This window comes from Aegilops tauschii, chromosome 1 (assembly GCF_002575655.3).
Source record: "Aegilops tauschii subsp. strangulata cultivar AL8/78 chromosome 1, Aet v6.0, whole genome shotgun sequence".
NCBI lineage: Eukaryota > Viridiplantae > Streptophyta > Magnoliopsida > Poales > Poaceae > Aegilops > Aegilops tauschii.
In genome coordinates, this window is record NC_053035.3 from 126741289 (window position 1) to 126813377 (window position 72089).

Below are 72089 nucleotides of genomic sequence, written 5' to 3' on the forward strand. Positions count from 1 at the left end.
ACCATGTGCAAGGCAAAGGTTTGCCCTTGATAGGTTTTCTATTTTACCGGTCTCATGGTGGTAGTTGGGAGACCGGGTTATAGGATCGTTTGTCATACTATCAAGGGGGGCTCTCAAGTTGGTAGCTTGATCGTATCATTAGTAGAGAGCTCAAACCATTGCTTCCTTGCATCATGCTTCTTGGTTCTTGTTTGGTTCTTTTTGTGAGTCTTAGAGCTTATGTTCATCTTGATGGCAAGCTTGAGTTCATCGAAAACAGAGTTTGCATGCATCTTCTATGATGTTTTCGGTGTTGGAGGTTTTACCGGTCTTATCCGAGGAAGGGTTCTCACCATTTTCTTTTGGGCCTTTTCTCGTTTGCTTCTTATTGGTTTTTCTATCAAGATTCTGTTAGCCCTTGTCGCTAGCTTTCCAACAAACTTGGTTTCGTCGAATTCGGAGTCCGTTTGCAGAAGTTGTGTCAGTTTTGGTGTCCTTAAAAGGGGCTGCTGCGGATGTAATTTTTTAGTACTGCCCTTGGGAGCGGTACTACCGCTTGGAGCGGTACTACCGCGACTACTTCCATGGCTACTTCCGCTCGGGACCAAAAACTCGTCACAAGTCCAGCGGTGGTAGGCACGGATGTAATTTTTTAGTACCGCTCGCAAGCAGTAGTACCGCTACCCTTAGCAGTAGTACCGCTACCCCTAGCGGTAGTACCGTGAGGTCAAGCGGTACTACCGCTCCGACGGTTCTCCTGGCTTTTTTGCCTCCTCGTTGTTGTGTTTCAAAGGGCTACTACCGCCCTAGCGGTAGTACCGCTCGGTGCGAGCTGTGAGCATAACGGTTGGATTTTTCCCCACCTATAAAAGGGGGTCTTCTTCCCCAATGAACCTAATCCTTTGAGCTCGTGTTCTTCCCCCATTGTTGACCTTCTTCGAGCTTGCTAACTCTCAATACCTCCATGGATTCTTGCTAGTTTTTTAGGGAAAAGAGAGAGGAGATCTAGATCCACATTTCCACCAATCACTTTCTCCTCTATGTGAGGGGAACCCCTTGGATCTAGTTCTTGGAGTTCTTGGTGTTCTCTTTCTTGTTCTTCCTCTCATCTTCCTCCCTAGCATTAGTTGCTTCGGTGGGATTTGAGAGAGAAGGATTTGGGCACTCCGTGTGCCCTTGCCATTGCATTTGGTGCATCGGTTTGAGTTCTCCACGTGATACGTGGAAGTTACAAGTTGAGAAGCTTATTACTCTTGGGTGCTTGGTACCCTTGAGCTTGTTACTCTTGGGTGTTTGGACACCCTAGAGCTTGTTCCTCTTGGGTGCCTTGGCGCCCTAGACGGTTGGTGTTGTTCGGAGCTCAATCATTGTGGTGTAAAGCTCCGGGCAAGCGTCGGGGTATCTAATTAGGTTGTGGAGATCGCCCCGAGCAATTTGACGGGTACCGGTGACCGCCCCCAAGGGTTGCCAAAGTGTACGGGTTCGGTGACCGCCCCCAAGGGTTGCCATTTGTACGGGTTCGGTGACCTCCCTCAAGGGCCCCTTAGTGGAATCACGGCATCTTGCATTGTGCGAGGGCATGAGGAGATTACGGTGGCCCTAGTGGCTTCTTGGGGAGCATTGTGCCTCCACTCCAAACGGAGATTAGCATCCGCAAGGGTGTGAACTTCGGGATACATCGTCGTCTCCGCGTGCCTCGGTTATCTCTTACCCGAGCCCCTTTACTTATGCACTTTACTTTGTGATAGCCGTAGTGTTCCTTGTTATATTTCTTGCTATCACATAGTTGTTTATCTTGCTTAGCATAAGTTGTTGGTGCACATAGGTGAGCCTAGTTGTTTTAGGTTTTGTGCTTGACAAATTAACCGTTAGGTTTTTTCCGCATTTGTTCAAGCCTAAACCGTAATTATTTTAAAGCGACTATTCACCCTCCTCTAGGCGGTATCCACGATCTTTCAATTGGTATCAGAGCCTCGTCTCTCTTTGTGAGGCTTAACCGCCTAGAGAGTAAAGATGTCGACTAGGGGATTAGGATTCTCTCACACTCTTAGTTTCGATGGCACAAATTTTGATGTTTGGGTAATTCGCATGCTTAATCTCTTTAGGGTCATGGACCCAAATTTAGAGGGAATTGTAGATATGGGTTTTTCTCCTCCAAAGGATCCCCAAAGATTATCTTTAGAGGATGAGAAAAACTCTTATCTCAATGCTCAAGCTTCTAATGTGCTTTTCGATGCTTTGAGCAATGTAGTTATATTTCAACTCATGCCTTTCCGGGATGCTTATGAGTTGAGGACAAAGCTTCAAGATAAATATGGCGTGTCCAAGTTTTGTGGGGATGATTGTTCTCCCTCCACCTCCGGCCGTGTTGTGTTCTCAACTTCTTCTACTTCACCTACATGTGGTTTGCCACAAGGTAATCACATGGTGAGTAGTGGTGTTCATTGCAATGATGATAGTGGGCTTAGTTTTGATAATCCTTCATCACTTTCTTGTTGCGATGCTTCATCTTTGGACTCTAGCACTTCGAGCATTCCAAATGTTTCACATGCTTGTGTTTATAGTCCTTGCATATCATGTACAAATTGCTTGACTAAATCTCATGATGATATGCTTGCTATGTCTTGTTGCCATGATAAAAATGCATGTATTTCCTCGAATTGTTGTGCTAACAATGTAGAGGAAACCCAACATTCCATGGAACAAGATGAGGTCTTGAATGGTGCTTCAAGGGATCCCACATCATCATCTATTGCTTTTTGCCTTATGGCCAAGGCTTCAAAGGTATCTCCCACTTTGAATCCCAATATATCTTGTGACAATATTGATGATGGCAAGAGTGATGATGATGTCGATTATGATGGAGAGAATGATGATGTTGCCTCCTTAAAAGTTAAGGGGGGAATAATTTTAAAGCTCTTCTTAAGAATAAAATTGCTCGTTCCAACTTCATGGAAATCCTGTCTATTGCTATTGAGGGCAAGAAATATATTGATGAGTTCGAATCTCGTCTTGAGGAGCATGAGGTCACCATTGATAAAATGGAAGGTCATGAGCGTGATTACGCTAATGAGATTGCGGACCTCTCTCAAGCTCTTGAACTTGAACAAACCACCAAGGAATCTCTTGAGGAGGCTTTTGCTCTAGAGTTATCTAGAGTGAAGGAATCTCATGATAGAGCTCTTGAGGTGGCCAATGTTTTTGAAACTAAAAATGCTAAGCTTGAAGTTGCTCATGCTAGACTCCTTGAGGATTTTGAGCACCTCGAAAATGGCTCAAGGGTCATCAAGGGTGAGCTCATCAAACTCACCGAGTCTCATGCTCAACTTGAAGCTTCTTATTTAAAAGAGCTTGCCAAGTTTCCTTCTCCTCTTGTTGTTAATGATGATGCTTGTGATACTAACTCTATTTCTTGTGAAGCATCCATTTTAAAGGAGAACGTTGAGCTACGGGCTCAACTTGAGTTGCTATCTAGCAATTATGGGAAATTGGAAGAAAGCCATGAAAAGCTCTCAAGCTCTCATGATGATCTTCTAGTATCCCATAATGTGCTAAAGATAGCTCATGAGGCCATGATTGCTAAGGTAACATCTAGTGAGCCTCATGTGGACACTAGCACTACTTTTAGTCAAAATGCTATATTGCCTTGTGCTAGTCCTCGCGATTCATCCATGCATAACGTTGGTACATCTTGTGATGAATTGCTTTCCTTGCCTTGTTGCTCTAACGATGAAGCTTATACTTCCTCTAGTGCTTGTGTTGAGACTAACCATGTAGAGGAAATCAAAGAGCTCAAGGCCCAAGTCACTTCTTTGAAGAAAGATTTAGAAAAGTGTCATGAAGGGAAGGCCACACTCAACAATATATTGAGTGTACAAAAATCCCCTATTGACAAAGGTGGACTTGGATTAAACTCCAATAAGAAGAAGAAGTCCAAGAGCAACATCAAGAAGGGCCAAAAACAAGTCAAGAATTCGGCCAAGATTATTTGCTTCAAGTGCAAAATTGAAGGGCATCATGTTAGATCTTGCCCATTGAAGAAGAAGGCCATTAGTGACAAGCAACAAGGGAAGCGGCTACAAGTGCATTCTCATGCTCAACCTCTAGTTGAAGAAAGGCCTCTTCCCAATAAGACTCAAGCTAATGCTTCTCAAATTGAGAAATCTAGTGAGAAGAAAGTAAAGAGTAGACGTTGCTACCTATGTCGTGAAAAAGGTCACGTCGCTTCTTCATGCACGAATGGTACCTTATCCAACCCTATTCTAATTGATGATATCTATTCTCTTGGGAAGGATAAGGTTGGCAATGTGTTTGCCAAATTTGTTGGTACTCAAAGTGGTATCAAGAAAAGAACCATTTGGGTAGCCAAGCCTATTGTGACTAACCTCTTAGGACCCAACTTGGTTGGGGACCAACTAGCTCATACTTGATCAATAGGTGTTGTTGGAGGTCATTGGAGACTTGGCTACATTACGAAGAATTAAGGGGACTTCATCATTCTTATTGTCTCAAGCCAAGTCAATTGGGTTATCAAGTTTCTATCTTATATCCAATGTGCCTCCTTGCGGTAACTTGTACTCAAATTGTTTACATTGAAAGTTACTTGCCCCTTTGCATGTTTTGGTTTTGTTCCTTGCATGTGTTTGTATGTTGTGTCTCCAAATTGCTTATCTTGAGTAATCAAGTTTGTGTATGTTGGTTTGCACTTCATGTACATGTGTGTCGTACGTTGAGCCTTTGTGCATCTTGTTTGTATCTTAGTTGGCTCTCGTGAGAGATTAATGGAATATCCCATTATGGGGGAGTGATGTGCTTTGTGCACCTCACAATCCTATAAATGTGTGTACATGAGTAATACCATCTAGTATTGATATTTCAAGATTATCTAGTCGCTATGTGGTATGTCTTCTCATGAGAAATTAAAATTCTAAATAGTCCATTAATTATCTCTTGTTGGATTCTCTTATTGTCTCTTGTTAAGTTTTTATTGGTATCACATTATGGGGGAGTCATATGCTATGTGCATATTACAAGCCTAGAAAATGTGTACATTTGAGATATTGTCACCTAGAATTGATAGTGTAAATTATCTTGTTCTTAGGTGGCATGTTAGCTCTACAAGTTGCAATTTTCTTGTGTTCGGTGTGAAGATGATGTTGGATATCCTTGCTATCTACCAACGGGAATCATTTCCAAATACTTCTTGTCTTTTGACAATTGGTACTCACTTATGTGTGGTAGAAATTATTGATCATCTCTACTTTGGCCTTTCCTTTTAATTTCCTCATCTCTTGCCTAGGAATGTATCAATTCCCTTTGTCTTCCATACCACTTGTGGATCTTGTTAATTTCTTGATCTTGTCTAGTGTTTTCTAGATATAGTGAAAGTGGTGATCCCACCTTGTGCATTTTGTATTCAAATGCAAATTCTCTATAATGCACTAGTCTTGGAGGAGCTATCCTATTTTCTATAAAACACTCATCTTGCGCTCCTTATCAAGCGTGTGTTGGTGGAAGGCAAGTCGTTTTCTTTTTGGTACTTTGTGCCATCATGAAACTTTGTAGAGAGCTTGGTTTGTTTGGAACCATCCTCTCGTTTGGGAGTTTGATATCTTTTATTTAGTGTGTATCAACCGATATCTCATTCCTCGATGTATCTATTATGGATATCCTCCAAGTGATGATTTATTCATTTGGTATCTTTTCTTCACTTGGTTTTTCTTTGTCATTTGGTATCGGTTTTTGAAAGTCTTGAGCATGCATATTAATTTGATGTAGTATTTTTAGCATGCTTTCTTTCTTGGACCCAATATATAGGGGAAACTCCACCAAGTCCCAAATTGGATGAGATGTGCATGAAATTCATTTTCATATCTATATGCACATATTTATGTGGAGGTTGTCCTATGTATTGTTGGTTCTCTAACTCTTTGGTCCCAATGAGTTTGGGTACCATTTTGTTTGTGTTTTTGTTCTAGGAACAATTGGAGATGCATTGGATGCTCGGCTCACTCACAAGGAAGGTGGTGTCATCATGTGCTAATTGGAGTCAAGCTAGGATGATCAATGAACTACTACCTACCTTTAATTGGTATCTACTACATCCTTCCAATGATATCTCGGTAACAAGTATCCTTCATGCATTCTTTTCTTGCATTCAACCTTGTGTAGGTTGCATCTTAGCATGATTTTCATTCCATCTTGTGATACTTGTTTCCTTTCTCAAAGCATCTCAACGATGATCTCATGTTGCTAGTTGTGATGTCTTTGATGGGTGTGTGGTAGGGATTCATTTATATACTGTAAGACCATATCTAGCCATGTGCTATGCTTCCACGCAAATATCTTATTGGTATATGTATGACTTCCTTTTGGATATCTTGTTCCTTCGTGTTGTAACTATTTCGGGTGTACATCCTTGTTTGTAGATATATATATCATCATGATTTCGTCTACCTAGAATCTTATACACTTGAGAGAAGTTGCATATCTAGATGATATCCTTTCTTTCACGTTCACCTTGTCTTTCTTATGTTATTTCTTTGGTGGCTCCGTGAAAGCTTTTGCCTTGAGTGCGTGTCTTCTATCGTTGCATCTTGATGCGCTCTTGTGTGGTGAAGATTATTTTCCTCATGCTTATCTTTACGAGGTTTTTGCCATCTTAATTGGTATCCCTCGTCTTGATGAGCCTTTCATCTTCTATCTTCACCGCGGGTTGTCACAAGCATAGGTTCTCTATATGCTTATTAGTAAGCTTGTGAACCCATTTGCTAGTTATGTGTGGGAATGATAGGCCTTGCACCGTGTGCCTCATTCTTTCAAGACTTTATTGATGCTTAATACTCTTCTATACATTAGTCTTCTCAAGTGCATTGCCTTGACTCACACACATCTTTTTGGTTGAGCCCACTCTTAAGTCTCTTACTTGTTGCTCAACCATGTGTTTGTTGCAAGTACTAGGCTTAGTTTCCTATATGCTCTCTTGCACTTGTTGTAAGTTTCTATTGATTTTGGGGGAGCTATGATCCTATTTTGTGCACTTTGTATCCAAATACAAAAATTCTTGATGTGCACAAATCATGGGGAGCTTCTCTAGTTTCTTTAGAACACTGCTCTGCTCTTATCATAATTTCCTTTATTCATGTGGCTCGTAGGATCATTGGCCTAGTTGGTTCAATTGGTATCTTTTGATAGCTTGCTTCAATAGGTATCTTTTGATCGCTTGATTGCTTGTTTCTCTCTTTGTTATGTCTTTGTGGCATACCTTCCTTTTGCAATCTTTGGGCCTCAATATAGTTTGTCTTCCTCCAAGTATTTATCGTTGGATATGTGTATTGCATTCCACTCTCTTGTTGAGAAATACACAATTTATGGAGGAACACATTTTATATTGGCCTTCTAAGCTTTTAGCCCATTTTGGCAAGCGATGCCAATGGGGGATAAGTTTCAGAGAGTTTTGTGGAGAAGTTTAGAGAGTTGTCTCTTCTGGCTTTGGTTTGTTCCTAAGCATACGCATCTCCTATGCATGCATTATTGGTTGTTGCATTGCATGGTGATGCATAATTCCTTATATAAACTCTCTTGAAAGTGATTGTCATCAATTACCAAAATGGGGGAGATTGAAAGGACATGCGGTGCCCCCATGTGTGGTTTTGGTAATTGATGACATTCTCTATGGACTAATGGTCGCATTGAGTTACACTTGAAGGATTTTTCCATAGGCATTTCTTGAAGTCCATGTGTTGGTTTCAAGGAGAGTCTGTGTCGACCAAGGTGCTATTCAAGGAATTACCTAAAAGATTGGTCTTGTGAGAGGTTGATCAAGACTAAGTCAAAGAGTGAATCAAGTTGATCAACACACAAAGCGTAGAAGATGTACCGAGAGGGATCAAGTGATCCCATGGTATGGTAAGCATTGTCAATTACGCTTTCTGTACTAACCCATGGTCTTCGTGAGAATTCTTTGTCGGGTTAGGATGCGGTGTGCAAGTTCAAGTGATGCATCACGAAGAGATCAAGTGCTTGAAGCTTGCCGTCCATTGTGGTGACAATGGACTTGTGAAGATGAGCCAAAGTGTAACACCCACGATGCGGCTATATCTCCCACGTGTCGAGGCACGACTTAGAGGCATAACCGCATTGTAGGTTTTGTCGCAAGAAGGGTCATCTTCACACAATCCCATATAATTGACAACAATGGGATAAAGAGAGTTGGCTTACAATCGCCACTTCACACAATACTTAAATAAATCATACATCAATCAGAGTACACACATAGACCGACTACGGTCAAAACCAAAAGAAAAGAAGATAACCCAACTGCTAGATCCCCGATCGTCCCAACTGGGCTCCACTACTGATCAATAGGAAACGAAACATAGTAACGACCAAGGTCCTCGTCAAACTCCCACTTGAGCTCGGTTGCATCACCTGCACTGGTATCGTCGGCACCTGCAACTATTTTGGAAGTATCTGTGAGTCGAGGCCTCAGCAATCTCACACCCGCGAGATCAAGACTATTTAAGCTTATAGGGAGGAAAGGGTGGTGAGGTGGAGCTGCAGCAAGCACTAGCATGTATGGTGGCTAACATACGCAAATAAGAGCGAGAAGAGGAGCAACGGAACGGTCGTCAACTAGTAATGATCAAGAAGTGATCCTGAACTCCTACTTACGTCAAACATAACCCAAAAGCCGTGTTCTCTTCCCGGACTCCACCGAAAAGAGACCATCACGGCTACACACGCGGTTGATGCGTTTTAATTAAGTCGAGTGTCAAGTTCTCTACAACCGGATATTAACAAAATTCCCATCTACCACATAACCGCGGGCACGGCTTTCGAAAGATAATACCCTGCAGGGGTGTCCCAACTTAGCCCATTATAAGCTCTCATGGTCAACGAAGGATATTCCTTCTCCCGGGAAGACCCGATCAGTCTCGGAATCCCGGTTTACAAGACATTTCGACAATCGCAAAACAAGACCAGCAAAGCCGCCCGAATGTGCCGACAAATCCCGATAGGAGCTGCACATATCTCGTTCTCAGGGCACACCGGATTGTCCAAGCTTCTGATAGGCGAGCCCAGACTTGCCCCTGGTGGCCATCGGCGACTGACGGGTTGGACCAACACTCAGAGGAGCACTGGCCCGGGGGTTTAAAATAAAGATGACCCTTGAGTCTGCAGAACCCAAGGGAAAAAAGCTTAGGTAGGCAAATGGTAAAACCAAGGTTGGGCCTTGCTGGAGGAGTTTTATTCAAAGCGAACTGTCAAGGGGGTCCCATAAATCACCCAACCGCGTAAGGAACGCAAAATCAAGGAACATAACACCGGTATGACGGAAACTAGGGCGGCAAGAGTGGAACAAAACACCAGGCATAAGGCCGAGCCTTCCACCCTTTACCAAGTATATAGATGCATTAATTAAATAAGAGATATTGTGATATACCAACATAAACATGTTCCAACATGGAGCAATCTTCAACTTCACCTGCAACTAACAATGCTATAAGAGGGGCTGAGCAAAAGCGGTAACATAGCCAAATAACGGTTTGCTGGGAAAGGTGGGTTAGAGGCTTGACATGGCAATATGGGAGGCATGATATAGCAAGTGGTAGGTAGCGTGGCATATCAATAGAGCGAACAACTAGCAAGCAAAGATAGAAGTGATTTCGAGGGTATGGTCATCTTGCCTGAAATCCCGCTAGGAAGAAGAACGAGTCCATGAAGAAGACAAACGGACGTAGTCGAACGAATCCACACAAACGCGACGTTATCGGAACTAACCCGAAGAAGCAACACCGGAAACAAGCAAACAACATGATAAACAACCATCACATAAACATGGCATGATGCACAATCAAGTATGATGCATGTCCGATTTAATGAGGCATGGCATGCCAAAGTGCATAAACAATACTACAAATTAAGTGGAGCTCAATATGCAACGAGTTGCATATTGACGAAACACCACATACGATTATTTAGTTCTCTCTCGGTTATGTACCCAACAATATTAAATGTTGATTAACATGGCAATAAGGGAGGCATGATAAAACTACCTATCTAGGCAAGTTTAAATGAGGCCGGAAATAACAAACAACAATTCCGAAAAAACCTCATGTACATATTTTAGATTTGGTACTGTTCTGCCCTAAACACAATTTTAATGTTGTTAAACAGCAAAATAAAGTGCACCATGTTAAACTAGGCATTTTTCTACCCCATTTACATATAAAGTTTATTAAATTTGGAGCTACGGTTAAGTAGTTATGAAATAAATGATTTTAGCATGGCATTTTAGCAAATTTAAACAAACAGCATGTTTAAACATTTTAAACATGGATGAAAGTGGCATAATGTGAAACTAGATGAAATCCTAAGCATTTTACATATATAAATTATTTACAAATGATGCACGGTTTTCGAGTTATTAAATGCATGATCTAGAGGGACTTTTCTGTAAATCTGTAAACTCCTGGAAAAATAGCTAAAATCGCAGACATGGAAAAAACTACACTGGGCTGAATCTGGAATAGGAAGCCCAGCAGAGGAAAGGCCAGGGGGCTGCTCACATTGGGCTTCAGAGAGCTGGCAGATCTGGGCCTGGTGCGGCTTGGCTAGAGGCAATCGAGGCCTCCTGGTCCACGCGGTCGCTCGCACACTCGACCAAGCGATGCAGGCAGCAGCAGGAGAAGCAGGGGCGCAGGTCAACGCACGCGGCGCGACGCGGCAGGAGCTCCGGTGAGGCGGTCTCGGCGGGGACCGATCGGAACGGGACTGGGACGGCGGGATCCGGCGGATCTGGGCGCGGGGATGGAGCTCCAGCGGCACGACTTGGGCTCCATGGAGGGCAGTGGCCGATGCTGTTGACTGAAGAAAGAAAAAGCAGAAGAGGATTCAGAGAGGAAACATGGGGAGGAAGTAGAGAGGGACGGCGGGCATGCGGGAGGAGATGAGGTGGCGCTGGTCACCTGCGGGTCGTCGGCGAGTTTTGGTCGAGGGGGATGCAGCGGGGCTCAGGACTGCTGCTGCTTGGGTGGCCGACGACCATTGACTCAAGGATGACGAGGAACGCCGGCGAGCTTGTTCCGGGACGACGCAGATCGGCAAGAGGAGACAGGCGCACGAGGGAGAGGAGCTCGGCTGAAGGAGAGGTCGGGCGGGGCAGCGCGTGGAGGAGGGCACGGGTATGGCTGAAGCCCCGGTGGACTTGGGCAACGACGAGGCCAGTCTGTGGCAAAGCAAAGGCGCGGGGACGAGGAGGACAGCCTCGAGCGTGAGGGTCCTGGTGACGCGGTCGCCGGCGACGGTGGAGGCGCTGCTCGGGGACGAACGAGCAGGGGAGGGGAAAACTAGGAGGAGAGGAGTCTGGCTGTGGTTGGTGGATCGGGAGGAGATGGATCCAAGGAAGAGGATCGGTGGTGGCTGGTTGGCTCGATGAAGAAAACGAGGGACTTGGTCAGCGAGAATTTGGATCGGGAGGAAATCCCGAGGAAGAAGAGGGGTGGTTGACTGGCGGCGGCGGGGATTGGACAGGGGAGGATCCCTAGAAATTAGGTTTTGGTCTGATTTGGATAGAGGTGGTCTATTTATAGAGAAAATAGGAGTAGGTTTGGACCCTCCGATCGAAATTGGACGGTCAAGAAATAAGCTAGGAGAGTCCAACAAAGAAAACGGTGATGTTTTATAGATGTTAGGGGATGATCCGGACCCATCGGTAACAACAACCCGGGTCGGGTTCGGGACAATTTTCGGACGCGCGCGAGGGGTTTGAGCACTGAGCAAGGAGATTAAGCGGCCATACAAGAGGGACTAAAAAACCCGGGTTGGTCTCGGAACGGACAACTGAGAGACGCGGCAACTACGAACGAACAAAGAGTTTTAAGAAAACATGCGGATGCAATGCGGATGATGTGATGATGAATGCAACAAATAAATAAATACACACAACGACAACGAAAACATTGAAGGCTTCTGGAGCATCGGTCTCGGGGCGTTACAACACTCCACCACTACAAGAGGATCTCGTCCCGAGATCTAGGATGGCACCGGAGAAAAGCGGAAGAGGAAGAGAAGAGGTAAAACTAAGTTGCTTCTTCGACAAACGAGTGAAACCACGAACCTTGAGAGATTAAACAAATTTAAAGAAGGAATACAACGAAGATGAACAAAGTTGAAAACACTCCGTTAGAAGAAAAAAAGAACAAGGAACATTACGGGAACCTTGTAGGTTGAAGGACATGAAACAAGAGCTTAACGGATCAAAATAATATGAAAGCACACCGGTAGAAAAGAGAAACAAGGAACAAGAATGACATAATTTGGACAGCACTCTGATAGAAAATGGAAGGAATTAACATGAACTTGAGAAGATGGGGTGATACTTGATGAAATCAACAACACACTGCCTCCGGAACTATTGAAAGAATGGCACAATGGGTCAGAAAGATTTCAGACAGCACTCCGGTTGAGAAGGGAGGCAGAACTTGACAGAATGGGAAGAACTTGAAAAGAGGGCAACATCACAATGCCTCTGGAAGAAATAAATAATAGAAGATAGATCCTTGGAATAAAGAATGGAGAAGAAAATGACAATGTCTGCCACAAATGAGCTTGGAAAGCACCCTTCCAAGAAGGTTATAACGGAGTTGTTGGAAAATCAACAACGAAAAGAACAAGCTTGTTGAGGGCTTATGGAACACATCTCAAAATTATGAGGTGACAACCCGCCACTAACGGAAACAGTTGATTGGATTGAGATCAACAAGGAGATGAAAACTTCTTCACCAAGATGAGAAGGAGAAAACTTGATCATTGATAAGCACCATAATAGCTACATTCCTTAGGGAAGGCTATAGGTGAAATATAACCCAATACAACTCCAACAAAAAGATTGATTGGTTGAAAAGATCTCTTGAACGAAGATAGAATGATGGATTTAAATATGTCACTCTTGAAAACTTTGTGAATCATGAACCCGAAGGGAAATTATCCAGAATGACATAGCACCACCTCAAAAGATAAGGTAGAAAGAATTGCACTTCGGAATGCGAGATGAAGAATGCTTGAACTCCTCAAGACAAACATGTGTTGAGCACCATGTTTATTTTGAAGTATGGCTTGACGGATCATAACTTCGAGAGAATTCTTGAAGAACAATTGAAGAATGAAAGGAATCCTTGATGAGCCACCATGTTGATCCTCCATGAAGAACTACGATAATAAAAGAATGATCAAACGAAAGGGAAAGTTGAAAAGAACTCCGGGAGAAGCCTTGCAATGATTAGATGAAGCTTTGAAATGATATAATTGAAATAACTTGGAGCTCCGGAAAGAAAAGATGAACAACTTGGAACCGAGAATTTGATATCATGAACGAACTCCGGAAGAAGGAATTAATCACTTGGAGGAAACAAGAATAAGAATTACATTACGCGTATCCTTCACGAATTTAGATTGATGACAAGCAACGGATTTGGCATACTACTTATTCTCGTAGAAAGGATTAAGATAGATATAGCGCAAACTTAAATAAGGTCTTGATGGAACCACCGGTGGGATTTGGAAACAACGAATGAATTAATATGATAACCAAGAAAGAGAACTCTTGAATGAACCACCGTAAGAATTGGAAATGAAAGTACCAAAGGTGCAATTCACCGGGAAGAATTAGAAAACGAATAAAGATACTTGACAGAATTTAGATACATGAGAACGAAGAGATCATGAACTGATTAGAGGATATTTGAATGATGCACCAGTAATATTTGGAGAACGAGAACTGAAAGCTGGAATGAATAATTCAGAGATGATGGCTCCGAAGAATAAAACTGAAAAATACTCCTGAAATGCTCTGGATGGGTGAAAAGAATCGAAAATAATTATGAGAGGATGGCATCAAGTTAGAACCATGAATCTTCAAGAGAACGGACCAAGATTCAAGAGAAATTCTTCTACCTTGATCTTGAAATGTTGAGAATGACGATGAGAAACACCACCATGAGTTGTTGAGGCACTCCGGAATGAAAATTCGAAAGGTTGAACCAACGATGAAAAGAATTTTGAAAGATCTTGGATAACGACATTTAACTGATGATAATTCATTCTTACGTCAAACTTTGCAATGAATTTGAGAATAACTCCGGAAAGAATTAGAAGAGTTAGGTAAGATCCTGGGAAAAAACCTGTGGGTTAGGGCCCACTCAAAAGAAACACCGTTGAAATGATTACTTGAAATGGAGATTGCATCGATTGAATTAAATGGCTTGAATGAGATAACAACCTCAAAATAGTTTAAACGGATTAAGAATGGAAGCTTGAATTTTCTGAGATATCTTCAGCGCTCCGGATACAAATGAATGGCGAAAAATGGATGATTAAGAGGTGCACCGGCATGAGAAAACATTTGAAACAAGGAAAGGAATATGATCAACACTGTAAGCTTGAATTAGATCCACCGGAGAAGAAAAAGAACGAAGAATAATAAACTTGAAGCTCCGTTAGTATCTTCATGGGAAATCACCGGATAAGAACATTGAAAGAAAAGAATGAAGAGACTTCGCATCAATAAAATGGATACTTGATTAAGAAATCTTAGTCCTTGAAGAAAAGGGTGGGAGGGCGGGAAAAGAAAGGCAACTTGGGTCGGATGAAACGAACACCGTTGAGAAAAAGCTTAGAACTGATCTTGCGAATGTTGGAATGACTGGATGCACTTGAAGAGAAACATGCCGGTTGGAAATAATTGAAAAGACAACCATGATGATCAAGAAGGATTAACATCCACATAGAAATATGAGAACACCGCTTAGGAAAGGTATGGACTCAACACTTGACAATGAAGCAACTCGAATACCACAACTCAAGACAAAACGAAGGATTGGCTTGCAAAATAAGCCAGAAACAAACATATGATAGATCCCATATCGTATCATGTGTGTGTTGGAAAGATATCCTACGAGATACTTGAATTCCCACTTATAAACTCCCGAAACTTTCTGGTTATGCAATCAGGTGTTGGGGATACAGGGGACACAAGATATATCACCCAAACTAACAATCCCTAGATCCAGCTGTATCCATCCATCAACACATAACCAAGAAACCTTCGGAAATCGTGTACCTCAACCTTCGAAAAGCATCCGTTATACGAGTTATAGCAATACTCCCGAACTCCCGCCCTAGTACTGGGTGGGGTCGAGGTGATCTCACCAACAACTGCATAAAAGAGATTTTCGATGTTGGTGAAACTCAGGTATTCCAGAACTGCAACGATAAAATTGTCACGACAACACCTCGGAGCTCAACTCCCCGGGACACTACCACAACCCCTAAATGTCAGGAGGCACCAAGAACAATGTTCTCATCACAAAACCATCGGAATGATTCGAAGATACCCGCATGATCCTAAAAAAAATTAGTGAAATTTGAGGAGAGAAAAGTCAAAACTTCTACGTCAGGAGGCCTCACCAGAGCGACGAAGGGACTGAGGAGTAAAAAGAATCCTACTATCCGATATATATAATCCTAGGACTCAAAACATTTTTGTTCTAGACTCAACAACGCCAGCGATTCGATCAAGCAGGGGGCTCCTAAGTCGGGGATGGCTCTGATTACCAACTTGTAACACCCACGATGTGGCTATATCTCCCACGTGTCGAGGCATGACTTAGAGGCATAACCGCATTGTAGGTTTTGTCGCAAGAAGGGTCATCTTCAAACAATCCCATGTAATGAACAAGAATGGGATAAAGAGAGTTGGCTTACAATCGCCACTTCACACAATACTTAAATAAATCATACATCAATCAGAGTACACACATAGACCGACTACGGTCAAAGCCAAAAGAAAAGAAGATAACCCAACTGCTAGATCCCCGATCGTCCCAACTGGGCTCCACTACTGATCAACAGGAAACGAAACATAGTAACGACCAAGGTCCTCGTCGAACTCCCACTTGAGCTCGGTTGCATCACCTGCACTGGTATCGTCGGCACCTGCAACTGTTTTGGAAGTATCTGTGAGTCACGAGGACTCAGCAATCTCACACCCGTGAGATCAAGACTATTTAAGCTTATAGGAAGGAAAGGGTGGTGAGGTGGAGCTGCAGCAAGCACTAGCATGTATGGTGGCTAACATACGCAAATAAGAGCGAGAAGAGGAGCAACGGAACGGTCGTCAACTAGTAATGATCAAGAAGTGATCCTGAACTCCTACTTACGTCAAACATAACCCAAAAGCCGTGTTCTCTTCCCGGACTCGACCGAAAAGAGACCATCACGGCTACACATGCGGTTGATGCGTTTTAATTAAGTCGAGTGTCAAGTTCTCTACAACCAGATATTAACAAAATTCCCAGCTACCACATAACCGCGGGCACGGCTTTCGAAAGATAATACCCTGCAGGGGTGTCCCAACTTAGCCCATTATAAGCTCTCACGGTCAACGAAGGATATTCCTTCTCCCGGGAAGACCCGATCAGTCTCGGAATCCCGGTTTACAAGACATTTCGACAATGGCAAAACAAGACCAGCAAAGCCGCCCGAATGTGCCGACAAATCCCGATAGGAGCTGCACATATCTCGTTCTCAGGGCACACCGGATTGTCCAAGCTTCCGATAGGCGAGCCCAGAGTTGCCCCTGGTGGCCACCGGCGACTGACAGGTTGGACCAACACTCAGAGGAGCACTGGCCCGGGGGTTTAAAATAAAGATGACCCTTGAGTCTGCAGAACCCAAGGGAAAAAGGCTTAGGTAGGCAAATGGTAAAACCAAGGTTGGGCCTTGCTGGAGGAGTTTTATTCAAAGCGAACTGTCAAGGGGGTCCCATAAATCACCCAACCGCGTAAGGAACGCAAAATCAAGGAACATAACACCGGTATGACGGAAACTAGGGCGGCAAGAGTGGAACAAAACACCAGGCATAAGGCCGAGCCTTCCACCCTTTACCAAGTATATAGATGCATTAATTAAATAAGAGATATTGTGATATCCCAACATAAACATGTTCCAACATGGAGCAATCTTCAACTTCACCTACAACTAACAACGCTATAAGAGGGGCTGAGCAAGAGCGGTAACATAGCCAAACAACGGTTTGCTGGGAAAGGTGGGTTAGAGGCTTGACATGGCAATATGGGAGGCATGATATAGCAAGTGGTAGGTAGCGCGGCATAGCAATAGAGCGAACAACTAGCAAGCAAAGATAGAAGTGATTTCGAGGGTATGGTCATCTTGCCTGAAATCCCGCTAGGAAGAAGAACGAGTCCATGAAGAAGACAAACGGACGTAGTCGAACGAATCCTCACAAACGCGACGTTATCGGAACTAACCCGAAGAAGCAACACCGGAAAGAAGCAAACAACATGATAAACAACCATCACATAAACATGGCATGATGCACAATCAAGTATGATGCATGTCCGATTTAATGAGGCATGGCATGCCAAAGTGCATAAACAATACTACAAATTAAGTGGAGCTCAATATGCAGACGAAACACCACATACGATGATTTAGTTCTCTCTCGGTTATGTACCCAACAATATTAAATGTTGATTAACATGGCAATAAGGGAGGCATGATAAAACTACCTATCTAGGCAAGTTTAAATGAGGCCGGAAACAACAACCAACAATTCCGGAAAAACCTCATGTACATATTTTAGATTTGGTACTGTTCTGCCCTTAATACAATTTTAATGTTGTTAAACAGCAAAATAAAGTGCACCATGTTAAACTAGGCATTTTTCTACCCCATTTACATATAAAGTTATTAAATTTGGAGCTACGATTAAATAGTTATGAAATAAATGATTTTAGCATGGCATTTTAGCAAATTTAAACAAACAGCATGTTTAAAAATTTTAAACATGGATGAAAGTGGCATAATGTGAAACTAGATGAAATCCTAAGCATTTTACATATATAAATGATGCACGGTTTGTGCGTTATTAAATGCATGATCTAGAGGGACTTTTCTGTAAATCTGTAAACTCCTGGAAAAATAGCTAAAATCGCAGACATGGAAAAAACTAAACTGGGCCGAATCTGGAATAGGAAGACCAGCAGAGGAAAGGCCAGGGGGCTGCTCACATTGGGCTTCAGAGAGCTGGCAGATCTGGGCCTGGTGCGGCTTGGCTGGAGGCGATCGAGGCATCCTGGTCCACGCGGTCGCTCGCACACTCGACCAAGCGATGCAGGCAGCAGCGGGAGAAGCAGGGGCGCAGGTCAACGCACGCGGCGCGACGCGGCAGGAGCTCCGGCGAGGCGGTCTCGGCGGGGACCGATCGGAACGGGACTGGGACGGCGAGATCCGGCGGATCTGGGCGCGGGGATGGAGCTCCAGCGGCGCGACTTGGGCTCCATGGAGGGCAGTGGCCGATGCTGTTGACTGTAGAAAGAAAAAGTAGAAGAGGATTCAGAGAGGAAACACGGGGAGGAAGTAGAGAGGGACGGCGGGCATGCGGGAGGAGATGAGGTGGCGCTGGTCACCTGCGGGTCGCCGACGAGTTTTGGTCGAGGGGGATGCAGCGGGGCTCAGGACTGCTGCTGCTGCTTGGGTGGCCGACGGCCATTGACTCAAGGATGACGAGGAACGCCGGTGAGCTTGCTCCGGGACGACGCAGATCAGCAAGAGGAGACGGGCGCACGATGGAGAGGAGCTCGGCTGAAGGAGAGGTCGGCGGGGCAGCGCGTGGAGGAGGGCACGGGTATGGCTGAAGCCCCGGTGGACTTGGGCGGCGACGAGGCCAGTCTCTGGTGAAGCAAAGGCGCGGGGACGAGGAGGACAGCCTCGAGCGTGAGGGTCCTGGTGACGCGGTCGCCGGCGACGGTGGAGGCGCTGCTCGGGGACGAACGAGCAGGGGAGGGGAAAACTAGGAGGAGAGGAGTCTGGCTGTGGTTGGTGGATCGGGAGGAGATGGATCCAAGGAAGAGGATCGGTGGTGGCTGGTTGGCTCGATGAAGAAAACGAGGGACTTGGTCGGCGAGAATTTGGATCGGGAGGAAATCCCGAGGAAGAAGAGGGGTGGTTGACTAGCGGCGGCGGGGATTGGACAGGGGAGGATCCCTAGAAATTAGGTTTTGGTCTGATTTGGATAGAGGTGGTCTATTTATAGAGAAAATAGGAGTAGGTTTGGACCCTCCGATCAAAATTGGACGGTCAAGAAATAAGCTAGGAGAGTCCAACAAAGAAAACGGTGATGTTTTATAGATGTTAGGGGATGATCCGGACCCATCGGTAACAACAACCCGGGTCGGGTTCGGGACAATTTTCGGACGCGCGCGAGGGGTTTGAGCACTGAGCAAGGAGATTAAGCGGCCATACAAGAGGGACTCAAAAACCCGGGTTGGTCTCGGAACGGACAACTGAGAGCGGCAACTACGAACGAACAAAGAGTTTTAAGAAACCATGCGGATGCAATGCGGATGATGTGATGATGAATGCAACAAATAAATAAATACACACAACGACAACGAAGAACATTGAAGGCTTCGGGAGCATCGGTCTCGGGGCGTTACAACACTCCACCACTACAAGAGGATCTCGTCCCGAGATCTAGGATGGCACCGGAGAAAAGCGGAAGAGGAAGAGAAGAGGTAAAACTAAGTTGCTTCTTCGACAAACGAGTGAAACCACGAACCTTGAGAGATTAAACAAATTTAAAGAAGGAATACAACGAAGATGAACAAAGTTGAAAACACTCCGTTAGAAGAAAAAAAGAACAAGGAACATTACGGGAACCTTGTAGGTTGAAGAACATGAAACAAGAGCTTAACGGATCAAAATAATATGAAAGCACACCGGTAGAAAAGAGAAACAAGGAACAAGAATGACATAATTTGGACAGCACTCTGATAGAAAATGGAAGGAATTAACATGAACTTGAGAAGATGGGGTGATACTTGATGAAATCAACAACACACTGCCTCCGGAACTATTGAAAGAATGGCACAATGGGTCAGAAAGATTTCAGACAGCACTCCGGTTGAGAAGGGAGGCAAAACTTGACAGAATGGGAAGAACTTGAAAAGAGGGCAACATCACAATGCCTCTGGAAGAAATAAATAATAGAAGATAGATCCTTGGAATAAAGAATGGAGAAGAAAATGACAATGTCTGCCACAAATGAGCTTGGAAAGCACCCTTCCAAGAAGGTTATAACGGAGTTGTTGGAAAATCAACAACGAAAAGAACAAGCTTGTTGAGGGCTTATGGAACACATCTCAAAATTATGAGGTGACAACCCGCCACTAACGGAAACAGTTGATTGGATTGAGATCAACAAGGAGATGAAAACTTCTTCACCAAGATGAGAAGGAGAAAACTTGATCATTGATAAGCACCATAATAGCTACATTCCTTAGGGAAGGCTATAGGTGAAATATAACCCAATACAACTCCAGCAAAAAGATTGATTGGTTGAAAAGATCTCTTGAACGAAGATAAAATGATGGATTTAAATATGTCACTCTTGAAAACTTTGTGAATCATGAACCCGAAGGGAAATTATCCAGAATGACATAGCACCACCTCAAAAGATAAGGTAGAAAGAATTGCACTTCGGAATGCGAGATGAAGAATGCTTGAACTCCTCAAGACAAACATGTGTTGAGCACCATGTTTATTTTGAAGTATGGCTTGACGGATCATAACTTCGAGAGAATTCTTGAAGAACAATTGAAGAATGAAAGGAATCCTTGATGAGCCACCATGTTGATCCTCCATGAAGAACTACGATAATAAAAGAATGATCAAACGAAAGAGAAAGTTGAAAAGAACTCCGGGAGAAGCCTTGCAATGATTAGATGAAGCTTTGAAATGATATAATTGAAATAACTTGGAGCTCCGGAAAGAAAAGATGAACAACTTGGAACCGAGAATTTGATATCATGAACGAACTCCGGAAGAAGGAATTAATCACTTGGAGGAAACAAGAATAAGAATTACATTACGCGTATCCTTCACCAATTTAGATTGATGACAAGCAACGGATTTGGCATACTACTTATTCTCGTAGAAAGGATTAAGATAGATATTGCGCAAACTTGAATAAGGTCTTGATGGAACCACCGGTGGGATTTGGAAACAACGAATGAATTAATATGATAACCAAGAAAGAGAACTCTTGAATGAACCACCGTAAGAATTGGAAATGAAAGTACCAAAGGTGCAATTCACCGGGAAGAATTAGAAAACGAATAAAGATACTTGACAGAATTTAGATACATGAGAACGAAGAGATCATGAACTGATTAGAGGATATTTGAATGATGCACCAGTAAGATTTGGAGAACGAGAACTGAAAGCTGGAATGAATAATTCAGAGATGATGGCTCTTAAGAATAAAACTGAAAAATACTCCTGAAATGCTCCGGTTGGGTGAAAAGAATCGAAAATAATTATGAGAGGATGGCATCAAGTTAGAACCATGAATCTTCAAGAGAACGGACCAAGATTCAAGAGAAATTCTTCTACCTTGATCTTGAAATGTTGAGAATGACGATGAGAAACACCACCATGAGTTGTTGAGGCACTCCGGAATGAAAATTCGAAAGGTTGAACCAACGATGAAAAGAATTTTGAAAGATCTTGGATAATGACATTTGACTGATGATAATTCATTCTTACGTCAAACTTTGCAATGAATTTGAGAATAACTCCGGAAAGAATTAGAAGAGTTAGGTAAGATCCTGGGAAAAAACCTATGGGTTAGGGCCCACTCAAAAGAAACACCGTTGAAATGATTACTTGAAGTGGAGATTGCACCGATTGAATTAAATGGCTTGAATGAGATAACAACCTCAAAATAGTTTAAACGGATTAAGAATGGAAGCTTGAATTTTCTGAGATATCTTCAGTGCTCTGGATACAAATGAATGGCGAAAAATGGATGATTAAGAGGTGCACCGGCATGATAAAACATTTGAAACGAGGAAAGGAATATGATCAACACTGTAAGCTTGAATTGGATCCACCGAAGAAGAAAAAGAACGAAGAATAATAAACTTGAAGCGCCGTTAGTATCTTCATGGGAAATCACCGGATAAGAACATTGAAAGAAAAGAATGAAGAGACTTCGCATCAATAAAATGGATACTTGATTAAGAAATCTGAGTCCTTGAAGAAAAGGGTGGGAGGGCGGGAAAACAAAGGCAACTTGGGTCGGATGAAATGAACACCGTTGAGAAAAAGCTTAGAACTGATCTTGCGAATGTTGGAATGACTGGATGCACTTGAAGAGAAACATGCCGGTTGGAAAGAATTGAAAAGACAACCCTGATGATCAAGAAGGATTAACATCCACATAGAAATATGAGAACACCGCTTAGGAAAGGTATGGACTCAACACTTGACAATGAAGCAACTCGAATACCACAACTCAAGACAAAACGAAGGATTGGCTTGCAAAATAAGCCAGAAACAAACATATGATAGATCCCATATCGTATCATGTGTGTGTTGGAAAGATATCCTACGAGATACTTGAATTCCCACTTATAAACTGCCGAAACTTTTTGGTTATGCAATGAAGTGTTGGGGATACAGGGGACACAAAATATATCACCCAAACTAACAATCCCTAGATCCAGCTGTATCCATCCGTCAACACATAACCAAGAAACCTTTGGAAATCGTGTACCTCAACCTTCGAAAAGCATCCGTTATACGAGTTATGGCAATACTCCCGAACTCCCGCCCCAGTACTGGGTGGCGTCGAGGTGATCTCACCAACAACTGCATAAAAGGGATTTTCGATGTCGGCGAAACTCAGGTATTCCAGAACTGCAACGATAAAATTGTGACGACAACACCTCGGAGCTCAACTCCCCGGGACACTGCCACAACCCCTAAATGTCAGGAGGCACCAAGAACAATGTTCTCGTCACAAAACCATCGGAACGATTCCAAGATACCCGCATGATCCTAAAAAAATTAGTGAAATTTGAGGAGAGAAAAGTCAAAACTTCTACGTCAGGAGGCCTCACCAGAGCGACGAAGGGACTGAGGAGTAAAAAGAATCCTACTCTCCGATATATATAATCCTAAGACTCAAAACATTTTTGTTCTAGACTCAACAACGCCAGCGATTCGATCAAGCAGGGGGCTCCTAAGTCGGGGATGGCTCTGATTACCAACTTGTAACACCCACGATGCGGCTATATCTCCCACGTGTCGAGGCATGACTTAGAGGCATAACCGCATTGTAGGTTTTGTCGCAAGAAGGGTCATCTTCACACAATCCCATGTAATGAACAAGAATTGGATAAAGAGAGCTGGCTTACAATCGCCACTTCACACAATACTTAAATAAATCATACATCAATCAGAGTACACACATAGACCGACTACGGTCAAAGCCAAAAGAAAAGAAGATAACCCAACTGCTAGATCCCCGATCGTCCCAACTGGGCTCCACTACTGATCAACAGGAAACGAAACATAGTAACGACCAAGGTCCTCGTCGAACTCCCACTTGAGCTCGGTTGCATCACCTGCACTGGTATCGTCAGCACCTGCAACTGTTTTGGAAGTATCTGTGAGTCATGAGGACTCAGCAATCTCACACCCGCGAGATCAAGACTATTTAAGCTTATAGGAAGGAAAGGGTGGTGAGGTGGAGCTGCAGCAAGCACTAGCATGTATGGTGGCTAACATACGCAAATAAGAGCGAGAAGAGGAGCAACGGAACGGTCGTCAACTAGTAATGATCAAGAAGTGATCCTGAACTCCTACTTACGTCAAACATAACCCAAAAGCCGTGTTCTCTTCCCAGACTCCGCCGAAAAGAGACCATCACGGCTACTAACGCGGTTGATGCGTTTTAATTAAGTCGAGTGTCAAGTTCTCTACAACTGGATATTAACAAAATTCCCAGCTGCCACATAACCGCGGGCACGGCTTTCGAAAGATAATACCCTGCAGGGGTGTCCCAACTTAGCCCATTATAAGCTCTCACGGTCAACGAAGGATATTCCTTCTCCCGGGAAGACCCGATCAGTCTCGGAATCCCGGTTTACAAGACATTTCGACAATGGTAAAACAAGACCAGCAAAGCCGCCCGAATGTGCCGACAAATCCCGATAGGAGCTGCACATATCTCGTTCTCAGGGCACACCGGATTGTCCAAGCTTCCGATAGGCGAGTTCAGAGTTGCCCCTGGTGGCCGCCGGCGACTGACGGGTTGGACCAACACTCAGAGGAGCACTGGCCCGGGGGTTTAAAATAAAGATGACCCTTGAGTCTGCAGAACCCAAGGGAAAAAGGCTTAGGTAGGCAAATGGTAAAACCAAGGTTGGGCCTTGCTGGAGGAGTTTTATTCAAAGCGAACTGTCAAGGGGGTCCCATAAATCACCCAACCGCGTAAGGAACGCAAAATCAAGGAACATAACACCGGTATGACGGAAACTAGGGCGGCAAGAGTGGAACAAAACACCAGGCATAAGGCCGAGCCTTCCACCCTTTACCAAGTATATAGATGCATTAATTAAATAAGAGATATTGTGATATCCCAACATAAACATGTTCCAACATGGAGCAATCTTCAACTTCACCTGCAACTAACAACGCTATAAGAGGGGCTGAGCAAGAGCGGTAACATAGCCAAACAACGGTTTGCTGGGAAAGGTGGGTTAGAGGCTTGACATGGCAATATGGGAGGCATGATATAGCAAGTGGTAGGTAGCGCGGCATAGCAATAGAGCGAACAACTAGCAAGCAAAGATAGAAGTGATTTCGAGGGTATGGTCATCTTGCCTGAAATCCCGCTAGGAAGAAGAACGAGTCCATGAAGAAGACAAACGGACGTAGTCGAACGAATCCTCGCAAACGCGACGTTATCGAAACTAACCCGAAGAAGCAACACCGGAAACTAACCCGAAGAAACAACATGATAAACAACCATCACATAAACATGGCATGATGCACAATCAAGTATGATGCATGTCCGATTTAATGAGGCATGGCATGGCAAAGTTCATAAACAATACTACAAATTAAGTGGAGCTCAATATGCAACGAGTTGCATATTGACGAAACACCACATACGATGATTTAGTTCTCTCTCGGTTATGTACCCAACAATATTAAATGTTGATTAACATGGCAATAAGGGAGGCATGATAAAACTACCTATCTAGGCAAGTTTAAATGAGGCCGGAAACAACAAACAACAATTCCGGAAAAACCTCATATACATATTTTAAATTTGGTACTGTTCTGCCATAAACACAATTTTAATGTTGTTAAACAGCAAAATAAAGTGCACCATGTTAAACTAGGCATTTTGCTACCCCATTTACATATAAAGTTTATTAAATTTGGAGCTACGGTTAAATAGTTATGAAATAAATGATTTTAGCATGGCATTTTAGCAAATTTAAACAAACAGCATGTTTAAACATTTTAAACATGGATGAAAGTGGCATAATGTGAAACTAGATGAAATCCTAAGCATTTTACATATATAAATTATTTACAAATGATGCACGGTTTGTGAGTTATTAAATGCATGATCTAGAGGGACTTTTCTGTAAATCTGTAAACTCCTGGAAAAATAGCTCAAATCGCAGACATGGAAAAAACTACACTGGGCCGAATCTGGAACAGGAAGCCCAGCAGAGGAAAGGCCAGGGGGCTGCTCACATTGGGCTTCAGAGAGCTGGCAAATCTGGGCCTGGTGCGGCTTGGCTGGAGGCGATCGAGGCCTCCTGGTCCACGCGGTCGCTCGCACACTCGACCAAGCAACGCAGGCAGCAGCGGGAGAAGCAGGGGCGCAGGTCAACGCACGTGGGGCGACGCGGCAGGAGCTCCGGCGAGGCGGTCTCGGCGGGGACCGATCGGAACGGGACTGGGACGGCGGGATCCGGCGGATCTGGGCGCGGGGATGGAGCTCCAGCGGCGCGACTTGGGCTCCATGGAGGGCAGTGGCCGATGCTGTTGACTGAAGAAAGAAAAAGCAGAAGAGGATTCAGAGAGGAAACACGGGGAGGAAGTAGAGAGAGACGGCGGGCATGCGGGAGGAGATGAGGTGGCGCTGGTCACCTCCGGGTCGCCGGCGAGTTTTGGTCGAGGGGGATGCAGCGGGGCTCAGGACTGCTGCTGCTGCTTGGGTGGCCGACGACCATTGACTCAAGGATGACGAGGAACGCCGGCGAGCTTGCTCCAGGACGACACAGATCAGCAAGAGGAGACGGGCGCACGAGGGAGAGGAGCTCGGCTGAAGGAGAGGTCGGGCGGGGCAGCGCGTGGAGGAGGGCATGGGTATGGCTGAAGCCCCGGTGGACTTGGGCGGCGACGAGGCCAGTCTCTGGTGAAGCAAAGGCGCAGGGACGAGGAGGACAGCCTCAAGCGTGAGGGTCCTGGTGACGCGGTCGCCGGCGACGGTGGAGGCGCTGCTCGGGGACGAACGAGCAGGGGAGGGGAAGGGTTCTCACCAATTTCTTTTTGGACTTTTCTCAATTGCTTCTTATTGGTATTTCTATCAATATTGTGGTAGCCCTTGTCGCTAGCTTTCCAACAAACATGATTTCGTCGAATTCGGAGTCCGTTTGTAGAAGTTGTGTCAGTTTTGGTGTCCTTAAAAGGGGCTGCTGCGGATGTAATTTTTTAGTATCGCCCTTGGGAGCGGTACTACCGCGACTACTTCCGTGGCTACTTCCGCTCGGGACCAAAAACTCGTCACAAGTCCAGCGGTGGTAGGCACGGATGTAATTTTTTAGTACCGCTCGCAAGCAGTAGTACCGCTACCCCTAGCGGTAGTACCGTGAGGTCAAGCGGTACTACTGCTCCGACGGTTCTTCTGGCTTTTTTGCCTCCTCGTTGTTGTGTTTCAAAGGGCTACTACCGCCCTAGCGGTAGTACCGCTCGGTGCGGGCTGTGAGCATAACGGTTGGATTTTTCCCCACCTATAAAAGGGGGTCTTCTTCCCCAATGAACCTAATCCTTTGAGCTCGTGTTCTCCCCCCATTGTTGACCTTCTTCGAGCTTGCTAACTCTCAATCCCTCCATGGATTCTTGCTAGTTTTTGAGGGAAAAGAGAGAGGAGATCTAGATCCACATTTCCACCAATCACTTTCTCCTCTATGTGAGGGGAACCCCTTGGATCTAGTTCTTGGAGTTCTTGGTGTTCTCCTTCTTGTTCTTCCTCTCATCTTCCTCCCTAGCATTAGTTGCTTCGGTGGGATTTGAGAGAGAAGGATTTGGGCACTTCGTGTGCCCTTGCCATTGCATTTGGTGCATCGGTTTGAGTTCTCCACGTGATACGTGGAAGTTACAAGTTGAGAAGCTTATTACTCTTGGGTGCTTGGTACCCTTGAGCTTGTTACTCTTGGGTGTTTGGACACCCTAGAGCTTGTCCATCTTGGGTGCCTTGGCACCCTAGACGGTTGGTGTTGTTCGGAGCTCAATCATTGTGGTGTAAAGCTCCGGGCCAGCGTCGGGGTCTCCAATTAGGTTGTGGAGATCGCCCCGAGCAATTTGACGGGTACCGGTGACCGCCCCCAAGGGTTGCCAAAGTGTACGGGTTCGGTGACCGCCCCCAAGGGTTGCCACTTGTACGGGTTCGGTGACCTCCCTCAAGGGTCCCTTAGTGGAATCACGGCATCTTGCATTGTGCGAGGGTGTGAGGAGATTACAGTGGCCCTAGTGGCTTCTTGGGGAGCATTGTGCCTCCACTCCAAACGTAGATTAGCATCCGCAAGGGTGTGAACTTCGGGATACATCGTCGTCTCCGCGTGCCTCGGTTATCTCTTACCCGAGCCCCTTTACTTATGCACTTTACTTTGTGATAGTCATAGTGTTCCTTGTTATATTTCTTGCTATCACATAGTTGTTTATCTTGCTTAGCATAAGTTGTTGGTGCACATAGGTGAGCCTATTTGTTTTAGGTTTTGTGCTTGACAAATTAACCGTTAGGTTTTTTCTGCATTTGTTCAAGCCTAAACCGTAATTATTTTAAAGCGCCTATTCACCCCCCCCCCTCTAGGCGACATCCACGATCTTTCACATACTTATTGCAAAAATCTATTAGTTATCGAAATGAAGTACTACGCGCATGCTCCTAGGGGGATAGATTGGTAGGAAAACACCATCGCTCGTCCCCGGCCACCACTCATATGGAAGACAATCAATAAATAAATCATGCTCCGACTTCATCACATAACGGTTCACCATACGTGCATGCTACGGGAATCACAAACTTTAACACAAGTATTTCTCAAATTCACAACTACTCAACTAGCATGACTCTAATATCACCATCTTCATATGTCAAAACAATTATCAAGTATCAAACTTCTCCTAGTATTCAATGCACTTATAAGAAAGTTTTTACTAATCTTGGATGCCTATCATATTAGGACTAATTTCACAATTTAAGAAAATTACCATGCTGTTTTGTAGGACTCTCAAAATGATATAAGTGAAGCATGAGAGAACAATAGTTTCTATAAAACAAACCAACACCGTGCTCTAAAAGATATAAGTGAAGCACTAGAGCAAAAACTATATAGCTCAAAAGATATAAGTGAAGCACATAGAGTATTCTAATAAATTCTGAATCATGTGTGTCTCTATCAAAAGTGTATTCAGCGAGGATGATTGTGGTAAACTAAAAGCAAAGACTCAAATCATACAAGACGCTCCAAGCAAAACACATATCATGTGGTGAATAAAAATATAGCTCCAAGTAAAGTTACCGATGGACGAAGACGAAAGAGGGGATGCCTTCCGGGGCATCCCCAAGATTTGGCTTTTTGGTGTCCTTGGATTTACCTTAGGGTGCCTTGGGAATCCCCAAGCTTAGGCTCTTGCCACTCCTTGTTCCATAATCCATCAAATCTTTACCCAAAACTTGAAAACTTCACAACACAAAACTCAACAGAAAATCTCATGAGCTCCGTTAGCGAAAGAAAAAACAAAACACCACTTCAAGGTACTGTAATGAACTCATTATTTATTTGTATTGGTGTTAAACCTACTGTATTCCAACTTCTCTATGGTTTATAAACTATTTTACTAACCATAGACTCATCAAAATAAGCAAACAACACACGAAAAACAGAATCTGTCAAAAACAGAACAGTCTTTAGTAATCTGTAACTAACGCAAACTTCTGGAACTCCAAAAATTCTACCAAAATAGGAAGACCTAGTTAATTTGTTTATTGATCTACTTCAATTGGAATCAGTATTTTATCACGTTCTGGTGATTTTTAACAATTGTTTTCGTGAACAGAAAGTTTCTGGAATTTTCAGCAAGATCAAATAACTATCATCCAAGAAGATCCTATAGGTTTAACTTGGCACAAACACTAATTAAAACACAAAACCACATCTAACCAGAGGCTAGATCAAAGATTTATTACTAAACAGAACCAAAAAGCAAGAAAATAAAATAAAATTGGGTTGCCTCCCAACAGGCACTATCGTTTAATGCCCCTAGCTAGGCATTGATAATTTTAATGATGCTCACATGAAAGACAAGAATTGAAGCACAAAGAGAGCATCATGAAACACGTGACAAACACATCTAAGTCTAACATAATTCCTATGCATAGGCATATTATAGGAAAACAAATTATCATAGCAAGCAAAAACTAGCATATGCAAGGAAGCAGAAAGAAACAATAGCAATCTCAACATAACGAGAGGTAATTTAGTAACATGAAAACTTCTACAATCATGTTTTCCTCTCTGATAATAATTACATGTGGGATCATAGGCAAATTCAACAAAATAGCTATCACATAAAATATTTTCAACACGATCCACATGCATGCAAAGTTGACACTCTTCCAAAATAGTGGGATTAACATTAACTAAAGTCATGACCTCTCCAAACCCACTTTTATCAAAAATTTCATAAGATTGAACATTCTCCAAATATGGGGGATCTAAAGTTGACACTCTTCCAAACCCACTTTCAATATTATTGCAAACATTATTATCAATCTCATATTCATCATGGAGCCTAAATAAATTTTGAGGATTATAAGAAGAATCACCCCAATCATGATCATTGCAACAAGTAGAGGACATAGCAAAACTAGCATCCCCAAGCTTAGGGTTTTGCATATTATTAGCACAATTTACATCAATAGAATTTATAATAAATTCATGGCAATCATGCTTTTTCTTTAAAGATCTATTGTGAATTGCATCATAAAGTATTTCATCACAATTTTCAGATTCACGAATTTCAAGCAAAACCTCAAAAAGATAATCTAGTGCACTCAACTCACCAGCAATAGGTTCATCATAATTGGATCTCTTAAAGAGATTAGCAAGTGGATGAGGATCCATAAACTCTTAGCAAGAGAAGATGCAAGCAAAAAGAAGGCACATGGTAACACAAGAGGCAAGCGAAAAAGAGGCGAACGGAAAGAGAGGGCGAATAAAACGGCAAGGGTGAAGTGGGGGAGAGCAAAACGAGAGGCAAATGGCAAATAATGTAATGCGAGGGATAAGAGGTTGTGATGGGTACTTGGTATGTCTTTGCTTGTGCGTAGACCCCCCGGCAACGGTGCCAAAAATGGCTCGTTGTCGGGAAATCAAATCTTGACTTGACTTGGTGCACACCTCCCCGACAACGGTGCCAGAAATCCTTCTTGCTACCTCTCGAGCACTGCGTTGGTTTTCCCTTGAAGAGGAAAGGGTGATGCAGTAAAGTAGCGTAAGTATTTCCCTCAGTTTTTGAGAACCAAGGTATCAATCCAGTAGGAGACCACGCTCAAGTCCCTCGTACCTACACAAACAAATAAGAACCTTGCAACCAACGCGATAAAGGGGTTGTCAATCCCTTCACGGCCACTTGCAAAAGTGAGATCTAATAGAGATGATAAGATAATATTTTTGGTATTTTTATGATAAAGATTAAAAGTAAAGATTGCAAAATAAACGGTAATAGAAATCGCTAGTTGACGGGAGATTAATATGATGGAAAATAGACCCGGGGGCCATAGGTTTCACTAGTGGCTTCTCTCAAGATAGCATAAGTATTACGGTGGGTGAACAAATTACTGTCGAGCAATTGATAGAATTGAGCATAGTTATGAGAATATCTAGGTATGATCATGTATATAGGCATCACGTCTGTGACAAGTAGACCGACTCTTGCCTGCATCTACTACTATTACTCCACACATCGACCGCTATCCAGCATGCATCTAGAGTATTAAGTTCATAAGAACGGAGTAATGCATTAAGCAAGATGACATGATGTAGAGGGATAAACTCATGCAATATGATATAAACCCCATCTTTTTATCCTCGATGGCAACAATACAATACGTGTCGTTTCCCCTACTGTCACTGGGATCGAGCACCGCAAGATTGAACCCAAAGCTAAGCACTTCTCCCATTGCAAGAAAGATCAATCTAGTAGGCCAAACCAAACTGATAATTCAAAGAGACTTGCAAAGATAACCAATCATACATAAAAGAATTCAGAGGAGATTCAAATATTGTTCATAGATAATCTGGATCATAAACCCACAATTCATCGGATCTCGACAAACACACCGCAAAAGAAGATTACATTGAATAGATCTCCAAGAGAATTGAGGAGAACTTTGTATTGAGATCCAAAGAGAGAGAAGAAGCCATCTAGCTAATAACTATGGACCCGAAGGTCTGAGGTAAACTACTCACACATCATCGGAGAGGCTATGGTGTTGATGTAGAAGCCTTCCATGATCAATGCCCCCTCCGACGGAGCGCCGGAAAAGGCCCCAAGATGGGATCTCACGGGTACAGAAGGTTGCGGCGGTGGAATTAGGTTTTCGGCTCTGTATATGATGTTTCCAGGGTGTATGAGTATATATAGGTGAAGGAGGTCGGTCAGGAGAGCTACGAGGGGCCCACGAGGGTGGAGGGCGCGCCCAGGGGGGTACGCACGCCCCCTGCCTCATGGCCTCCTTGTTGATTGCTTGACGTCCACTCCAAGTCCTCTGGATCACGTTTGTTCCGAAAATCACGTTCCCGAAGGTTTCATTCCGTTTGGACTCCGTTTGATATCCTTTTCCTTCGAAACACTGAAATAGGCAAAAAACAGCAATTTGGGCTGGGCCTCCGGTTAATAGGTTAGTCCCAAAAATAATATAAAAGTGTATAATAAAGCCCATTAAACATCCAAAACAGAATATATAATAGCATGGAACAATCAAAAATTATAGATACGTTGGAGACGTATCATTGTACTACATCATTTTTCAATTCTTGTTTAGCTTCTAATATTAACTTTGTGCTTTTAGGTACATATATCATTGCCAAAGATCCACACTTCGACCCTTTCTGCATATGGGGCAATGAGATATTCATGAACCAGCATCAAGTGAGGAAACTGATAAAGATTGTTATTAAAATGGGTCAAAAGATGTCAATCGAACTATTTGTTTACACTTTATGCAAGACAATAGTGAACTGTAGGATGGTAAGTAAGAACCATGTAGCCTTCTTTTTACTGCCCGTAATGAGTTGTGTTAGATGACAATGTCTGAATCTTTTTTCTTTTGCAGTGGATCCTGAAGCAGTTTACTCAAGATTACCTCTCAAACTACATGATTGGCGGCCGGCCATCACAAGGGGTTGGACTAGAGTCCTGCATGCCTTCTGCTTCCAGGAGAGCACAATAGGGCCATTCCGCTTCACCTTGTTCAGCAACCGGAATGTCTGTCGCCTCTTTCTTTACCATCTGTAATAGTACAAGTATAGAACCCTGGTTCATCATTCTTTATTTCGTGCTTATGTAATTCTTAAACATATGTACCTGTGAATCGAATAATGCATTGGTTGTTTGAACCTGATGGATATGAATAAAGCTATAGCCTACTTTCAGGTTTAAATTAGGTACAATTTTAAATAGCAGCAATTAAATTAGGGCATAATTATGGTGTGCAGGTTATTATGGCACACACACGGTTGGTAAAACACAAACGTTTGTGATATACACCATAATGCAAGACGGTTCACAGAGAGGAAACATGTGCCAGCATGCACACAGTTGCCGTTTGCAAAGCGCGTGTGATGTCAGACACTATCACATACGGTGCGGGAAAACTAAATGCGTGTGATTGTCTACCTATCGTACACGGTTTATAATCATGAACTGTTTGTGATGTGCCAGGCATCATAAAACTCCCGTGCCTGGAATCTGCCTGGAAAGCTCCCGTGCCTGGAATCTGCCTGGTTTTAGGTAAAACCACAAAAATCCGACTGCGATGGCAATGCGAGCACAAACGAGTAGCAAGGATGAAGCGTTTGGGATATTCGAGATATCGGAAACAGTTATATAGGGACAACTGTATGCATCAAGGCTCCCTATCCCAGACGGTTTCTGGGTCGTGTGGGAAGGACACCCCTATCGCCCACACTCACTTGGCGACGGTTCCAAATGTCGTCACAGAAAGGGGTTAAAAACCGTTTGTATAGCACCGACGCGTACCAGTGGATGATGAGCCCAGATTCCGCAAAATGGCTTGAGGCCATGAAATCTGAGATGGGATCCATGTATGAGAACAAAGTATGGACTTTGGTTGACTTGACTGATGATCGGCAAGCCATAGAAAATAAATGGATCTTCAAGAAGAAGATTGATGCTGATGGTAATGTTACTGTCTACAAAGCTCAACTTGTTGTGAAAGGTTTTCGACAAGTTCAAGGAGTTGACTACGATGAGACCTTCTCACCTGTACCGATGCTTAAGTCTGTCCGAATCATGTTAGCAATTGCCGCATTTTATGATTATGAAATTTGGCAAATGGATGTCAAAATTGCATTCCTTAATGGATTTCTTAAAGAAGAGTTGTGTATGTTGCAACCAGAAGGTTTTGTCGATCCTAAAGGTGCTAGCAAAGTGTGCAAGCTCCAGCGGTCCACTTATGGACTGGTGCAAGCCTCTCGGAGTTGGAATATACGCTTTGATAGTGTGATCAAAGCATATGGTTTTATACAGACTTTTGGAGAAGCCCGTATTTACAAGAAAGTGACTGGGAGCTCTGTAGCATTTCTAATATTATATGTGGATGACATATTGTTGATTGGAAATGATATAGAATTTCTGGATAGCATAAAAGGATACTTGAATAAGAATTTTTCAATGAAAGACCTCGGTGAAGCTGCTTATATATTGGGCATCAAAATCTATAGAGATAGATCAAGACGCTTAATTGGACTTTCACAAAGCACAACCTTAATAAAGTTTTGAAGAATTTCAAAATGGATTAGTCAAAGAAAGGGTTCTTGCCTGTGTTACAAGGTGTGGAGTTGAGTCAGACTCAATGCCCGATGTCGGTGTCAAAACCGGCGGATCTCGGGTAGGGGGTCCCGAACTGTGCGTCTAAGGTCGATGGTAACAGGAGACGGGGGACACAATGTTTACCCAGGTTCGGGCCCTCTCTATGGAGGTAATACCCTACTTCCTGCTTGATTGATCTTGATGAATATGAGTATTACAAGAGTTGGTCTACCACGAGATCGTAATGGCTAAAACCCTAGAAGTCTAGCCTGTATGACTGTAGCTATCAGTATTGTCCTCTACGGACCTAGCCCTCCGGTTTATATAGACACCGGAGGGATCTAGGGTTACACAAGGTCGGTTACAGAGAAAGGAATCTTCATATTTGATCGCCAAGCTTGCCTTCCACGCCAAGGAGAGTCCCATCCGGACACGGGTAGAGTCTTCGGTCTTCGCATCTTCGCAGCCCATCAGTCCGGCCCATGGCTAACAGGCCGGATGCCCGAGGACCCCTTAGTCCAGGAATCCCTCAGTAGCCCCCGAACCAGACTTCAATGGCGAGGTGTTCGGCGCGTAGATTGTCTCTGGCATTGCAAGGCGGGTTCCTCCTCTGATGACTTCAAAGTGACGTATCCGGCCTTTCATTTAATGTCGTACCCCTCGGCTTCTGTGTATCAACAACTTCAGCTTCCACGTGTCAAGCGAATGTGAGAGGTCAGGGTATCTTTGCACATAACACCCCGGCCATGCGAGAAAGAGTGCCTATTTAAAGAGATTGGATCCCAGATCCATTCGGCACCACGCGGAAAAATCCTCAAAGATTGCTAGGAAAGACCACTCCAACATGGCTAGCGCTCCCAGCTCCTCCTCCCGTCCCTGCGGCCCAGAATAAGGCGAGTGGGAGAGGTGCTCTGTTCCCCATAGTCAGCTGGAGAAGCTGCAAACGCAGGGATTTCTTCCCCCTGCGGATCTGGTCCCTGCTCAGGCGGGGTTGACCTTCTTCAATGGTGAGGCCCAGGCGGAGAACTTCCCCAATCCATCTGAGGGAGAGTGAGTGTGCTTCGTTCCCTACCTGCTAAGAGGCCTCGGGTCTCCAATTCATCCGTTCCTCAGAGGGCTTCTGGAATACTATGGCCTCCAACTGCACAACTTCACTCAGGCCTCCATCCTGCATATTGCGGGTTACGTTGCCCTTTGCGAGCTATTCTTGGGTTGTGAGGCCCATTTTGAATTGTGGAGAAAACTATTATGTCTCGTCCTGCGCAACCACGAGGGGTCAATATTTGAAGTGGGCGGAGCCGAAATATGGCGCATCGCCGAGACTGGATACCTATCCGGCACACCGAAGAAGGCATCCGAAGAGTGGCCTTCCGAATGGTTCTATATTGAGGACATCGCACTTCCAGACCCAGTTCGAAGGGGCCTCCCCGAGTTCACAAGCGTTCCTTTGAAGAAACGCCACAGCTGGCGCCCTCGGAGCCTCGAGGAGGAAGATAGTGCGGAAGTTCGTCAGCTCTTGAGCAAGATAAGGACGCTCGCTCAATCCGGATTATCGATAGTCGAAGTAATGGCGACCTCCATAGTACGGGGGGTTCAGCCACTCCAATATAGAGGGCTTCCCATGTGGCACTACAATGGGGAGAACGACGCCTCCCGCTGCGGCAGGAAAGGTCCGGACACCCCCGCCGCTTTGGCCAAAATATTGGTCAAACTGTTCAAAGGGGAGGAAGAGGAGTTCTTGCATATCAAGCGCAGAGATGGATATTCCATGTATAGTCCTCCTAGCTGGGTAAGCCCCAACAACTCTGCTTACTCATTCCACTCCCTGAACCACTTTCAATGAATATTTAACTCGTCCTTTTTATAATAGCACTGGCGAAAGATTTCCGAAGGGCTCCACAGCCCCGCCCCACAGCCCGAGGGCCACAATCGGGACCTTGACCCCGGATTCGAAGAGGATCCGAATATATTCGTGGTGCTTGAGGATGGGGTGTTTTACCAGGCAAGCTACGATGGCACGGAAGTGGCCATCATCGCCGATTATCCCAGTCTCCTCCCTACTTCACACGTAAGTAATCAGGAGACATCTCATCCGAAAGAGTTCTCTCATTCTGCCTCACCCACCGCACCGTCCTGTGCTCAAAAGGGGAGGCGTTCGGTGTGCCATGCTGCCCCAGGGGCCTCTCCCAAGAGAACGGCCCCCACGCCAGGCAAGCCTTCGAAGAGGAAGGCAAACGAAGATACGGCCAAGCCATCATCGAAGAGGTATGGATTTGCAAATATGTTTTTCAACAGTCGCATCCAATTGTGACTTCTATGTTTGTCCTGTATCAGGAAAAGAGTGTGCCGAACTATGTCCGGGGGTCCGACCGGTCATACTCCCCTCAGCCGGGATCCAGATCCTGCTGTAAAGACGGGGGCTGATACGGGGGTGACGCCGGATTGTCCTCCAGCCGAGGATTCGGATGACATATCCGTCACCAACTCGGAAGTGGAGAGCACCATGAATCATCGGCGCCGAAGGGACGTTTTATGAGACCCCAGCTTTTCAGAAGAGGCATTCAATGCCTTCAGCTCGGCTGATGCTTACATCTGAGCTGCTCAAGATGGGCTTAACAGAGCCACGAGTCAACATTTAAAAGATGTGCAAGTAAGTTTATTTTGTCCGAATATGATAACCATATGTCAGTAGCCCCCGAGACTTGAAGCAGTTGGTACAAATGATTTAAGGATCGTTGTATAACCAGGTTCTTACAGAGAAGAACGACATGCTAGCCCAAGAGCTAGAAAAGTGTCGGACTGCTGTTACCGCTGAACTGGAAAAGTCCAAAAAGGTGCCCTCTGGTAATATTTCCCTCCATCGAGAAACAAAAATTAATAGACTAGATGTGCTAATACTGTTACCTATCTCCTAACAGGATCGTCAGATCAACTGGAGGAGAAATTGAAAGCCGCTCAAGCGGGCGAGAAAGAGGCGAAAAGACTGCACGCCGCAGGCGAGCGTGTTCTGACCCGAGTCAGAGATGAGAAAAACAAGCTGCAGGATGCCCAGACCCAGCTAGGCGAAGAACTGAAAGATGTACGGGCCCAGCTGGCTGATTCCGTGAAGGAAAATAAGAGGCTGCGAGGCGGCATATTTGGCATGTGGTCGAACTTACCTTTGAATAATTCGGAGATAACAGGGACTGACAAAGTTATGTCTACAGGTATGCTGACCAGTCGCCCCGAAGAGGAGATGTCCGGATTCTCGGGCGATCTGCTACAAGAGCTGTCGCACATGCATGAGCAGGCTCGGCAGGCGATGCAAAGCGTTGGCAAGGCCTTGTGGCCATCTGCCTCCCCTCCAGGAAGTATGGAGGAGCTCCTAGAGCTATTCAAGGGAGCGCGGCGGCGCTTTCGATTCTGGAAGATATCGGCCTGCCGGGAAGGTGCACGAGAAGCCTGGGCCATGGTGAAAACATGGTACACCAAGCTTGATCCGAATCATATGGCTCGGGTCGGACCTCTAAGGTCAGATGGGAAAGAGGTTCCCGTTAATTTGGTATATGACCAGGTAAAAGTAGCCGCCAAGTATTCCCAGCAGGATTGTAAGTTAGATAGCCTGCTGGACGGTATAGAAGAGGAAATTTTTGAGTCCAAGTGACTATGTATTTTCCTTCTAGCTGAATTGCAAAACGATTGTCATGGCAGACCTTTTCGCTTCGACCTTTGGACCTGAAGGTGCAGAGTGTTTCTGAATACCTAAGCGGTAAAATAGGCAGGGGTATGCGTGGAAACCAGGCATAGGGGTCATAGTTGCTTGAACAGACAAGTTGTATCTGGCTAGTTATGTTATATTACATTATGATTGTAAGAAACATCTTCCAGAGAGAATAGTTCCGTTAAGGGTTCCTTTCCCTAGGTGTGCATGCGTAAAAATGCATGTCCAAACTGTGATTGGAACAATCGCAGTATGAGTAACATCTGGGGGTTCACGATGGGGTGAAAGCAAAAACATCTTTAATCCACCGATCGAATATTCCCTTAAGAACGCTAGCTTTCGGCTTCACCCAGTCTGAGGTACACGTCCAGATGACCCGGTAGTAACAATCGCAGAGGTGCTCCCTTTATGCCCTAGCCAAACCAACGGGAACGTAGGGCATAAGCACAGGAGCCAGGCAACCCAGCTTGGCCAAAACTTAAGTCATATCGATGCATATAATGGTGAAGAAAAGGTACATATGGGGAAAACGCGCATATGTGATGAGCTTGATGCTAAAAAAATAACATTAACAAGCTTCTATCAAAGAAGCCCCCAGGCATAATGGACGTACATATTTGAGTATGTGTATGTCACAGGTGCGCAGTTGAGCCGCACGAAAATCTTTAAGGCTAATAAAAAAGGAAAAAGCGAAAAGAGAGGAAAAAGCAATGGGAACAATAAGGAGAAGGAATGAACAAAGAGTTCGGCGCTAGGCATAAAATCTTTGGAGTCTGCACTACAAAAAAAGACACATCCGTGACATTTTGGGCTGAACGAAAAAACTTTCTATCATACATATGACACTTCTATGACGATAATTGTGACAAAACCCGGTATCATCATAGATGTGGTGGGCTCCTACTTCTATGACAAAAAACCATGACAAAAAATGGGCTTTTCGTCCTGGGCGGGCCGGAGACGCAGCTGCATGACATTCTTTGGGCCGTCCATGACGGAAAAAAACCGTGGTAGAAGCGAGGGGGAGGAAAATTTCGGGGAGTTCCCGGTTACGGTGGGAGGTCGGGGGCCGAGCGATGCGCGTTTCTCTCGTACACGTACGCGCGCGTGTGCGAGGCGTTGGCTCTAACTGAACCCGAGCGAGGCGTTGGGCTCTAACTAAACCCGAGCGATTGCACTGCAGGCTACGCGTTACTGAACCCGAGCGATCGATCGATGGCTGTTAACTGAACCCGATCGAGCGATTCCTTCGCTACTGCTGCTAACTGAAGCCGATCGATTGGATGAACAGTGAGCGTTGCGGGGGGGGTTGGATGAACAGTGAGCGGTGGCATTGCCTCTGGATGAACAGGACCCCGTGGTGTGGAGGGCTGGATGAACAGTAGACGGTGGAGGGGTGCCCGTGGAGGGGTGGTTGAACAGGACCCCGTGGTGTGGAGGGCTGGATGAACAGTAGACGGTGGAGGGGTGCCCGTGGAGGGGTGGTTGAACAGGACCCCGTGGTGTGGAGGGCTGGATGAACAGTAGACGGTGGAGGGGTGCCCATGGAGGGGTGGTTGAATAGGACCCCGTGGTGTGGAGGGCTGGATGAGCAGTAGACAGTGGAGGGGTGGTTGAACAGTATCCGGTGGAGTAGCGCGCGGTGGAGGCTGGATGAACAGGAGCCCGTGGAGGCTGGAGGAGGTCGACGGTGGAGATGAACAGTATCCCGTGGAGTCCCGTTTTGCGGTACGCCACACCCCTCCCGATCAACAGGACCCCCGTTTCGACCGTAGCGCTCCAACACAAGTCCGGTTCCTCCGTTTTGCGGTACGCCACACCCCTCCCGATCAACAGGACCCCCGTTTCGACCGTAGGAGGTTCGTTTCCTCCGTTTTGTGGTACGCCAGACCCCTCCCGATGAACAGGATCCCGTTACGAACGTGGCCGGTGAACACAAGGCCGTTTCCTCCGTTTTGCGGTACGCCAGGCCTCATTTCCATCGCCTGTTCCGTCCAAGCCCTCCCGATGAACACGACCACGCATTCCATTCCGACCCAGCCGGTTGGCTCCCACGCGTTCCGTTGCCTCCCGATGAACACGACGCATTCCGTTGCCTCCCCATGAACACGACGCATTCCGTTGCCTCCCCATGAACACGACCCATTCCGTTGCCTCCCCATGAACATGACGACGACACTGTTTCTCCGTTCCGACCCAGCCATGTACACGAGCCCTGGCCGTACGTATGCGCGAGTAGGCGTTCGAGACCCTGCCCGTATGTACGTACGTGGCCGTATTTTCTTTCTTGCACCCTGGCCGCTGTACGTACGTGTACATGCTACGTGCGCGCCTCTACTACGACACGTACGCGCCTCTACTAAGACACGTGCGCGCCTCTACATCGACCAGTATATATGTACGTACACGTTCGCTACCAGAATGACAACGCTACGTACGCTTCGACCAGGTGGGTCCCGACTGTCAGGCACTTCCTTGCCTGCGAAGATGTAGCTGGTGGGTCCCAGCAGTCAGGGGGGCGAATCGTTTTTTTTTCCGCACGCACTTCCTTGCGTGCGAAGGTGTAGCTGCTGGGTCCCAGCAGTCGGGGGGAATTGTTTTTTTTTGCCCGGACGCACTTCCTTGCGTGCGAAGATGTAGCTGGTGGGTCCCAGCAGTCAGGGGGCGAATCGTTTTTTTTCCGGATGCACTTCCTTGCGTGAGAAGATGTAGCTGGTGGGTCCCAGCAGTCAGTGGGAAACGTTTTTTTCACGAAATACGGTGACCCGTCTGGTGGGTCCCCGCTGTCAGGTGGAGGAATAATTATTTTGCGCATAATAAGGAGGCACTTCCTTGCTGCGACCGTGGACCCAGCTGTCAGCCTCTCCACGTACAGTCCACGTCTGATGGAAGCCATTCCTTGACCACGGTGACCACGCCGCGCCGAGAGCACCAGGGCGGTGGACGACGGCGAGGCCTAGGAAGGGGACGACGCGGAGCCGGGGAAGATGCGGCAGTGGATGCCCACGCGTAGAGGAGTATGAGGGTTCACTCGTTCGGTTGCGGTGTGAGGCTGCCGTCGCCGCAGAATAACATGGGGTGTGGGTGCGTAGAGGGATGGCCTGGCCAGCGGTGGGAGTAGTAGGGGGCAGTGAGGCCTCCGCGACATCACAGCCGGCCACGGGCGGCAGGAGCAGGCGGTACGACCGGCGCTGCTTTGGGTGGCTGGAGCAAGAAGACCAGAGGTTGAAGAAGCACTACGGCCGTTGGATGGACATCGTACGGTCACTGGAGCTAGAATCGTTCATATATTGACTAAAGTTGACAAAGGCCTCCGTCCCAGTCAACTTAGTAGGCCCACAAGTCAGCCTCCCACCAAGGTGGGTCCCAGCTAGCAGGGGGTATTCATTTTTTTGTGCGTAATAAGGAGGCACTTCCGGTGGGTCTGAGCTGAGAGCGGGGGGACGTTTTTTCGTGAAATACGGTTGCCCATCCTGTGGGTCCCAGCAGTCAGGGGGAAACGTTTTTTTCGTGAAATACTGGTGGCCCGTCCGGTGGGTCCCTGCTGTCAGGTGGAGGAATAATTATTTTCCGCGTAATAAGGAGGCACTTCCTTGCGGCTGCCGTGGACCCAGCTGTCAGCCTCTCCATGTACAGTACTCTTCCGATGGAAGTCGGTCGTTGACCACATTGACCACGCCGCGCCGAGAGCACCACGGCGGTGGACGACGGCGAGGCCTAGGAAGGGGACGACGCGGAGCCGGGGAAGACGCGGCAGTGGAACCCCGCACGGAGAGGAGTACGAGGGTTCACCGGTTCGGCTGCGGTGTGAGGCTACCGTCGCCGCAGAATAACAGGGGGTGTGGGTGAGTAGAGGGATGCCCTGGCCAGCGGTGGGAGTAGTAGGGGGCGCTGAGGCCTGCGCGGCAGCACAGCCGGCCACGGGAGGCGGGAGTAGGCGGTCCCGCCGGCGCTGCTTTGGCGGCTGGAGCAAGAACATCAGAGATTGAAGAAACACGACGGCCGTTGGATTGACATCCAATGGTTACGTCTGCTAGAATCGTTTGTTGACGTATATAATAACTAAAAAAATCTTGCATACGCGTCAACTAAACAGGCCCACAAGTCAGACCACTCCCTCTTTTTTTAATAATTTATATATAGCTCATGGCAACTTCTTATACAATTTATTGCAGTCGTTTTTTTTGGTTGGCCAGGGCCAATTTCGCATATTTCTGTGGGTTCCAAACTATTTTTAATACCGAAATGTCGAGCCAGATTTAAAGTACTTTGAAGATATATTTAAATTAGGTTAATGCCCAGTGAAATAGGAATCTGAAAATGTGAAAAAAATTCAGAAATTATAAAGTAATTGCCAATTTGTCATCTGTTTTTATATTTACAACCCATTTCATATTACTTTCAAGATTTGCAGGCGTCTTGAAAGAGTTGCAGCCCATCAGGGCGTAGAAAAATAAGTAGGCCTGGATTGGGTATTCTTCAAAAAAATAAACTGGGCTCATTTTCACAAAGAAAAAATAGCTGGGCTGGTCACATGGTGAACATAAAATATAAGCCTGGGCTAGACGGGCCACAGCCTAGTTCAAACCTTGCTCCGTCTCGACAATACCAAACAAAAAAAATTACTGCTCGAGTAGCTACGTCCCAGGTGTCGGCCGATCTTGTGCTGTTCTCTTGTCTATTGACTATATACGCTCACAATGTTGTGGGTCCCAGATGTCAGGAAAACACTAGGAGGAAGCATTTTATTTTTCCATACGCTGACGTGGTGGGCCCCTACTGTCATCCTCTCCACGTACTTCTGCCGATTCCTGTTGTTTGTTGACCATGTTGACAACGCGAGAGGGCGGCGCCGCGGCGAGCGCACCAAAGCGCGCGGAGGACGTCGGCGTTAACGATTTAGGAGACGGTGGGGCGGCGATGCGTGCGCTGAGGCGCAGCCAGCCGTGGGAGGCAGAAGCAGGCGGCCCCGCCGGCGCTGGTTTGGTTTTGGCGGCTGGAGGAAGACAGGACTGAAGAAACACGACAGACTGTAAAAGCAGCAGGAGTACTTAACAACCTTAACTGAAACCAGCAGGGGCACTTAACAACCAAAGCTGAAAGCAACATGGTCAATAAACAGGATATTCGCTTTAGAGCCATGGAAAAGCATGAACATAATCTTCTGTCCTATTCTCCAAGATGGACGGGCCTTCATTATTTGAGACCACCCATGAATAAGTATCTTTTCACCTCCAAGGGGAATTGAGTAGGTCGACATAAACATCATGTTGTGACCAAGCGCAAGTCTGACCCGACCATGGTCAGACATCTGTATAGGAACAATAGAACTCGGCAGTTCCTGTTTCAAGAAGATCACAACTGTAAAACTGTGTATAAGCAATAGTTTATGAACAACATATATAACAGAAAACAGCTCGTACCATAAGTTTCTCGACACAGTTGGACCTATTCAACGAGTGCAGCAGTGGCACACATATCCCACGTGGCCTTCCACCATTGAAATGCCCCACAAGGACCTCAAGACGATCAATGAAGTGTAGGAACTTGTGGATGTCGATCCAGTCAACTTCAGTGCCATTAGTAACAGCCAAGTTATTACAGAGTAACAAACGAGCAGACTGCTTAACTCTGAAAAAACCTACACGTGCCACCAATTATAAGAAAATATTAGTTAGAAGTAGCATCTTCGTGAGAGATTCGTTGCTACTTCTAAAGTTAAATTGTGATTAGTTAGACAGAATAGGTGGATTAAGAAGTAATCGAGGCAACAAGCAAGAACCAGATACAAAACTAACATGGATGAACAATTGGAACGACGTAGGGGTGGAAGATCGCAGTGAAGATGAGACCAGGTTCTGCTATTTCCATCAACATTCGTGCGCCAACTTTCAGTCTGTAACACTTGAGAAAGTTTATCCAAGTTCGGCCATCAAAAAAGCAGCGATCTTCTTGGTTCATGAACCCAACTCGGAACTTATATCCATGGCTTGTCTTCACTGTGACCATTAAACTAGTGTATTCAGTTATGGCAAGGCCGAGCATCTTGAGTACATGTGTTCTGGCAGAGCAAATAATACACTGCAGGAAAAATAATATGAGAACACAGCATGTTCAAAAAAACCCCACCCTCCCGGATAGAAAAGAGGATTCTAGGAACATACTGTGCATGTTTCAAAATGTTGTGTTAGGATGAGAAGGAACAAGTGTGGCGTCTCGCCGAGGGCGCAGAAACCTGTAGGGTACTCGCACTTTGGGCACTGCAAATGAAACACACTAGATTCAGTAGGAAGAAAAATGCATCAACGGCGCCGGCTGCCATCCTAGGATTACCTGCGACCAAGGGACTTGGATTTATCGGGGATGGATGAAGAATTCGTACCTGGTTCTCCATGAGAAAACCCTATGCAATCGCCGAGAGGGGGTTTTCTCTGAACAAGCAGACAGGGAGAAGGGGATTCAGGCCCAGTGAAATATTGCCGCTTCGTCCGTCTAGCTTATTGCTAAAGCTGGAAAGGGGGGTTGTGATTTGACGGCTCATTGGGCATTACTGCGGCGCTACGACCGGGGTGTGTCTACCGTGAAGTTGTGCACTCTAATTTGTGCATATGGCACATGGACCCCGTTGCCGGTTGCCCCACATATCAGCGAAAGGAACTAGAAAGACGGGAGTAACTAGTTACACATAAATATATATTTTGACAGTGAGATACTCCCTCTGTAAAGAAATATACAAATCTTTTATATCACAGGCTCGCCTTGCCGAGAAATATACTCCCTCTGCAACGCACGGGCATTATGGGGTTCAGCTTTTTTTATGGGGGTTCAGCTGAGAATATAATACTCAGATAGCCTCACGGTTCTGGACTTTGGGCCGCAGGCCGACCCTACATGTTTGGGGGCCCATGTGTTTTACCTCAGCGCTTTTCATATTGCAAGCGATCGGTACGGCGCTGGTTTTAGATGCTGTCGCAAGGCGAATACACAAAATTGAATAAAGCACGGCAGCTGTTGGAATGAAATCGAACGACAGTTCCTAACCAGCAATCAGAGTTGCAATTCTATCAACGATATACCGTGTGATAAATAATACTGTCATACTACTTATACACACAGGACACTTGTTTCACCATGCCAGATTATTACATCAAAATCTCTCGGAGGATAGATCAGTTCGGCAGTTGCGTGCTGCTACTGAAGAATTTCAAAGTTCATTTGGACCAGCTCTCCTTGCCGAGAAAGTTCGATTTTGACATCATCCCCTACCGCAAGATATGATTTAGATTTGAACCTTGACCATCCTTTAGCATCAATCATCATGCGACCATCCTTTGTACTTACGGTATATTGAGCAGGTTCATTCACACCAAGGTTGCGCATGGTAAGAGAAACTTGGCCGCGGTCGCCCGGATTGTTGAACGACTCCCTCGTTGCTCTAGGAATTCTCTGTTTGCAAACCAGAAGACATACCCAAATAGTTAGATCAACACAGTGAATCATGTGAAACAACATGGAAAGAAAAAAGAACGAAGCACTTGGGCGGCCAATGCTTACCAAGAAAGTGGACATGTCGGTTTTTGTAAGGACTTTGGTATATGAAGTGCGAACTGCAGCCCAGTCTGTTGCCGGTGCAACTGCACGGGCCAGAGCAGATGCAAGTGCAAGTGTTGGTGCAGGTGCCGAAGCCGCTGCTGCTGCCGGAGATGGTGCTCCTTGTAGAGCTGGTGCCGGTGTCGGAGCAGGTGCCGGTGTCGATGCCCGATCCTCCGATAGATCAGACTGATCCACTGACGCGGTCGGTGCCCAATCCTCAGCTGGATCATACTGAGCTGCTGCCGCTGTCAGTGCTAGAGCAACTGCCGGTGCTCGATTTGTGCGAGACAGCGGCGATCGTGTCTGGTCTGCTATGGTTAGCTTTCTAACTTGACTAGGATCCGTGACCGTGGTCCAGTTTTTTTCTTCATTTCTATTAAATGCGAGAAGGACTAATTGTGGCGTTTTTGTTAAACCAAACTGCAGTTCATCATAGGGATTCAGCTTGTACTCAGACAACAGACTGATCCAATTTTTTCCAGTAATATAAGTGATGGACAGTGCCTTCGTTACTGACACGACATAAGAAGTGAAACCTGTAAAAATAGCCATCGTAGAGCAAACCAAACGGTTTATTCTATGATGAATGTCACATGGCAAAACCTGCATCGTAAAATTGCAGGAAAAGAAAGAAAACATGACATTAAATCAATAAGATTTAGACAGTAAATCAATAAGATTTACTTGATGTGACACGAGTGAATCCTTACCAGGAAATCACTATGTTGAAGTACTAAACCGAAGATTGATCATCCAACTACGCGTGGCATGCAGGGGCCCCGCCTACTCCCACAAGCAGGACAGTCCAATGGTCGTGACAAATCGTATGGACCGAACATCCATGGGACTGGAAATCCTGGTGGGTGCGATAAACCCTGCAATGCATACAGATATTGGAGTGTAACCATAATTGATAAACCCTCCTCACAAAAAATATGATCTGGATACTTCAAAATATACAGACTGAATTGAGTGGACATACATTAACATAGATCGTTCACACACCAAAAGCGGCAGTACTAATAAACAATACAGGGTTCACAAACACAAATCAAGTACTGAACAATAGTACTTACTACAGACAAGCAAAGTTGTACTAACTAAACTCTGCAGACTATTTCTTGCCACCGACCTACGGGATGAACCCCGCATAACTGACTAGGCCATGGACTTCGTGTGACATGTCTACATGCACCATCACCATCTTGTCAACCTTGGAGAACCTAACAGAGTGGTCTTTCCACTCATAAACATGATGATGAAGACAGGCCGCATCAGATTTGTTGGGAAGCTTTACAAGAACCACACCCTTCGTAATCGAAGGCACAGCCAGGAAATTGTTGTGGTCAAGTACAGCCCCGAGAACACGCCTGACAACAATGTTATAGGAAAACACTAGTTCGGGACACGTGGCGACAAGGACACATCAGCTGGATAGTTCAGCAGTAGAACTCATCATCAGGTCTTCCAGTTCACACGGCATGACTTTGAGAACTTCATCTCCACCGCGGACCTGGTTCTAATTCAAACAGAAACCCTATTTTATTACTACCTCCGTTCAGAAATATAAGATGATTTTCGATATTATACTCCATATATCACTACATATACGCACAGAAATGAGTGAACAAAGACACTAGAACATGTCTTCAAAGGCATGAGAGCAGAGGGATTACATGCAATATCCATAACACAAGTTACCGAGGCAAATATACCCTCTTAAAAGGTAGCATTGATGTTCATAAAGTACTCCCTCCGTCCCAAAATTCTTGTCTTAGATTTGTCTAGATACGGATGTATCAAGTCACATTTTAGTATTAGATACATCCGTATCTAGACAAATCTAAGACAAGAAATTTGGGACAGAGGGAGTAGTTGAAAGTAATCTATAAGAAATCAGTGTCAACCTCTCGCATGTTTTGGTCAAAAGAGGAATTTAGAACCGTCATTTGGCACACTAAAATCACATGCAAGATCACCCAGAAAGTTGTACTACCAGTACTAGTACTGCGTGTTAGATGAAAAAACACGATCAAGATCGAGAAAAAGATCGTCAACAAGAGACATTACCTGGACTTGCTTAATGAGGGATCCCGGAGAGGGGGGCTTGGACAGGGCGATGGCTTTGAGCTTGCCTGCGGTAGTCTCGGCGGGGTGCTTGCGCTTCTTCATACCATGAGCCTCGACGGTTTTGGCCAGAGCCATAGACATCACGTCGGCCGGTGCTCCGGTGTCCATCCAAGAGAGGAAGCTGAGAGAGAAGAGTGAAAGGAGGAACGAGATGAGGGAGAAGCGAAGCGAGTGGGGGTTTTCTTCAAGAGAGGAAGCTGAGAGAGAAGAGTGAAATGATGGTTGCTTCGTCCGTCCAACTTACTGCTGGAAAGGTGGGGGTTTTGTGATTTGACGGCTCATTGGGCATTACTGCGGCGGTTCGATCGGGGTAGTCTACCGTCACTCTACTACGGAGTAATTTAGTGCATGGCTGGTGGACCCAGGTGCTGGCTGTCCCACATGTCGGCGAAAGTGAGTAATTTAGTGCATGGCTGGAGGAGGATCCGCACGGTAGAGCGTGTCCACTGTTTTTCTGAAGAAGAAAATGATTACAGCAAGCGTTTCCACTCTTACGACGGAGGAGTGCGAAACACGGCAGCCACTTGAACATACACAGTGCTCCTACTACTAGGCATGTGTAGTGGTTCATACGTCAGTACTACACAATCTTGTTGCTAGTGTAGTAAGATATGAGGATAACAAATGATGTTGTGCGCATATCAACTACTCCTATATGTAACATAGTACCGCTTTTTCGACTGTCCGGTCGAGAATGAACGGTGAGATCAATGTTAACAGAACTAGGTCCACAGCGCACGGAGAGTACGGTGCTACAGTACTCCACAAAACATGAACCATATGAAAGCACGAATAGTGTTAGGCAGGGTGGATGAAGGGTGCACGGGATGGGAGCAAAAGTTCCCTTCTCGACCCACTTTTGGGTGTTTGGCAGAGTGCATGAAGGGTGCATGAGTCCACACTAGTAGGTTGACAAAAATACACGAAGAGGAAACACCTATATTGAGATGAGAATGCAACCAAACACACCCACACGCTTTGTGCTACAGTGACTGATCTGCACCGTCTGAGTTTGATCCAGCGGTCATGTTGCGCCAAGACATGGACATGCCCATGCAGAGGGCGCCTAAACACCACCGAAGTCCCTCTGCTTCTCGAGGCGCATGACGTTGGTGATGAAGGGTGCAACCGCCCGCAGAGCCCACTCCCGGTCGACGGGAGCCAGCTCGTCAAAGACGGCGTCCAATGGCACGAATGGATTCCGGTGACGGAGCCCTGAAAGGATTCGCCCGGCAACGGCGACGGCAGCCCGCAACCCCTCCTTGTCCAGCTCAGCCCCCACCATCGCGCAGAGACGGCTCAGCTCCTCGGAGATATAGGTGAAGAAGGAGACCAGGTCAGGAAGCCGCAGCTCGTTGAAGTCGACCAGGTGGTCGAACGGGTTTAGCCCGATGGCCGGCATCGTCGCGCTGGCACGACGGTAGGCATCGCGCAGCCGCAACACGTGCGTGGCAACTTGGTTCACCAAGTGGCTGAGGCGATCCTGGACCTCGTCACGATCGGCCCGCTCGCGCTCCAGCCGGCTCCCCTGAAGGCCTATCGTATCTCCCGCTTTCTACAGCAACGCCGCCGACACCTCGAGCATCTTTGTGGTGGACGCCTGCCGCTTTTGAAGCTCCGTGAACTCCCGCACATAACGGAGGAGCATGGCACTCCTCTCCTCCGTGAGCTCACGGAGCTCCACGTCCTTGGCCCTGAGCTCCGCATCCTTGACATGGAGCTCCTGTGTCAGGCGCCTCACCTCGGACTCCGTGATCTGCTGCGCCGCCATGGCACCAGGTAGAAGCAATGGGGAGAGGAAGCAAAGGGGGCGAAATGGCTGAAAGGCAATGCAATCTACGGGAAGGCAGAGAGAGCGGGGAATCTTTTGGTTTTCACCACGGTAAAACACCAGTCGACGACTTCTCACATCAGGGAGCAGTGGGTTTTTACAGGCGGAGTCATCGTGACTAATTGCTGCCGCGCCTGCTCCCGTCAATCAAAAAATTAAAAATCCTGCCGCGCCTGCTCCCATCAATCAAAAAATTAAAAATCCTGCCGCACCCAAACACCAGAGCAACGCTGCGGTGGATATTTAAATTTACCTGCCGGAAAGTAGATAAAAAAAAGGGGTGAAAAAACAAATGTGGCGGCGGCCTAGCTAATCGGTCGAACTAGCCCAACTAGCTAGCCATCGTGCTTCACTGATGTACTCGGCGGGAAAGGTGGTCTTTCGTGATTTGACGACTCATTTACTTGCTTCGGCGCTACGACCGAGGAGGACCTAGAAAACGCGCGGTAGGGCGTCCCACGTCAAGAAGAATATATGCGTGCACCACCCGGGAGGACCCCGAAACCGCGCGGTAGGGTGTGCCACGTCTCGGCACGGGGGAAAAATGTGCGTGTAAAAATATACTGTATCAGATGTAGTACCTATGGTTCGACCTCGGGACCCAGCCAGTCGGTCGGAAACACCCCACTAGCCACAGAGCTTCATCATGCAAACGTGGCACGGAGGATAGATGTGGTTAGCTCCGTCTCGACCAGCCACAACGTCTCTTGTTCTAGGCGATTCTTCTATTTTCCAAGCTTTTTTTTAGTTGTAATAACACCATGGCAAGCTAGCGCCGCTCTTCGTGTGTGCCCGTGCAAAGGTTAGACGATGGAGAGAAGAGAGATTGAGATCGCAGACCTAGGACCCACCAGTAAGTGAGACAACGGCCATGCACGTGTTGACGAGGCACTCCCTCTACTCTACTCAACGCAAGTACTGTATAATATCAAGTTATGGGACAAAGCAAACAACCGTTCGTTTTTTCAGGCTATCGACTTACGCTTTGTAGTCCAGGTTGCCTGTTCGAATCTCGTCTTTCAGATTTGTTAGTTTTAGGTCCAAATTTGATTAATGACAAGTCGGACCCCGTGTGTTGTTCCGATATTTCAGTGTAGGATGTTTTTTTGAACAAACACTTTGCGCGGTTAGACAAGTAACGGCACGAGTTACACTTATTTTGCAAGTTTACGAACAAAAATGATAGCGGCATAGAATATCACATCCACCCTGCAGCTTAGATACTATGGTGATACGAGTTTTTACACCGTTGGAAGTGAGATCCAATGGCTTGGGAGTAGTCTTTGTAATTATGCGCAATTTCCAAACTCTCCAAAGGTTTTTTTTGCAAATAAAACATCCAGGCCTCGTGTGTGCCGCTGCATCTTCGATCCAACGGCTCCCCGGTGCTCATATTAGGTGCTCCCCGTAGCTTAATTACCCGCTACGGTGATATGAGCATCTAGGTCGTATGATCAGTGATCAGATGGCACATGCGTAGTACTTGTACTTTCTGCGCATTTCCCAAACTCTATCAGTCGTATATTGCAAAAACATTCAAACATCCTACTGTGGGCCGTTAGATCTCAGTGAACTCGTATCACCATAGAATCTACGGTGCGGGAGCACCTCATACTCTCCCGTGCGAGAAAACATAAGGTGCTATCGCAGCTTGGATGCTATGGTGATACAAGCTTGGAGGTCGTTTGATCTGTGATCCAATGGCATCTGAGCAGTCTTTGTGCTTGTAAGCAGTGGCCGAACTCTTTTGGGGCTTTTCTGCAAAAAACCATTCAAACCACCGAGGAGGTGTTGGGTCACAAATCCAACGCCTCCGAAGAGCTTGTATCACCAAAGCATCTAAGGTGTGGTAGAACATGATATTCTTACATACAGGAGAATATGATGTCCTCCTTCATCTTAGATGCTATGGTGATACGAGCTTCGAGGTCGTTGGATATGGGATCAAAGGGCATCTAAGTAGTTTTTGTACAAATTGTGTGCAATTCTCAAACTCATCAAGGTTTCCTGCAAAAATATTAAGACACATCATGTGAGCTACTATATCTCAGATCTACAAGCTCCAGGCAACTCGTATCGGCATATAGCATCTAAGGTATGGGGGCACATGATATTCTCCCAGGGAGGAGGGGTGGGGGTGCACAACCAATCGGTGGTTGGGAGGGTGGGGACAAATATAATCTAAACAACCCTAAACAGAGCTCCACAATTTTATCTAAGGTCGAGGGGTTGACCCCCGACAATCATAGCTCCGCCTAAACACAACATTTGCATGTACTGTAGTACTAGACTTAATATTCATGTTTCAGTTTCATGTTCATTTTAAATATTGAACTGAGGACCATGGATGTCTTACATTTTACTCCCTTCGTTCCTAAATATTAGTCTTTTTAGAGGCTTCAAATGGACTGGCACATACGGATGTATATAGACATATTTTAGAGTCTAGATTCACTCATTTTGCTCCGTATGTAGTCACTTGTTGAACTCTCTAAAAGACTAATATTTAGGAATAGAAGGAGTATTTTTGAATTCGTGTCATACATGCATGGTTTGGAAAAATAGATGCACTATACTTATTGGATTGTTGTTGTGTTCATGCGTGTGTGTCTCTCTCTGTGTGTGTGGTCATATGCTTGATACATACAAAGTTTTCTCACCTCCATATTGTTCATCTTTTAAATTTGAATTTGCATTGGAAAACTTACTAGGGATATCTGAAATGTGAAATCCACGTTGAGATCACTATATCACAAACTCACTCTAATTCAACAACTCGTCATAAATCAATTACCACGTTGAGATTAGTATTTGCAAGGAAAATACGGGTATTGTAATACACATAGATTCATTCAGCAATTTAAAAGGTTCCTTTCGTATTCTCGAATGGTAGGACCCAACGGCGTACCAGCCAGACCTTGGCTCGTGTTGATCCTAAAAAAACCGGGCCCGTGTCCTTTGGTGGCGTGCGTGGTACGCACATTAGGCAACCCCAACCAGTCGAGCCTCAGTGTTTCAAGTCGAAATATCTGGCGGCCAGAATTCCAGCCCTAGGAAATTCCCCTCATGTCCCCGGTCCATAATGACTACCGATGAACAACGGAGGGATGCTTTAGTAACTAGACAACGTTACCTACCGTGCCGAGCATGGTTCAATTCCCTCGGTCGCCGCTCGTCAAGGTCACCCGTCAACTGCATTGCCTAGTACTACTACTACTACACCAGGATGAGCACAGAATTGAGCCCGTTTGTTCATGCCTAGTACTTGAGTTAATATATCAGGCAATGCACTGATACGGAGGGATTATCCTTTTACTCTGCATATATAACTTGTCTGAAGTCTAACTAAGCAAAATGTTTGACCAAATCCTTTCTTAAGAAATACAACAGGACAGATGTACGGCTTGAAAATTTATTGCATGATGCAGGTTATGATATTGTTTCGAATCCTGGATCTTAAATTTCAGAAAATCCAAAAGTGAGCATAAATTCTTGAAACTAAGCATGGTCACGTGATATGGCACAAATATTACTTCGTAAGTTTTTTCTTCAATTTGAGACAAGCTGCTTATGACAAGTTGCACAAATGAAGAGCCAAGGTATTTTGGAACAAAGACCTGTCATGTTAAGGCGAACGCTTTCACTATTGAAACCGTGGGCGTTTACGTGCCGCCACGAGTCCCCGCTTCTCATCGGCAGGTGCCGTCCGAGCAAGCGTGTGAGTCGACGGGAGGCATGCGAGCAGACCGCTGCGCTAGCTGTCAGGGAGGCGTGCGAGCAGACCGCTGGGCAGGCTCACCGGGAGGCGAGCCCTTTGACCAGGCTCCGCCGCCCACCGTCATCCCAACTGCTCCCACTTTTAATGTCGCCGACGCCGCAGTTTAAAATCAACCCCGCACTACCCGGTATTGCTACAATCCTCTCTCTTCCTCTCCGATTCTCCTGTCGTCTACCTCCAACTAGCCTGACCTAAACGTACGCCATGCCGCATCACGATGGTCTGCCCTTAGTGTTCCAGTTTCCCGAGGAAGACACCCAGCCGGAGTCTCAAGAACATAAGGCGTTTTGGGACGAGCTTGAACTGGCCTTGCGGGAAGACGCCGCGCCTGTCCCTGCTCCCGTTCCGGCTCCCGTCGCCCCGACTGCGCCAGCGCCCATCCCCGTGGCATTGATGGGCTGGGAGCCGCACATTGTCGCCGAGCTTGATCCCACGGGGTTCCACGAGGTCCCCGCCGACTTTCACGCGCCCATGCACCTGCCAGCGCATGCGCCTGCGCGTGCACTGACGCGCACGCCGTGCCGGTGCCCGTGCACCTGCCAGCGCATGCGCCTGCGCGTGCACTGACGTGCGTGCCCGTGCCGGTGCCCGTGCACACGAATGTCTCTGCCGCGCCATTGACAGCGCCTGTCCCCACACGGGTGCCAGTGCCCCCCTCAGCGGCATGGATAGTCGCCGTCGACCGCTTCCTTGCACCAACGCCAGTCGCCTCCTCCCGCCAGTTGACTCGCTCCGAAGTCCAGAACATTTTGGCCTTCCTTGAAGCTAGGCCAACGTCCAGGAGTACGAGAACAACGGCGCAATACGCCGCCGTCGCCGTCGGTCAGTGGCCCGACGACACATAGAGCACGGCAGAGGAGCCGCTTCCCACCGCGAGACGCCCCCGCTGCCGCCGCATAATCTAAATTTGCCATGAAAAACGTTCGGATTGCCATACTTAAAATCCGAACGTTTATCATTTCCGTTTATTTTATATCGATCGTCGTATAATTTAAAGTCGGAGTCAGACTGAACGAAATGTATGGTTTGATCGATTGAATGTTCTGCTAGAGCCGTATCAAATTAAATATAAAACTTCATCAAGCCACATGTATTCCTTGTCATCCAACGACCTAGACTGCTTCAATATCGAGCGCTCAACACGTTTAGCGTATAGTTAATTTCATGCCAAAAATAGTGCTAATCACATGACAACACGCAAATAATATCCTAGTAGTTAATATCTGCATGCACTTAATATACTTCCAAATTAACGTGCATTGCATGTACACACTGACTAGTGCTGCTAGTACGTGAAACTGGTGACGTGACTTGTGAACGCGTCCAGATATGGTCAACGGCAACATCGCCCGCGAGTTCTTCCTGTTTGCCCGTGCGTCTAAACGCAGAAGGGGAGGAGAGAGAGAGCACACATGGAACCCACCAGTAAGTGAAGGCGAATAGTACTAAAAATAATATTACATGTTATCCATTAATTAGGCTGTGGTAATATAAAAACATTATGTGAACAAAGGGGGTACAACAAACATTGCTATTCTACGTATGTTGCCTATTGACGTGCGGCTTGAAGGCCCGGTCGCATGTTCGATCCTCGTCCTTTATTTTTTAATTTGTATATGGGTCCAAATTTGTTTCATGACATGTGGGCCCCTCGGTGTGTAGTTTGTAGCACTTTAATTTGTGGGTCGAAATTTGTTCCATTCCAAGTGGACTATCGGTGTGTAGTTTTGTAGCTTATTTATAATAATTAAAGAGAACAACATAGTTTTTTCAATAATACCATGGTGCGACATTGAAGGCGAGAAAGGACGTGCGAGAGAGCGATGACCGAGCCAGAGGGAAATCAACTAGGGGAGTTGCGTGGGTTGCAATGGTGTTTGGAGAAGTTATGGGCCGAATGCTACGAAAATATAATCTAAACCGACCGGAATAAATGCCTACACAAATTAATCCGAGGTTGGAGTGCCCCTCGCAATGTAAATAGCTTCGGCTTTGCGAGGGATGGAGAGCTAGTAGCTTCAACGCGTGGAAGATACGGTGTGAGAAAGCGAGGTCAATCGAGAGACATATAGATAGAGAGACAAAGTGAGTGTGGTCCGACATTCATTGAACAAATATATATGCTCTGGAGAGATATTGTCCGATTGAGCTTTTTGGCAAGGGTGAGGGCTGTAAGATAGAGCTTGAGAGATGATCCAGTCACAGACGTGTAGATATATTTTGTGCGTGGGAGGAAGCAAGGTCAACCGATCACATAGGGTCGTCGTGCGATCGAAAGAGTGAGACGGGTTGGAGAGAGTGACCTAGATAGACGATGTGCGTGAGAGAGTATACAGTGTGAATAGGTCGAATTGGGCTCAAACATGGTGATATATCGTTTTTGTCCGAGAAAGAGCGAGGTCAATCGAGACATACGGAGAGAGAGAGAGAGAGAGAGAGAGAGATTGAGTGAGCGTGGCCCACCATGAGGTCGAAAGAGTGGCGGCGGCTTGGATGGACTGACCTAGATAGACAATCTGCGTGAGAGAGTATAGAGTGTGTCGATCGAGGCCCGAACAGGGAGATATATCATTTGTGTGTGAAAGAAAGCGAGGTTAAACGAGACTCAGATAAAGAGAGCGAGATTGAGCGAGTGTGGCCCGCCGTGCGGAAGAAAGAGTGAGACAGTCTCGAGGGAGTGACCTAGATATACAACGTGCGTGCGTGCGCACGAGAGGTTGGGGGGCTAGATAGGCAATGCATGTATTTAGCGCGAGAGGGTGAGAGGGAGAGGGGGGGGAGAGAGAGAGAGCTCGGCATGGGGTGCAATGGCGGGTGTGTGAGGTAAATACATTTGGTAACAGAGTGGAAAAAGGGGTTGTGTAGTTGAGAGACTTAGAGATCGAAACATGGAGAGAAAGAATGAACGTGTGTTGGAAACCGATAGCTTCCTAAGGTGGTTAGGAGAGGAAGATTGACCGATACAGGAAGTATGTAGCGTTTGTGCGGGGGGGGGGGCTAAAAACAACATTTGAATGTACATAGTACGAGACTTAATATCGATGTTTCAATTCGGTGTACATTGTAAGATTTGAACCGAGGACCAGGCATACGGGTAATTATTTTGAATTCGTGCCATGCTAAGTTTCGAAAAGTTCACATTGACTTAGTTTGTTGTGCTATTTTGTAGGTCATATGTTTGAATCCATCCAAAAGTTTTCTCACTACCATGGTGTTCATCATATACATATGAATTTGTATTAAAAAAGTAGCGTGGATACAGTGAAATGTGAAATCCACGTTAGAATTGGAGATCGCTACGTGACACACACTCTAATTCAAATAACTAACTACGTGACACACACTCTAATTCAAATAACTAATTATGTGACACACACTCTAATCCACGTTAGCGTGGGTACCGTTTCGATTTTTTTTTCAAATAACTCCTCATTAATTAATTTATAGTACTCCCTCTGTTCACTTTTTATAAGACCTTGAAGACATTTCAGACAATGTGCAAAACAGTTCATTTTAAGTTGTCTGAAACGACTTACAAAAGTGAACGGATGGAGTATCTCGTTTTGAATGACTAATTATTGCAAGGAAAACACGGGCATGGTAATACATACAGATTCGTTTGCAAATAAAAGAAGATTCGCTTGCATTCTCAAATGTAGGCGCACCAGGCAGACCAGGGTCGTGTCAGGGTGGACGCTGCTTCGGTGCCTTAAAGGCAACTGCCTTTGGGTCACTGACATGTGGGCCAGCCACCTATTGGGCCCACATGTCATGGACACAAAGGCGGGTGCCTTAAGACACCGAAGCATAGTCCTGTCGGGGTGGTCGCATGTGTCGGACGGACGCGTAGCACCCAGCCACCCACCCCCTCCCCCCCAAAAAAAGGACGACGACAATATAAGTTCGCGCTTCCACGTTTCGGATTGAAATATCTGGCGGCCCCAATTCCAGCCCTGCAAAATCTCTCTTCTCCACCGTCCCCTTCTGCGCCCAGATTGCTCAAATTCCTAATTCGCCGCCAACCCTCGAATCGCCCCTCGTCTCGTCTCTTTCCCCACCATTCCCCACCTCTGTGTCGGACGAAGACGACGGTCGCGCTTCACCACCGCACCGGAGCTACCTCATCTACGCCCTCGTCCACCGCACCGGGTGGTCCACCGACAACGTCGGCCGCCGCAACCGACATGCCTCACAGACACCGAGTTCCACTGCATCAGGTGCGCTTCACCGACGCCGTCTCCCAGCTCACCGGGGCTACTTCACCGAGCACATCGTCGCACCTCCGCCCCCCGAGGCCGTTGGGGCTTCACCAACGGTCTCGTCCACCGCATCATAGCGCTCCGCTACCACTCAAGATCTGCATCCGTGCGCGGCCAGCCAGCGCATCACCCTCAACGGTCTGAAGTGACCCGCACTCTAGCTAGGCGAGCATGCCCAAACGCCGGCCCGAACTAGGTATCCACACATCACTCCCTTGTGCACTGTTCCGACGATGTTTGGATATCCTTTCACTGCTCTCTTAGCTTACACGCCTATGCAACTCTGACTTTAACTCTTATTTCTTCTGGAGATATCATCTGAAACAACATCAAGCAAATCCATTTTTTAGCGAAGCATGACGGCGCTACGGGATCTGGTACACATCCTACACACCCGTATAACCTTGTAAGTATCTGTCCTCCGGTACAACATCAAGGTCGATTCCTCTTATTTGATCAATCATTCGCCGTGTCAAAAATGCAGAGGGGGATGCAAGGAGCACAAGGCCTGCACATCCAAGCAAGTGGTAACATGGACTTGTACATGGAACATCCCAAGCGCAAGCAGAGCTGCAGTGAGCCTGTACAACGAGCTAGCGTAAGTCCCTGCATTTCATTTAATTCGTACTGGCATTCGTGTATGATTTGTGTGCAGTGGCTGATCCACGAATTCAAGTTACCAGGGGCGAACATTTAACTTCAAAAATACGAAGGCACTTGCACTCCGGAAATCAACATAACTTGAGAAATGTGAAGCTACATGCACTTTGAAAACCAGCTAATGATCCAAAGTAGTTCAGATTATAAACACTAAATGATGCAAGCACCAAAAAACACAAAATGCAACATGGTGTACAAGGACTACAAACATGGTCTGTACCTGCTTGAATTATTCGTTCTCTGGCTGAAAATATCGAAGTGTAATTGCACGTATAACCAGTGCGCAAACTGCATATCAATATATCTATCCTGCACAAGTATGGCAATAGTTTCAAACAACACATTAGAAAAGTATTTATGCTATGTTGTCATGATACGGGGACTTTCTGGTAGATGGCCTCGACGTTTCCTCAAGCTATGAAAATGCACTATAATTTGCTTGTCATCAATGCCTGCAAATCTCTGTCTCTCTCAACATAGTAGATCATCATTAGACACTAAATCCTTCAACGAGCTTGCAAAATGCTTGCATTAGATCCCTCATTAGACACTATATGTTCATCACCAGGAGCATGTAAAATGTTTGCATAAAATCCTTCATTAGCAGTCTGTTCATTAGACACTTCAGGCTCAAGAACAACATGAGCTTGTATGTTTGCACTAGAAACTTGATTAGATACATCAGATTCAGTTAGTTCAGTATTGATTGGGGGAGTTATAAAATAAGTAGAAATTGGTTTCATTTTCTCATAGATTCCCTACATACAAGCAGTTTTACAACACCGTCAGGTTTAACTATTGGCCAGAAATTGAAGAGTTGAATTAGATATAATCAGGGATGTGATGTACCTGCTCGTTGCGCATGCTACTCTTGCAAGCTGCGACTGTCCATTTGCGCAAGCTCGATGCCATGCCCGTGCTACCGCCGCTGCCTCCCACGCAGGCTACACCCAGGGTTGGATCTTCATCTTCTTGTCCTTCCGTTCGCTTGAAGCCCGGCAACCGCCCTCCAACGAGGGCGCGAGGAAGTGCTGTGTCGGTCTGTCCAGCGGCGGCTAGGTTAGGAGCGAACCAGACTGGAGGCTGGAGCTAATGAATTGGGATTTTTCCTGCTGTCGATCGATATGGGAGGCGCTTGTTTGGGCCGCGAGCCTGCTATAGGGCCTGCCTTGCACTTATGTTATTGGCCCATCCAAATTGAAAAAAATTCTTCATTTTTTACATTGCCTACTCGTGCATTGGGACGAACAAAACTAGCGTGGGCCAACCTGGATGACTCAAACTAGGTGCACACTTTCCAGCCACCTGAGGCGGCCGCCCATACCAGCCCCTATGGTGGCGTTGCCCCTTTTTGCGTGTATGATTGGATAGTGAAAAATATTCCAGTGGCGCTTTCGATTTACCCACAGAATGGTTAAATTGCTTGTTTCGATGAACTGAGTTCGCCAATAATGTGAAGGATGCTAGTCTTTTCATCCTATTGTAGATTGCTTAGATCTCGATATGCCAAAAGTAATCACATGAAATATACAGTAAAAGCCAGTGTGATGTGTTTGGCTACAACTAGTCTGACTACACGTCCTCATATAACATATCAAGGACGCACCATCTTACCAGATTAACCATTTGACTTACCCATGCAGTGTGGGAAGAAAGAAGTATTGGGACTGCGTATCCAAGAAATTGATGCCATGGACTCCTTCGTACAACCTTGTAAGCGAAAAAGAAGTTGCAGTGTGCCTGTACAAAGAACTAGCGTAAGTTCAGTTACCTGCTTCTCGGAATTTTAGTTAGACACTTATTGCAAAATTGTTCAATTACGTTGCTTGGCTGAATTTAGTTTGCTACTGATTACATAATGGCACAGCCTGTTAATCATATTGTAGAGTGCGCCTATCTATGTGTTTGATACTTACTGTTAAGAATTACCTGTTTGCCTTAACTTAAATATCTACTTGTTTGTTTAACTGCTTTGCTGCTGCAACAGCGGGTTACAATGATGTTAATAACTACTTTTCATCATCCAATTAAAACTCTTTAATTCCTTGTTTGTTTAACTGGTTTGCTGTTATAACTCCCAGTTGAGATGTTTTGCTAACTTCAACTTTTCTGAATCCAATCGGAACTTTAATGGCAAAACAGGTTAGCCCAAGATCAAAGAGCGAGGTCCCCATGGACGTTGCATCATCCCACAATAGTGGCACCGGCCCAATCGTGCATTATGAATTGCCAACTGCTGATGCTCTAGAGGCTAAACTAGTGGTAGAAAGAGATTCTGCTTCTGCACTTAGAGATGAAGTTGACATGTTGAGGAAGCAAACAGCACAATCACAAGCAGTACTCAAGACAACCATTAAATATTTGGTGGATTTCAAAACGAAGCAAGCTGAGACTGACCAGATTGTTAAGGTCCTGAAGGAAAAAAGGAAATTAAATTCCTACTTGGTAAATCATAGGTGAAATGTTCTTTCCATAGTTGAATAACCTTTGTGTTGTCTATTCATGTAATCAATCAAACCATTTGTTTTAGAGATCATGTAATAATTTTTTTTTGTTTTTTGGTTTGTAATTTTATTTGAGCACAAGTCTGTATTAATTGATAAGACTCGGAGACATTTCATTTGGATTGATGTGCCAGACCTACAAATATGCCAATCGGGTTGAATGTGCATTCAGCAATAGTAGTAGTATAGATGGACCATAAGTGGCACGCATCGGAAAGGGCCAAGATGCTGGCTAAAAAAAGGATGTTGTTGTAGCCAAAAAAAAGTACAGCAGCCTGGCTTATGTATGTTAGTTGATATTATTGATCCATATACTCTATAAGTGTTTATATGTCTGTTAGTTCTGTACATTCTTGGTTAATTGACTCGGTATTTGAATCTTGATACATCGCTTGTGTACATATCTAAATGGGAGTACACATTATGCTGCGTGTGACATTTGAGTTGGACATGAAGTGTTCCAAATATTCGAATTCACCTTAAACTGGATTCTAGTTTCTGAATTTGAGTATCGGCATTTGTAAACCATATTCATATATGACAGTGGAATACATCTTTGTCGTCCTTTTGAAGATATATAAAAACACATAGAATGATTTATAAAGATTCATATAGGAATACAAAATGGATTCGAATTTAGTTGCCAGGGTAAACGTGGATGCTTATTGTCCCAAAATTCGAAAGAAGCAGCAAAATGTCCACTCCCACGTCGGCTGCCCGAAGCCAAGTGTTTGGGAGATGGAAATTACTGTCTACCCATTACACGGACAATCCATCGGCCCGATTTCCACTACTCTAAATAGGGGTAGGTTAGTAACTTCAATTAGACGTGACACGGCCGCCTCTGAGCCCATTCCGACACGGTGCGCGTCAAACATGGGCGGCAAAACTCATTTGATTCAAGCTCGTCCGAAAGACCTCTGTTTCTCCCTCCATTCCCCATTCATACATGGTGGGCGGCAAAACAAACTCGACTCGACCGAAATCGATGTAGGCAAATATTTTCAATAGGGGCAGGTTTGTAACTTCACTCAGACGTGACACAACCGCCCTACCTGTTAGCCCCGTTCATACACCGTGGGCGCCAACCATGGGCACCAACCACCCTCTCCTCGCCCGAAATCGCTCTGGGCAAATACTGGCGAGATGCGAGATTACCGTCCTATCCCCAACCGACGAGACGTCCAAATTTTAAACGGGGGCTAAGTTCGTAACTTTCCCATATTTCAGACAGGCGCGTCCCAAAAACATGGTTCCCCGTACCTCTCCCTCCATTTTCCCATTCATACACCGTCCATGCTAGAACACCCCATCCCTACACCAGCCTCCGTCCGCCACCCCATCCATCGCCGCCGTCCTCCACCACATCCATCGCCACCGTCCTCCACCATGTCGGAGCGCCTACCAAGACCGCGTCGTCCACTGCTAGAGATGGACGTTTCTCATCCACGACGATGGACCAATAGCCTTGCATCGCGTCCTCTCGCTTCATCGGCGCCGTCGTCCTCTTTGTCGGGGCCGCTCACACGACCTTCTCTTCCACCGCAACGAGACTTATCCCCTGATGCACCCGTCTACCATCGCAGATATGCTTCAACGCCACCGACAGCCATCGCACCCCCGATGCCTACACGCCGCCGCAAGAGAGGTGGTACTTCATATCTCCTCAACTTTTTGATCTCAACCAGAAAATAGATCTTAACTTGGTTACTCTACTTTCTTTTCAGCTCTTAGAATTTAGTTCTTAGTTCGAAGCAAACAATGGATGCTAAATATCATTTCTCCGGTTTGCAGCTTCAAATCTGCCATGGCACAACCATAATACGGTTTAATTGATCATGCTTAGGGTTTAATTGATCATGTTGGTTCTGTGGTGGTTCCTTTAATAGAAATCGGAGGGGAAACCCTCTTTTGCTAATAAAAATATGCTTAGAGTTTCCCCCTTTTATGATCACTATACGATCAGAATACGTGCTTCGTGTCATAATAACGCTGCTCCACCCATCAAGCTAAACAAGCTTAGTTGTTCAAATACGAATCTGATATTATTAAAACAGAGTTGATTAATTGGTCAGCTAAATGTTCCTAAATTAGTTTCGAAAATGCATGTTCGCCGCTCGGGTGTGTATCTCTACAGGGTGCCCACGGTGGGCCGGCCCACCCTGGGATTTTGGGTCGTCCCAGGCCCCGATTCCCCTCTGTTCTGCTGCACGCTTCCGATCTCTACTCGCCCCCAGCCGCCTGCCTCGCCGGCGACTTGCCGTCCCCGGACAACATGACTCTAGGAGGAGACGCCGGACTAACAGGAGGCCAGGAGCCGCTCGCCCAACAGCGTCACCGCTGCCCGGGCGCGCCGCCGTGCCTACCTTCCCAGTCCGTTCAGGGCTCAGGCGTGCAGCACCCGCCAAGCCAACCCGATTTATCCTGAGATACGTCCTCAACACTCAGCAGCCACTCCTCATCACCCATTTTCTAATTGATTCATTACTCATTAGGCAGGACTGTCATTAGGGTTTGTTGTGTGCTCAGTGCTACCTACACTTAATGGTTCAGATGTATTTCGGTAATCTTTAGTACCTCTAAAGTTCACAGGGTTTTCAAAATTCCGGCCCTCGGAACAGAAACTAGTCATTTTGGATTGTTGGTCGTAGTGACATTGACCCAAATTACTACTGCAAGCCAGGTTTGTTGACAATTTTACTTGTCTTTCTTACTCATTCGATATAATATCCAATTATTCATGTCGATTAGTTGCAAACAATAAGTGCTAGACAAACTTCTTCATTCAGATTTTGGACGGTCTCTTACTGCAGTTACAATTCTGCATACTTGTCCTAGTAAGCTCACAAGTAAATGATTGATTCACTACATCTATGCTTGCCTTGTCATATTTGTTGTGAATATTCTTTTAGGGTGGACCACCCTGTTTCTAAATACTGGAACCGTAGACATGAGTGAATAGTATTTCTCTATGTGATCTCTTCCATCATGTGTGGGTAACGAACACTACATTGTATAGAAAGAAAGTGTCATTTCCAGCTTTTACATAGGTTTCGATCTTTTACATGGAATACAATCTGCCTACTTGCTTTGTGTCGCACTACCAACACTCCACCCTTGAAGCTAAACATTACGCCACTCATAATTGCTTAGTTTATTTGTTCAAATACGAATTTCATATGATTCTAATGTTCCTACTTCAGTTTTGAAATGTGTGCCTGCCTGTTATAGAGACATAAGGGGTTTGTATTTCTGTGTGTGGTCTGGTCAGCACGGTTGGGGAGGTGAACTTTGCATATGCAGGGGTTTTGTCACGACCGGTTTTTCAATAAAATAATTATTGAGAGACCAATCCCTTTTACGGACCAGCGAGGAAGAATTCCTTCTCACTGGTAGACAATATCTTGGTCACAGAAGAAAAATACCAGGAGTACTAAATATAATACAAGGTTGAGCAGAGACTGCCCAACAATTTATTACATGCACGCCGCTAAAACAAGACGGCGGATAGGGTGGCAAACTACTATCTCATGATAATAACGGTGGTGGAAATATCATCGCGAAGCGAGTGATATGATTCCAGAAGACTACAACTCTTCGAGTGTCGGAGTGAGGCTCGAGAAGACTTATTGCGGGTGGCGGAAGCATATACAAAACAAGTGACCAATATCCGGGATCGCGCAGGACTGACTGGGACTCCTCTAGGCATCGGACGCGCTATCAAACTCTTCATCCAAGAGATCGCCTTCGTCAACATCTGGCCAAATCAACAAGCCAGGTGAGTACTATGAAAGTACTCGCAAGACAGTTCAGACATAAGGTATAACGAATGCAAACATGAAACATATGAACAAGTTAACCAGTGCGATCAGACATAGAGGTAATAAATACTGGGTGCCAAGCGAGGGTCTGAATGACGCCTCGAGCGGAAACTGCAGAATAGTAATACTGGTGCCAAACGAGTGTCTGAAAGACTCCTCAAGCGGAAAAAGCGGGATAATAATGCTGGTGCCAAACGAGTGTCTGAAAGACTCCTCGAGCGGAAAATGCGGGATAATAATGCTGGTGCCAAACGAGTGTCTGAAAGACTCCTCGAGCGGAAAATGCAGAATAATAATGCGGGTGCCAAACGAGTGTCTGAAAGACTCCTCGAGAGGAAAATGCAGAATAATAATGCGGGTGCCAAACGAGTGTCTGAAAGACTCCTCGAGAGGAAAATGCAGAATAATAATGCCACAGTCGGGCGTTGGGGCGACACCACATAAAGGGCTTATAACAGAAAATAAAGACAGTGCATGCCGCAGTCGGACGTCTGAGCGACATCACATAAAGGGCTTATATTTAAAGTGAGAAACGAGTACACGCCACAGTCGGACGTTTGCGCGACGTCTCATAAAGGGCTTATATTGTAGCCCAATAATACAATAGTTCGGGAATATAATTTATCACAAGCATGAGACAAATATAAAGTTAGTCCATCCACAGGAATAACAATAAATCTGAATTTACCACTTGAGCTTGTTCACCGGGGACAAGATTTTCACACGGATAGATATGGATATAATGTTTACACTACTTGATCATGGATACGATGATTTGGAAAGAATTGACTCTGCAGAGTTTGTACTTAACCACAGCCAACGGATTTCAGTAGTCACGGGGACTAGTTCCGTCTACGGTGTTTTGGAAGAAACACGTCTAACCAGTACACACCCAATTCAACCATCCGAAGCCAGGGATCACCCTCGGCGACGTTCAAGAAAAACCTTGAGACGGGGAGGCTACAACCTCGTGTAGCATGGGATCAAATTTCTATACGCGCGCTCTAAGGGGGTGCCCCCCCTCTCGATCCCAACCGGAAACACCCATGCCCCCTGACCGGATGACTGGCTTTAATCCTGGGCCAAGGTACCATCATCCCGGCCTCTCTGCTTGGTGTGTACACGGAAAGAGGTTACCAACTTACTAAACCGCATCCTGGCAATGAGACATGTGGTAGCACGGAAAGGGGAAAGAACGGTAATGTGGCTCCAACCACGTTAACGTCGGAGAAAGTCGGATGACGCAAGGCTGGTATGCTACAACAGTACCACCTTGCTGCCCTTCATGTCACCACATGATTAGGCCATCTCTCATCAGAGATCATCGCAACTTTGGAACATGCGGGAAAAGAACGATAACGTGGCTCCAACCACGTTAACGTCGGAGAAAGTTGGATGACGCAAGGCTGGTATGCTACAACAGTACCACCCTGCTGCCCTTCATGTCACCACATGATTAGGCCATCTCTCATCAGAGATCATCGCGACTTTGGAACAACCGGGTCGTTGCCTTACAAGCAACGAGGTATTTACCGACACTCATATGTCGCGCACAACTCTCACGTGAACATGTAAAACACCTGTCATATCAAATGTTCAAAACATGCTTGCCTGGTTCGGAGAAGTCGGAGTCTAGCTCGGCGAAGTTCGCGGCTCCTTCACCTCTTCCGGAACCTACGGCAATCACGAAACGGGTACTAACGTGAAAACCAACACAAGCACAGAAACTTTTCCAAATATTTTTCAAATAAATCCCATAAAAAAACTAGACAAAATTTGAAGATTGTCAGAAAAAGAATCACTCAAAAATACCTTTTTATTAAAAAGTTATAAAGGTTTCTGTCCAGGGACTTATCTGTAATGAAACAGAAAAGTTCCAGGGTTTTAACTGAGAAAACAGAAAACGCTTCGGTTGGGAATGCGCAAGCGCAAAGGAGAAAACGTATTTTCCCGAAGGCGTCAACAGAAAACGGTTCGCGAATAAAAGAACAGAGGCTGACACGCGGGGTCCACATGTCAGGTTTGAAAAGCTCGCCGGCGCCCGAAGACTGCGGTGGACGCCGGCGTCGAACCACGGCGAGTTAGGAGAAACGGAGGGTACCAAGAGCTTCAGCGTCTTCTTCCGCGTCGGTGGGTGGTGGACTCGTCCAACGGGGAGCACTACGTCGACGGCGACACTATCTCCGGCGGACGGCGGCTCGGGTGAGGATGGGGAACTCCGGTGGAGGGCTGCAAACTACGAATTGAGGCGCGGGTCAGAACGAGTGATGCAAGGTGAAGCTACTGGCAAGAGAATGGAGGCGGAGGAGCGCACACGGGGGCGAATCGGGCTGGATCCCGTGGCGGGTCGCGGCGGCCGGAGTCGAGGAAGGAGATCTCCTCGGGGCTCTACCAGCGGCTAGGCTTGCTCTAGGGGGAGTGCAGGGATGGTGGGTGCTCGAGTTGAAGCTCGGGGCCTCTATTTATAGGCAGATCGACGGGGTGGCCGTGAACGGAGAATCTTCGGCGAGCGATTACGGCGGAGCAGTGGATTGGCAGGTGGTTTGAGCGGCCAGGCAGCATCAGTGGAGGTTACTGGAGTCGTTTCACAGCTAAACGGAGATGATCTTGGCGTAATGGCGTCGGTCCACGGTGAGGTGACCGCACGGGCTCAACGGCGGCAGAGAGCGCGCTCCGCGCCCTGCGGTTCACGACGAGAGCGGCAGCGTATTCGGGGGAGTGGAAGGCCACGCGGCGGGCTCCGGTGGTTTGGGCGGCGCTGGGTGGCGTCGTCGGCGCCGTGTCTCCCGCTGGCGCCCGCAAAGCCGCCGCCGGCGTCGGTCACGGGGCGGCGCACCTTCTGCTGCTCGTCGCCGACGCCCGCAAGGCGCCAGGCGTTCGTGCGGTGCAGGAACAAGAGGGCGGGGACGAGGAGCAAGGCGACGCAGTGGTACTGGCGAGATCGATGCCCTTCTCTGAAGAAAACGACAGCAAGCCACTGCAGTGTTCTCTGAACTTTCTGGACTTGACATAGACAGTGCATTGCAGGTGTTCGACAGAAGGTTTTGGCTATGAGATAAATTTTTCTGGAGCTGTAACTTGGTGAGATGACCACTCAAAGCACCCAGGGGCTGCCTGATTTTACTTGGAATTTTTGGAGAAGGTTTTGAATGAATTTCACCAAATTTGTCAAATCTGGTCCAAACTTGCAGCAGGTGTAGTTTGAAAATTTTGAACTGAAGACCAGTGGATCTTCATGGTTCTAGGTTGAGGGTTCAAAGGACTAGGAGGGGAAGAAGGTTTGGGGCCAAAAATCAAGACAGAAAGTGGAGTTCCTTTGCAAATCTCCAAGTGCTAGAAAAGAAGGCAGAAATTTATTTGAATAATATTTGAATGGAAATAATCACATGGGGAGGTTCAACTTGCTGGATTTGATGCAAATCATGATCCAAAGGTGAGGAAGTGGTTTGGAGAGAGGATTTGCACTAATGCCATGGCAAGAAGGAATTGTTGAAAGTGGCAAAGGACTTTCCAAAAGCCATAGTGCAAATTCAAAAAGATTTTCAAAAGTTATTTTCCCAAATGAAAAACATTTTGTCTTGAGTCCAAATGAAAAGCAAGAACTTCCAAGACCAAAGGCAGATCTTGGGTGAATCCAAACAAGACTTTTGTCATAAAGAAAAATATATGAGAGGGAGAGTTCTCTTGAAGAAAAATTTAAATCACTCCCCTCAAGTCAAATAAAATCTTTTGAAAAAAATCCAAATAAAAACTTGGGTGTCACAACACCTACCCCCTTAGGAAAAATCTCGTCCTCGAGATTTCTGCTGATCCTCAAACAGATATGGATACTCTGCTCGAAGGAAATCCTCCCTTTCCCATGTAGCTTCATCCTCAGTGTGGTTGCTCCACTGAACCCTGAAAAACTTTGTCGTTTTCTGACGGGTCCTCCGTTCAGACTCTTCTAAAATCTTTACTGGTCTTTCTCTGTAGGTGAGATCTGGTTGCATATCAATGTCCACATGAGGTACATGTTTTTCTGGGTTGCTCACACATTTTCTTAACTGTGAGACGTGGAACACGTCATGGACGTCTGACAGCTCCTTGGGGAGGTCTGGTTGGTAGGCCACCGTGCCTCTTCGTGCCTTTACACAAAATGGTCCAATAAATCTTGGGGCTAGCTTCCCCTTTATTTTGAACCGTTGCAGACCCCTCATAGGAGATACTCGGAGGTATATGGAATCACCGGGTTCAAAGCTGACCTCACGGTGCTTCTGATCATAGTAGCTCTTTTGGCGGCTCTGTGCTGTCTTGAGTCTGTCCCTGATTTGTTTAACTTTCTCCTCGGCCTCTTTAAGCATATCTGGGCCGAAGATACGGCTGTCACCTGTCTCTGACCAATTCAATGGGGTACGACACCTTCGTCCGTACAATGCTTCAAAGGGTGCCATTTGCAAGCTGGCTTGGTAACTGTTGTTGTAAGCAAATTCGGCATACGGCAAACTCTCTTCCCAACTGGATCCATAGGTGAGCACACAGGCTCTTAGCATATCCTCTAGGATCTGGTTCACACGTTCCGTCTGTCCATCAGTCTGAGGGTGGTATGCTGTACTGAAAGCTAGTTGCGTGCCCAGAGCTTGTTGTAGGTGGTCCCAAAATTTGGAGACAAATTGGGTGCCTCAGTCTGATATTATAGTCTTTGGGACTCCGTGCAAACAAACTATACGGGAGAGATAAAGTTTTGCCAGTCTTTGGGTGGAGTAGGTAGTCTTCACGGGAATGAAATGAGCAACCTTGGTTAGTCGGTCTGTGATGACCCATATGGCGTCATTCCCACGTTGTGATCGGGGTAATCCGACGATGAAATCCATTCCTATTTCATCCCATTTCCACTCCGGTATTCTGTTTGGCTGGAGTAGCCCTGCTGGCTTTTGATGCTCGGCCTTGATGCGCTGACATGAATCGCAACAAGCAATAAATGTGGCTATATCTCTTTTCATACCGTGCCACCAAAATCTTTCCTGGATGTCCTTGTACATTTTGGTTCCTCCAGGATGGATCGAGTATGGAGCGGTGTGGCTTTCCGTCAAGATCTGTTGCTTGAGTTCCTCAATGTTAGGTACGCAAAGTCTGTCTCGGTACCATAATGTTCCTTCACTGTCGGTGACGAACTCGGAAGTCTTACGAAGATTCATTTTCTTCTTTATGCCTTCGATGCTGGGATGTCCCTGCTGAGCCTTCTTGATTTGATCCACCAGGGTGGGTTGTATCTCCAGGTTCGATACGGTGCCCTCAGAGACTAACATCATGTTGAGCCTAGCGAACTCTTGCTGAAACTCAGGCCTCAAATTTTGCGGACCGTCATTGTCCGAGCAGGGGTTTCGACTAAGGGCATCGGCCACTACATTAGCTTTCCCTGGATGGTAGTGAATACCGACGTCATAGTCCTTGACCAGTTCCAACCAGCGTCGTTGGCGTAAATTCAGCTCTGGCTGTGTGAAAATATATTTGAGGCTCTTATGGTCTGTATATATTTCACAGCGATTTCCCAACAGAAAGTGCCTCCACTCCTTGAGTGCATGTATGACTGCTGCTAACTCCAGGTCATGTGTTGGGTAATTTTCCTCATGTTTTCGCAGCTGCCTGGAGGCATATGCGACAACCTTGCCATCCTGCATTAGCACGCATCCGAGACCTTTTCGGGACGCGTCACAATACACTTCAAAGCTCTTGTGTATGTCTGGCACAGTTAAGACTGGTGCGGTTGTCAGCTTCTTCTTGAGTTCTTGGAAGCTCTGCTCGCATGCTTCCGTCCATACAAATTTCTTTTCCTTCTTGAGTAACTGTGTTATAGGTTTCGCCACAGTGGAGAACCCTTCAATAAATCTTCTGTAATACCCGGCCATTCCCAGAAAACTCCGCACATCAGTAACATTGGCGGGTGGCTTCCAGCCCAGTATGGCCTTGACTTTTTCCGGGTCTACGGCCACGCCTTCTTGGTTCAGTATATGGCCCAAGAAACCAACTTGTCTTAGCCAAAATTCGCACTTGCTAAATTTGGCGTACAACTGATGTTTCCTCAATTCTCCCAAAACAATTCTGAGGTGTTCAGCATGCTCTTCTGGTGTCCTCGAGTAAACCAGAATGTCGTCAATGAATACCACCACAAATTTGTCCATGAATTTCATGAATACTTTGTTCATGAGGTGGATGAAATATGCGGGGGCGTTCGTTAGTCCAAAAGGCATCACTGTGAACTCGTATAACCCATATCTGGAAGTGAAAGCTGTCTTGGGAATGTCTTCTGTCCGTACCTTCAGTTGATGGTATCCCGATCTCAAATCAATCTTTGAAAATACCTTGGCTTGTGCGAGCTGGTCAAACAAATCATTGATCCGTGGCATCGGATATTTGTTTTTGATGGTGACCATATTGAGGGCTCGATAGTCTGTGCACAGCCTCAGTGTCCCATCTTTCTTCTTAGCGAACAACACAGGCGAACCCCAAGGTAAGGAGCTGGCTCGTATAAACCCTTTGTCCAATAATTCCTTTATCTGCTTCTTCAGCTCCACCAATTCTGAGGGTGCCATTCTATACTGCTTCTTATAGATGGGAGCAGTGCCAGGTGCTAGTTCGATGCTGAATTCGATCTCTCGGTCTGGTGGCATGCCTGGTAGTTCTTCAGGGAACACATCAGGAAACTCGCATACCACTGGAACCTTCCTTAGTTCTGCAATGTCCATTTTGTTCAGCTTTGGCTGCTGTGATCGTGGCCTTTCTTGAGCGGAAACTCTTATAGTCTTGCCGTGATGGTGAGTGAGAATCACTGTCCGATTGAAACAGTCGATGAATCCTTTGTTGGTGGTCAACCAGTCCATCCCTAAAATGACATCCAGTCCTTTACTTTCCAACACGATGAGATTTGCGTGGAATTGTAGTCCTTCGAACTCAATGACCACTCCTTGGCAGTAACCCTGAGCGATTTGCTTATTTCCGGGGGACTTGATGATCATAGATTTTTTCCAAGGGAAGTATCGGAAAACCATGTTGCGAAACAAAACTCTTCGAAACGAACGAATGGGAAGCTCCAGAATCAAACAAAACCGTGGCAGGTACTGTGTTGACAGGGAATGTACCGAGCACGATGTCTGGGGCATTCTGCGCTTCTTCCCTGGTCACATGGTTCAGGTGACCCTTCCTGTGGTTGTTGCTGGGGTTGAAGTTGTTGCGCTTTGGGGCGGGATTGTTTCCACCATTGTTCGGCTTGGGTGCCGAGTCTCTTGGCTTCGGGCACTGTTTAGCATAATGCCCTTGTTGACCACAAGCATAGCAGGTGACCCCTGGACGGTACATGAACTCCTTGTCCCTGGCATGAAACTGTCCGACGGGCCTTGGCTCGGTAGTGGTGGATCTCCTTGCGTCTGTCCTTGGGACCTCAGTCTTGCCTCGGTTGCTGCGGGCAAGAGTCGTCTTGTCCCTCTTCCGCTTACGGATATCCTCCAGACTACGGCGCTCATTCTCCAAGGTGATGGCCTTGTCCACCAGCGTCTTAAAATCCGGAAAGGTGTGCACAATCAGTTGGCATCTCAGTGCTGGTGCCAGGCCGTCCAGGAATTTTTCCA